This window comes from Mercurialis annua, linkage group LG6 (genome assembly GCF_937616625.2).
Source record: "Mercurialis annua linkage group LG6, ddMerAnnu1.2, whole genome shotgun sequence".
NCBI lineage: Eukaryota > Viridiplantae > Streptophyta > Magnoliopsida > Malpighiales > Euphorbiaceae > Mercurialis > Mercurialis annua.
Window position 1 is genome coordinate 36,961,953 of NC_065575.1, and position 71,700 is coordinate 37,033,652.

A 71,700-nucleotide genomic window follows, 5' to 3' on the forward strand; every position below is an offset into this window, starting at 1 on the left:
GATATTTTTTAGTTTTAGTTCTTTTCATTGTTGAATTGTTTAGTTATAATTTTGTACTCGAATATTTTCATTTTTATTTTTAATAATATTTGGCAGCGAGAAATTTAATTTCTCGATTCCATCCTTTTACTAAAATTTTTTTAGCTCAATAGAAATGCCAGTAATATGTGAAATTGGAGGATTCATAAAATAATAGTTTAATTGGTGTGCAAAAATTAGACGATTTGAATCTTTAAATTTACATTGTTGTTTTGTTTTCTTAGTAGATTAATTATTTGGTTTAATAATATTTTAATATATTGTATTAATTGATCTACAATGTATTTTAATATTTTCACCTTAACAATATTAGCTTTTTGAAAAAAAAAAACACATTATATAATTATTGATTCCACATACATCAATAATTAACAATATCTATTATTTTGAGCATCCATAGAATCCATTTTGATCTATAAAGAGGGCCTACATGTACGATTTACATATATAATAACCGGAGAATCTGTAAATGTTGGGTTTTGTTGGTTCATAACGCAGCGGAATTTCAAAAATTTATCTAAAAACCCAAACTAAGATCCATGTAATTCGAATTAAACAGAACAATTACTTACTTGTATGTCGAATTCAATAGCAATGTAGGAAGGAAGGAGGTGGTTCACTTTGGTGATACCTGACCTCGGATCAGAAACGCCTCCAAAAGAACGCGTCCTCTACGAGTATCCACACGAACAGACCTTAGCCAAAACTAGTGCTTGTGTGCTAGCACTATTGCTTCACAAGCAATTTCGAATTTTAGTGATTTAGTGAATAATGAATTTCGTGATTCTCAAACCAACTGCTTAATGAGTATTTATAGTGATAAATAACACTAGGGTTTGAGACAAATTCGAATTTCAATCTCATTGCAATTCTACAAGTTTATGTTTATCAAAAACTCCTTTTTGATAATTATCCATATATATTAATTACTATATTTATTATCTTCCAAAAAATAATAAATTAAGGAAAACACTTATCCTTAAATTTCGAATTAATATATATATTTATTAATATATATATATATTACGAATTATATATATATATATATATATATATATATATATATATATATATATATATATATATATATATAATTAATCACTTAATCACATTGGGCTTGTACAACCCATAACTGTTTTGGGCCTGTTCTTAGTGTGCGACCCTGTAGGTTCATATAACGTTGGCAGTAGGCTCGAAATCCCTATTTCAGCCCACAAGTCATAAGTGGCCTCTAGCAAGACATTATGACTACCCAAGTTATATGAATATCGATAATCCGATTTAACCATTTACAATAATATTTTAATCCCTTTGTCTCTCGATATCCAGATTGAATATAAGGCATAGTTATGTCATCCTTATAACATTCAATCATTAGTTTCTTGACTCTAAGTAGACTGAAAATAATAACTTCTTATCAATTAGCATGGCCATGCATTTACTTCAGTCTATCTTCTTCAAGGGGCCCATAGATATATTACTCAAATAAATGAGGGACAAATTCCTTCTCAGTCACTCACATTTCTCACATAGTTACTTTCATATCCAATGACAATCTATTCCATTATCCTGTTAAAGATAATGTAAGACTGTATCAAAATATGAAATAGCTATGTAGAAATCCATGATGATTTCAAGGTCAAAGGATTATACTAATAGAACTGTAATGAGAATTACTTATGACAGTGATCTATGTAGTATTCTCACAGTGGGTCATCCAGTGCCTTATTTCTCAAATAGCACCTATGATTTGACTTAATATCTCATATACATGATTAGTAAAACATAATCATCAGTCAACATCATACTAGTCTCAATGTTCTATTAAGACTAGGGATAGATGGTATATAATTCTTTTATTAAACCTAAGGGTTCTACTATCAAGTCACATACTCGATGACCTTAGAAAGAATTAACCATTCAAGTATTTTAATCATTAATATAAAATGATAAAAACTGCCAATCAATAAATAATAAAATGATAAAGTCAAAACATGGTCAAACATGATTGACCTAGTGCATATCACTAACAGTAAATGCTAATCGGTTTATAAAATTAAATTTTGTTCCTTTATAAACAATATTTTTATTGAACTGTTGTGCTCTTGTACAGATAAAAAGATATAAAACGAACTAAAAACTTGTGGAACAAATTCAGTTCCATATTTGACAGACAATACTATATATATTATTTCAGATAAGAAAACAACATTCATTTACATCTATTTATAGATACGCATACAATTAAGTTTGATTTGTTCAGTACTATTAATATTTCCTATGACATTGACTATCTTCATTGATTAATAGTTATTTCGCCATTGAAATATAGAGTCAAGCCTGTAATCTTTCTCGTCGTAGCCCTGAAAGGATTGCATATTTGCTTCCATCTGAGTGTCATCCTGCAGACAATTTCATGATAACCTTAATATTTCAATGTGTCCATATATAGTCGTACAGATTATTATTACAGTAATACTCACCTCATTTGCGTAATTTTGAGAACCAGATCCGAATAAAGGAGTATCTTCTTGTTGAAATGTTGAATTATAAGTTTGATTTTCAGTATAAGCGGCTACCATAGTACTACTTGATCCGTCTTCTTCTTCATCTGGCCTTTTTTTTATTTTGCAAATAACAAATTCCCTCTGACTATGAAAGTCGAAAGTGAAAGTGCATTCATGCATAATCCAATTTGTTTTAACCCCTTTAGGACGACCATGATGGAAAACCAGAGTCTTTTTAATTCCAATATTATCTTCGATTTTTCGGTCTTTGCCGGTAACTTTCCAATATCCAGCATTGGTTGTTCTGTCGACGCGCTTGCTATTGGAATACTTATAATTTGGAGTGCAAAAGAAATACCACACTTGATCGTTCGAGTTGCTTAACAATATCGAATGCTCTGCAGAACATGAAAATCAAATCAGTTATACAAAAGAAAAAATGCATATAGAATCAGAGATATGAAAGAATAATAAGTAGTCATACGAGGTAGTTCCCAAGGCTCAAAATTCAGGACTTGAATTTCAGGAATTTGCCAGACTTCATCATCATTGCCCAGCATCTTATGCCTTAAGTAATGATCCACCAGTTCGAAATCCGATGGGTGGAATCTGTAACCAGTTCCAGAATCCATATTTCACTTGCTTGGTTTGAATATGAGAATGAATGAGCTTGTTGTAAGAGACGAGTGTATGTTTGAGTGTGTGTTGGGTCTAAAGTACATAATCAAATGTATATATAGACATCGTAGGTCTATACTTCACTAAGAAGCTAAAAGCTTAGATGACCAGGATTTGAAATTTAAGGCTATATTCAATCTGAAGTCCTTGTATTTTTAACTTTTATAATTTCACTTAGTGCTAAATAAATATTTTATATTTAAATAATCCCTTAAATATTTATTTTGTACTCTCGTGGTTTTTTATGACGGAATTTGGAGCGTGTAACCAAACGTGAGTGCCACCGTTGAATATATAAACCTAAATCCATCCTAAATTCCTCGTAGCTATTAGTTTTTATTATATGTCTCTCAATAAATATTTTTCGTAAATAGTCTCTTAACTATTTATTTCACCTGTGGTCCTTCTGTGGACGAAATTTGGTGGATTATACGATACAAACACTATCCGAAATCCATTTTTACACTCGTGGTCTAACATATTAGTCGTGTCGTGTGATTTTATTAATTCTTGATACATATAGTCTAACCTATCTTAACATGTTAGTCGTGTCATGCTATGTTATCAAATTTATATTTCTACCTTGTTAGAGTTGAAATTTTTGACAGAATTAGCTAAATGGATCGCATTCGTTTTAAATCTAATCGTATCAATAGAGTGAATCGACACGATCCACCAATCCATTTTGACACCTCTATCTCTAACCTAAATATCCAAATCCATTTTTATCACTCATATCCTACAAAAAATAAACATTCAAACTCGCTTAAGTAAAATTTCACATGTCTATTAATGTCATATATACTTATGATATATTAAATTCTTAACGGTGTTATAAACGTTTGATTACACGCTTTAAATTTCGTCTACAAAAAGACTGCTAATGTACGCAATAAATTATTATGGACTACTAAAATGCAAAATATATATGAAGGATCATATGAAATAAAAGTTAATTATACAAGAATTTTAGGATGAGTTTAGCCAGTGACGAAGCCAGCCCCAAAATTGAAGTAGGGCACAAATTCAATTTGAAAAAAATTAAAATATTGTACCATAAAAAATATAATCAAAATGTATAATTATTAAATTTTTTAAGGTAAAAAAAAATGAAAACTAAAAAAACGCATTACAAAATTAAAGAATTATTGCTTTCTAATTAGAGGCAATTGTATCCTACGAGTCTTCATCTTTTGAAATCTTTGTAAGATGTCCTCATCATCAATACTCTTAAAGATTTTTTTTTTCTGTAAAACATACTAGACAATCATTCATGAATTGATTTGCCATCTTACTCCGTAAATCTGTCTTGACGATATTCATAGCTGAAAATACTCTCTCAACTGTTGCAGTCGCAACTGGTAATGTCAATGCCAACCGAATAAGTAGATAAACCAAAGGAAATAAACGGTCTTTTCCCTTCTTAACCATCATTTTAGCAAGACCACCAATATCACGAAGATCACAAAAATCGCTTGTATTTCTAACATCAAAAATATAAGTCTGAATTTGATTTTCAAGAATGATAATATCAGTACTTGAAAAATCTGATGAATATAGTTCAGCAAGTCGAAGTAACTTAACATGGTCAAAAGCTTCAAACGAGTTTTTTGGATCTAGACATGATATGCATAAAAGCAATTCTGAATTTGACTCTGGAAAACGATTATTCATTTCGATGGAAATTAAATCTATTACCGCATAGAAGACGTCAAAGCAAAAATGATGAAGGTATGTAATTATGAGCTCTCCTGCTTTCAACCGACTACGTGTAGGAACAAAATCTTCCATATTGGGCATAATTATGCCATGCTTCGCACAAAAAACATCAACTTCATTTAAGAACTTATCCCATTCATTCATCCTCAAAGTATTCAATCGGTGCTTAACTGCTTTAACTAGACTCATGGCATTGGCAATGTCTTGATCTTTTCGTTGCAAGGCTTGTGATAACTCATTCGTGATTCCCATAATTGTTTTTATCAGATGCATTGTGAACACATACTCATACTCTTCCATCTTTAATATCATACTCCCAGCCATGGATCTTTGTGCTCCATCACTACCTTCCAATTTTATAGTTTCAAGAACATCTAAAACTGCAGGATACATATCTAAGAGTCGAATGATTGTACCATGGTATGAACCCCAACGTGTGTCACACGGGCGTTTGAGACTAGTTTGTTGATTTTGGCCTGTTCCAGTACATATCTCTCCTGTTTCCAACCTCTCGAGTGTCTTTTGATGATGGGAATGCTTGAGAGCATCAGATCTTTTGCAAGAAGCTGCAGCAATATTAACAATAATAGATGTATAATTAAAAAAATTACCAACTGCTAGGTTGTTCTTTGAAACAGCAACAACAACTAATTGGAGTTGGTGAGCAAAGCAATGCACAAAAAAAGCTGATTGATTTTCCTCCAATATTATTGACTTTAATCCATTGAACTCACCACTCATGTTAGCTGCCCCATCATATCCCTGTCCTCTCAATTTTGATATGGATAAATTATGCTCGGAAAATAGTTTATCGACAGCGCTTTTCAAGGATTTAGCACTAGTATCACTCACATGTTTAATACCTATAAACCGCTCGATAACTTGTCCGTCTTTATCAACATATCGTAGAACCACAATCATTTGCTCTTGTATTGAGCTATCTCGAGACTCATCAACTAAAAGAGCATAGAATGAATCACCAATATCTTTAATAATTGCATCTGTTGTCAATGATGCGCAAGCATTTAGCATATCTTTTTGTATGTCGGGAGATGTCATCTGGTTGTTTCCTGGAGCGTGAGATCCCACATGTTTTGCAAATTCTTCATTTAAAGACGTAGCAAAATCAATAGTTTCCAGGAAATTACCTTTATTATCTGAATCAAAAGTCTCATCATTGCCACGAAAAGCCAAACCTAGACGTGAAAGATAGCGGACACATCTTAATGTCACGGTCAATCTAATGCGGTATGATTCTTGCATTTCAAGTTTTTGATTTGAAAGTAGATATGCCACACTTTGACGTTGATTTTGTAAATCTTCGCACTTTCTTCTAGCCATATTATGAAAACTATTAGATGCACCAATATGAGTTTTAAAGGCTTCCTTAGCGTTTTTCCAATTGATAAACCCATTCGATACAAAAGCTTCTCCACCCGATTGCAATCCATAACCTTGTTTAAAAAGATAACAACATAAACAATATGCACTATCTTTAGATACACTATATTCCAGCCAATTAAACTCATTGAACCAATACTCTTTAAAACTTCTTTTCTTTTCTCCAAATTGTTTTTTAGGAAAATCATGTCTTTTGGGTTGACAAGGACCTTTTAACAAATACTCCATACGAACTTGATCTCTGATACTAGGATCATATGAATTAATAGGTTTACGTTTTCCAGGATCGTGAATAATATCATCAACATTAAACTCTACTCGTGCTCTTCTTGAATTATCAGTATCCGGAATATTAGAAGATTCTCCGACTGAGGGTCGTGGTCTTTTTATCAAGAATTTATCCATTATCTACAAAATTATAAAATTTCACAAGAATTAGAAAAATAGAAATTATTGCAGCACAACATACACTAGTAAATTCATATTATAATTTTTTATATGATAGTCAAAAATAAATTTAATTGATACTATTAAACATAAATTGAGTTGTTATAGAAGTATATTTGTAAATTTAGATTAAAACTACAAAACATAAATTAAGTTGATCTAAAAGTATTATTGGTATAATTCTAGATTGAAATTATAAAACTAACAGTAAAATTTAAAATTTTGTGAAAGAGTTCCAAAAGTTATAGAAATTGAGGGACTAACAATGATAGTTTACAACATTAACTTTTCCACTATCAAAATTAATTGTTTATTTCATAATGCACAAGTCAGGTTTTGTTGGAAGCAAAAGATATTCATAATTAATAAATAAAAATACCATTTAACAAACATAAATAACATGTAACAGTTCTTAATATGAACGAAAATTAGATTGGTGATGAGAGTTGTTACCAATCACCAAAAACTAACTAATTATTCTAGACTTTGCTAATTGATTTTAGAATCTAATCTTTTTATTTATTTGAAAGTTCAGTTTATTTTTTTTACAATATTGACGATCTTTAAATAATAGTTTGCTACACACATTAATTAATCATTATGTAAATTAACTTAAATTAAATTTGAATTAACACTACAAATTTATATTAAAAATCTTACCTTCAAACAAACGTCCGGCGAGCGGTGAATTCCGACGAGCGATTCAGAATTTTTCAAACTAATAGAGGAAGATTTAGAAAAAATAACTAATGAGAAACTTAATTAAATTGTTGAGTTATTAATGCACTTAATGTGTATTTATAGAAATTGAATTCACCTTATTTAAAAAGGATTAGGAAATTTAAAGTATGTTTTTGAATAGGAAAGTGTTGGAAATTTTAGAATTGGAATTTAAGTTGAATATGAATTGTTTAATTAAGGAAATTTTTTAATAATTAAATTTAACTATACTCCTAATTTTAATAGTACTAAACGTAAATATTACCAATTAATCTCACTTGCAACGTGGCTAATTTTGTGGCCAAATTTGTTTTGTTTGGGACCCACCAAACAGCCTTCTCACCTTATTATGGTTCATGTTAAAAGGTGGAGGTCAATATCATGGCAAAAAAGTGACGGAATGTTAACAAATGCACATTAGTATTACCTGTAAATTTTTTTTTTTTTTTTAAGTGAGGTAGGGCCCAGGCCCTGTCTGGCCCTACCTCACCTCCGTTCCTGAGTTTAGCCTTAAATATTTAAGAGCGTTGCTAGCATTCGGTTACATGTTCCACATTTCGTCAATAGAAGGACCATGGGTGTAGAAAATATATAGTTGAGGGACTAAATAAATGTAAAGTATTTGTTAAAGGATCAAATGAAACAAAATTTAATAATAGGGGGACTTTAGGATATTTTAGCCGAATTTGTAGTTAGACGAATAGTGAAACCGCGTTGACCAATCATCAGTCCAATATAGTAAAAAGAACAAATGAAAACTGAAAATTAAGAATACAACTTCATGTCCAAGGTTATATATTGGCTGCCTTTTACCAACTTCTATTACAATCTTTCCAACTTCTATAACAATCTTTCTTGGAACATTCTTGAATTGTCATAATCTCACGGTAATATGTACACTCATATAATTGTATTACTATTGTGTCGGACTAAATTCAGCTAAAACATAATTAAGGAAGTCTATTTCTTTTAAGGGTACGTTTGAATGAAAATTGGATTTGAATTTGAGATAAATTTGTCCTTTGGAGTAAGAAAATTTGGTGGATTTAAATTTGAAGCAAACCCAAATCAATTTTAACAAATTCAAAATGGAGGATTTGAAATGACCTTTACAGTATTTCAAATTCTAACTTATAACGTTTATTGCTTTTAAAATTGGCGCATTCAACAATTTCGATCAAAAATCAACATAAGATCCGTTTCAGAGGAAGTGAAAATTGAAATTTTCATTAATATCAATTTCGACCAGTCTGAAGAAAATTTGAACCTATTAACCGATAAAACTATTTTCTACTGAAAAATTTCAAAAATTAACTAAAAATTCGAAATAATAAACTGTTTTAATAAATCGACCAAATTAATGTTTTACACGAACCTCGAAATTCTATTTTTTTAAACCTTATCCGGTTTGATTGGGTTTGAAAAAATAATTTTTAAAATTTCAGCTCAAATTAGTTTTAAAAAGGGCTAATTACAAATTAAATCACGAATTTTAGTGTAATTTGCAATTACAACACGAACTTTGAAACTTGGCAATGTCAGTAACCAATTTTTATTTTTTTAGCAAATTGGTACACCGATCAATCATACAACAACATGTGGCTGGATATTACAATGTCCACGTTAATAAATTTTTTAGCTCGGCGCACCAATTTGCCAAAAAATGAAAGTTGGTTACTGACATTGCCAAGTTTCAAAGTTCGTATTGTAATTGCAAATTAGGTTAAAGTTTGTGATTTAATTTGCAATTAACCCTTTTAAAAAATAAAATACTTAGTTGGGTTTATTTTTGAATCGATTTTGTTTCATATAATAAAAAATTTAGTTTTTTGGTTCAATCCTTTTTGGGTAAAATATTAATTAAGTTCTATTGGAAACCAAACCAAAATAACCGAGCTAAAAATTTACTGAACCATCCAGTTTGATTTGCTTTAGAAAAGGTTAATTCCCTAAATTTTGATACAATTTATGATATAATATATTATAAATTCCACATCAACGAGGAAACAAAATCTCGTTGGATGTCTTATAAAAGGGTAACAATATCACTTCTTATACGCTACGCCATTAGTGTTATTTTTACTAGTTTAATTATCTTATTACCCTTAGTGACTTAAGAAGCAGAGTGGACTTTGGGCCTAAAAATTGTTGTTATTGCAGATCTGCCACCTGTCTCTTGGACCAACAATATCTGGATCTGAATGTTCACCAGATAACCCACTTCCTCTCGAGATCCATCATTTGGCTTCATCTGTGGAAAAAACTAGTTTCCAAAAATAAATCTTATTGATTAAATCTTAGGATGGCTAAAATAGTCAAAAACCCACCACCGACGAGAGCTAAAGAAAACCTCTCATTGTTGGCAGGGGCGAAAACAACGCCCCCGCCTCCCTCAATGTTGAAGGATCCGCTCCAACCACCATCGATTCTGTATACACCTATTAGACAAACCATGGTTACCAGGGCGGCAGTACCGTCCAAAGGATATGGAACACCCGGAACGAGCGTCGAAGAAAGCTCGAAGTCAACGTTCCAAGAGGCAATCAACCAAACAATGGAAGTTGCTCTAAGGAATTTCCAAAAAAGTGTCGCTATAGTGATCAGGGAAACTGCAGACGCCTTAACACCCATGTCTGAAGCAAAAAGAAACCAAGTTGCATCCGTGGAGATAACAGATGCGGCCGAACGGAAGTAATAACCGGGAAAAGAGAGGAAAGGGCGTTCATCGAGGTGATAGAGCAAGCGCGATAAGTAGGTGAAGAAGGACTGGACGAAAACATTAATGGAGGAGTCCAGACCGTAACCCTAAGAGAAAAGAAACCTACTGAGTGAGATGACCAAAAGATGTGCTCTCTAGGAAGTGCAGAGATTGATCGTTATAAAAGCGGTCGCTGAAAATAAGACGGCTGATAGGAGTAAAATACTCCTGCTTACATGAAATAAATGCATGAAAATAGTTATAAACATCCTAAAACATATTTCTACAATAAAGATCATGGAAATTATGACAATTTATACAGTTTATGACAATCTCATGGCAAGAATAGTAAAAATTGCTAATGGGCATCGTAATGAACATAATCAATGACAAAATACATATATGATCACATAAATACTAATAAGGATGATAACGGGTCCTAAAAAGTACCTTTCTGGGTTCTAAGGTCGTTTTTCTTGTGATTTAAATGTAAAATCCAGCTCTAGATCGAAATGAGACAGCATGCTTAATTGATTGTAGCGTTCTAAGTTTGATTCATTGATCAAATGTGATTTATGTGTGTGTGTGGGCGATTAGTTCGGCAAATTATCTATACTATATATAAAAGCACGGATGGGGGGGGGGGGGGGGACAGGCAAATTTACTGAATAATCCTTTTCAGTTTGTTATTAAATAAAGGTTTTATAGTCATTAACTAATTAATTATTTAATTAATCACTATTATAATTAAAATTCTAATTAGAATAGGAAGCTAAATTATCTCCAATTTTATTTTTAGTATGTAAAAAATAACTAAATAAACTCCAAATTAGTAGGAATACCTATTTTTTAGTTTAATTGAAATACAAAATTAAAACATTGTATAATTAATCACTATTATAATTAAAGTCCTAATTAAAATAGGAAGCTAATTATTACCGGAGTTTTGGAATCAAAATATTGCATTTGATTATACCATGAATTGTTAAAGTTAAAATACAACTAAACTATCTATTAATTGGTGAATTGGTGTCCTATGCTAAATAAACTATCTATTAATTTTTAATTCGTGAATTAGTGTCCTACTATAACATTAGACTTTTCCAACATTAATACATTTAAATAGCAGTTATTTTTTTTCCAACATTAATACATTTAAATAGCAGTTATTTTTTTAATGAAGATGTCTAAGTAGCAGTTTAAAAAAAAATCACTTCTCCTTATCGCCAATAGTTACGTAACATGTAATTATAATAATTATTTAGATCCAGATACTTATTTTTATCCATAAAATATAAAGCAATTATAATTTTATTAGGACCGGTTGCTGACCATTAAATAAAGATAATCTACAAAGAAAATTCATTCTACAAAATAAAGAACATAAAAACTCATAATTACCCACTAATAATCACGTGCATAACTAATAATTATCCACTACTAATATAATTAATCAAACTCTTGAAGATATATCCTAATTCAATTAAAATTTTAATTAATACAATAATAACTATACATAAAACATAATGGTGTAATTATAAATAAATGTAATTAATATATTAAATTAGAAATAAATATTATTGATGTCAATTAATTTTAAAATTTAGTAATATTACATTTATTTCTATAAAACGACTACTAACTTGACATTTACTATAAATAAAATAAATTGATATAATTATAATAAATTTATTTAGTATATAAATTGACGAGTCATACTACGAGCCACGTGCATAGCACGTAAAGCGAAACTAGTAGTAGAAAAAGGATCTATGTGTTTTATTTTCTATGTTTAATTATGTTCCTCCCCCCATTTTAGGGTTTTAAAGAAGTTGTTTCAATAGGGTGTAGGGTTAGGTTAGGGGTTTTTAGAGTTTAAATTAGATTAGGATTGTGTATGCGAGTTTTTAGATTAAATTAGATATTAAAAGAGCTTTGCAGTTTACTAAAGTTTGATTTTGATCAATTTAACCCATCAAATTTACAAATTCATAAAATTTTAAGGCATTTTATTAGTCCAATTTCTTAGACTTTTATCATAGTCTCTTTGCATTTTTATAGGCTATTTGCGGCACATTACGTTTCAATTCTATAAATTTGTCGCTGCGCACTGATGTAGTCCGCTTGAATTCTAATATGCGGTCGCTAACTCATCATCTAGACGGGAGTCTCTGAAAATTATCATCAGACGCTTCAGTCCCTTATTAGTTTCTACCTATCCGGAAAAGAGGTGTACGTACAACGAATTTGTTTCAATTGTTGTCGATAGTTGTAGATAATAGCCGGTAGCTAATAGTTGATCCATAGATTACTTATTTTGTCAGATTTGATTAGCTCTTGATGTTCGTATGTTAAATGATCATAAAAAAAAGTATAATTACTTTAATTATTATTATATTTTACATTATAAATAAATTGATATTACCTTGTAAAAATAATTAAATTTTTTTTATTTAAAAAACAATTTACCATTCTAAATTTTTGTAAAACATATTTTATATATAAATTAGGATAGAAAACTTAATTAATTGAAAAAATTAATTGAACTATAACTATTATAATGTTATTAATTAAATTTTTATATAATTTGTAAATGATTGAATCATAAGTTAATCGGAAATAATGTTATACGTATTTTAGTATGAATTGTTCTTTTTTTTTAATTTGGTACAAAGATAAAAGAAAATTCGAACTAAAAACTTGTGGAATAAATCCAAGTCCATAATTGACAGACAGTATCATATTATTTCAGATAAGAATAAAACATTCGTCAATAACAATTTAATAGATATGCATACACGTTTGATTTTCTCACTTAATAAGTTATAAATCTAGGTATCATATTATTTCAGATAAGAATACAATATTCAGCTCTCAAGATGAGCAACAAACAACAATATTAATATATCTTATGACATTGTCTTCATTGATTAACAATAATAGTTATTTGGCCACTGAAATGCAGAGTCAAGATTGTAATCTCTCTCGTCGTAGCCCTGAAATGATTGCATGCATGCTTCTACCTGAGTATCGTCCTGTAAAAATGATATACATTTCCTTATAAGTTATAACCTTAAATTCTCAATATACATATACATATACATAAGTTAATTACACTAGCACTCACCTCAGTTGCGTAATTTCCGGAAGCAGATTCGACGGAAGGAGTAAATTCTTGCTGATAGGTTGAATTATAGGTTTGATTTTCGGTATAAGCAGGTACCATAGTACTACTTGATCCGTCTTCTTCTTCATCCGGCCTTTTCTTTATTTTGCAAATAACAAACTCCCTATGAGTCTGGAAGTCGAAAGTGGGAGTGTATTCATGCATAATCCAATTTGTTTTAACTCCTTTAGGACGACCATGATGAAAAACCAAAGTCCTTTTAAATCCAATATCCTCGATTTTACGTTCTTTGCCGGTAACTTTCCAGTATCCAGCATTGGTTGTTCTGTCAACGCGCTTGCTATTGGAGTACTTGTAATTCGGGGTGCAAAAGAAATACCACACTTGATCGTTCGAGCTGCTTAACGTTATCGAATGCTCTGCATAAAAACCATGCAATTAGAATAGATTACACAAAAGAAAAAACACGGATGCAACCATTATAACATAAACGAATAATAATTAGTCTTACGGGGTAATTCCCACGGTTCGAAATTGAGGACTTGAACCTCAGGAATTTGCCAGACTTCATCGTCATTGCCGAGCATTTTCTGCCTTAAGTAATGATCCACCAATTCGAAATCCGATGGGTGGAATCTGTAGCCGGTTCCATTATCCATTTTTCGCTTGCTTCTTCTGAAAATGAGAATCAAAGTTGACGATGGATGAGCTTGTTGTAAGAGACAAGTGTAAGTTTTAGAGTGTGTTGAGTCTAAGGTAAAACAATCAACTGTATATATAGAGATCCGTACTATAGCTCTCTACTTCACTAAGAAGCTGAAATCTTAGAGGACTAGGATTTGAATTTTAATTAATTTAGTTAGACTAACATTGAAACCGCGTATACCAATCATGAGTCGACTCAGTAATATGGAATCTATAGTTAAAGAATTAATAAAAACTAAAAACTAGAGTACAAGTGTACAACTTCATCTCCAAGGTTATGGGTAATGGACTCTAAAAGTGCCTAAAGTAGTACATGATTTGCATTTTGATGACCAAACTTTTTTTACGTTTCAATTTCATTATCAAAGTTTAATTTCTTTTCAATTTGGTTATTGAACTCTAATTTTATTGCAACAGAAAGTTTTCCGATAAAAAATACATATGTGACAGCTAAATTCTAGTATCTTTTAGCCTAAAAATTTAAAATGTACGCAGTGATGGACACAGCTAGTGGTCGAGGGGGTCACTGGACCACCACCCCCAAACTTAAAAGAAAGGGAAAAAGGGTCATTTATGCCCTTAAGATTTGCCTCCAGGATCAAACAAGCCCTTAACGTTCGGAAAGGTTTAAATATGCCCCCAACATCTTGAAAAATGAACAATCAGGTCCTCCAATTTTGACAATCAGGCCCCTAACTTTTCATTTATAAGTTAAAATGGGGGCCTGGTTGTTCACTTTTTAAAACTTTGGGGGCATATTTGAACCTTTCTAAACGTTGAGGGCTTGCTTGATCCTTGAGGCAAGCGTTAAGGGCATAATTGATCCTTTTCCCGAAAAAAAAAACGTTTACATCAGTGTTTTAAAACCCGGACCGGACCGGCCGGTTCAACCGGTTTGACCGGGAACCGGAGGCCTGTCCGGTCCGATTTCATCATAAAACCCGGATTACCGGTTCAACCTCTTTGAATCGGAAAAACCCGTATAAAAGCGGAGAACCGGTTAAACCATAAAACCGGCCGGTTTAACAAAATTTAAAGAAAACCGACGAAGAATCTAACCACTTCTTTTTTTTTCTCCCGCCTATCAGTTATTTTTTTTCATTTTCTTGGCCTTCTGCGATGAACAAACATTTTTTTATTTCCTAGAACAAATCAAACTTGACATTGTTTTATGTGGTACATCAAATTTCAGAGATGTTTGTAGTAAAGGGTAAGGATTATAGAGTGGGTGAATGTCTCTGATATTGGTTATATTGTTCTGATTTAGAAAATTAATCTTTTTTGTATTTTCTTTATTATTATTTTTGGCATTCTTTCTTAGGTCAACTTGCAATTAATGCCGTTTTTATTTTTCATTACTATAACAGACCCTTCATTATGCCTTCCATACCATAATCATTGTTTTGATTGCATATATTTTAGGTAACTCACATTTATCTGCTTAATTAATTTTATAATCTTATTATTTCCATTATTATCTATTTTTCCAAAAATTTATTCTTGTAATTTATTTATTAATTATTTTTATATTTGTATTTTAATTTCAAAGATATTTATATATACCTCAGAATATATATCATATATTGTAAAATGTATAATATTTTATATTTTAATTGAACGGTTGAACCACCGGTTGAACCGGTTAAACCGGTTGAACCTTGAACCGTTAGGCTCACCGGTTCTATCAACGGTCCGGGTTTTAAAACATTGGTTTACATGTAGCCGTAGGGGTGTTTAATGGGCAATGACTTAGGTTGGGGAGTTTATATATCATGTATATTTGTCCAGTTGTTTGCTCTGTTTGTGCCTTATACAAAATACCTTTTTCATCCAATAAAAATTACATTCAACATATTAAAAAATTTATCACATAATATATGTATGTATTCAAAATCAATAAATACATGTTTAGTTTTAAATAAATTTTGAGTATATTTAAAATATACAATTTTTTTTAAATAAAATTGTAGACGAGAAATCAGGAATCGCACCCGAGCATCTCAACTAGGTTGACACTCTCTTATCGAATACAGTATTATGATAAATTTACTTTAGATTATTAATTATTTAAAATAAGATTGTATTATTATATATTTTTTTATTTAAAAGTGTATCATATAAATTTAATTTGCTTAATTTTTTAAAAATACCAAACATTTACGTTTGAGGTTGATTATAATCAAAATTTTCAAAACCACCACATTTATTTATTCTTATTTGGAAGTTTTTATGTTAATTATAGCCAATTTCAAAAAGGGGCAATGTTATAAATTTGACTATAATTCAAACAGAAACCTCCAAAACAAGCTAAATGAAGTGATTTTGAAAGATTTGGTTATAATTAACCTTAAATATAAATACTTTAATGTTTTTAAACATTATTCAACCTTTTTAATTTGGACCCCCCTAATAAAAAAAAGTATGTATCTGTCACTGCATGTACGCATAAGTTAACCGAAACATTCCATGTTTAGTTGAAATATGCATAAATGATACGCTTAAAAAAGGGCTTATCCTGTAACCTCCTCCCCCACCTTTTAGCTCCAATTTGTTTGCACGTTCACGTTGTAAAATCGTCAATTTTATCCAAATTATGACCTTTCGGTTTTAATGGCACTCTCAATCATCAAATTGACTTCTTTTGATCACTTAAAAAATGCCCAACAATACTTTATATTTTAGCATACATACTAAATAAACCTTAATGTTATATTTAAAATAAAAAAAAACCTCTTCTTCTCAATAATTATAAAATTTAATAATAATATTTTTATTTAGTATAAATAATTATTATTTTTAAACTAATGATATTCCGATATTTAAACGACTACGTCACCGCCACCCGAGCGGTTGAAGAAATATATCATTAACACAATGAGTTTTATTTATTTTTTATTTATTTGAAGGAAGACGAGCGAGTTTTATTTATTTTTTTAAAAAAATAAAAATTGTTTTATATTCAAAAAATATTGAATTAATTATTTTTAAAATTATTTATATATTTAATTGATTTATATTTAATAAATTGAAATTTTAGAGAAGACGTTTTATTGTTTTAATTATAATATTGAGAACTATTTAAAATATTTGTTAAAATTTAAAGTGTTGGAAAAAAAGGTCAATTTGATGTTTGAAGCGTAATTGAAACCAAAAGGTGTGTATTTTAATGATTGAGGGTGCAATTGAAATCGAAAGATCATAATTTGGGTAAAATTGACGATTTTACAACATGAGGGTGAAAATGAATTAAGATTAAAAAGTGGTTGGGGTTGATTGTCAATTGTCAAGATCCGGCTGCCACATGATTATTTTGACAGGAAAATCTCTATTAAACTAAAATTAAAGATTAATAAACGAAATAAAATGCATAAAACTTAGTCATCAAAACAAAATTAAGCGATAATTTGAATAGCTTTAGAGTTAATTATGCCAAAGGGTATAGTGGCTACCTTTTACCAACTTCCATAACAATCTTTCAAACTTCCACAACAATCTTTGTCGGAACATTCTCGAATTGTCACAAACTTAATTCACTACAAGAAATTTGGCATTTTGTGACAAAAAATTTAGTGATAAAATAATTTTTGTCATAATATATAAGTTTATTATGACAAATTTTTTATTTGTAGCAATTAAGAAAAAAAAAGACAATATTGTGATAATTTATATTTTGTCAAATTTTTTTTATCATAATAGATTTTTTTTTACTTTTCTGTGACAAACTTTTTACTACAAATTTTTTTTATCACTATTTATTCGTAAAAAAATTTGTAATGACAAAATAAATTTTATCACGACATAAATTTTTTTTGTGACAAAAAAAATTGTAGCAATTTAAAAGAAAATGTATAAAATGTATAAAATTATTTTTATTTTTTATTTTATCAAATATTTTCATTACTAAAATAAAATACTTTATTTATGATAGAGTGTTTCCCATAACAATAAATAAATTATATCGATAGTCAATAGCATATAGTTAATGCTTTATTGATTTTAATTTTGGTAAAAATAAAATTGTTAATTTTTTTAAAATATGAACAAAACATCTTTGAACATTTTGAATATAATTTTTAATTTTTAATTTTTGAATTTTAAAATTAGTATTTGGTTAATAAAAAATGTTTTACGTTTAACTTTTAAATTTATGCTTTATTATGTTATACCATTTATCTTATTAAATAATCATATATTTAGTTATTAATTAAATATTTTATTTCAATCACATTATATTTTTACTTGAAAAAAAATTTATTTTCATATTAATTTTTAATGCTACTTTTTAGTTTAATGAAAAGGGATTGATAAACTTTTAAAATTTATTATACAAAACAATATTACATAACCTAAAAACATACACCTCTTTTGCTGCTATCACTCTCAACCAACCTAAAAAATCAAGCCGCCTCCATAAAGAATTCTACTGTTGTCGTGTCCGATCGAATTGTTTATTCTGCCCGCTGCACTTCTAAATTCGACATTGCTTTTTACTGCTCGTCGAGTTCTTCCGCTTCCGCTGCACTTCCATCGCTGTTGCCGCATCAATCCAAAGCTCAAGAATCAAGGTAAGAAATCTTTACCAGAAGCATAATTTGTTTTAAGAGAAAATAGCTTATATATTAAGCCAGGTCATTGTTTTTCTTGAAACGAGAAATAGAGTGAAACTTTGTATCGATCACCCCCATCTCTCATGAATATAATCTCTTATGCTCACAAACTTGGGAAACTATTAATTCGCTAATGGATTTCTTTAAATTTTAACGGCAGTCCTGAAATCTCATTATGATCTATTGGGTCTTTGTTCAATTTTGGAAAAATTTCTAAGTTATTCTCTGGTGTAAAAACAGCTGAAATTCAAAATTGGCATGCTTCAGATAAATCTTGGGTTAAATTTGGCCAAAGAAGTAGTAATAAAAATCTATGGGCGTGCTATTATGAAAGAAACCCAAAGGGTTTTGCTAGAATACTTTCATGTGACTACAAATATTTCATTTACAGATGTAGAAAATATTAGTGATCGGTTTGACTTTTCCATTGGCATTTTGTTTCTTTGATGGATAATTTTTTATTATATAATGAAATGCATTTCATTTGTATGCACAAAGTGTTGTCCCTGAATCAATTTGAGCCAGGAGAGGTATTTTCCCTTGGTCTTCAATATTTATCCTATTTCGCACTGAAATAATTTTATTCATATTGTAACAAAATATTTCTGACATTTAATGGGCTATAATGAAAAAGTTATTACCTTAATTTTCTACATTTTTCGTCTAAATATGTTAATTTGGACGTCATATATATATCTGCAGTATTTTGCACACGCACACACATATATATATATATTATATATTCATTACTTAATTGAATTCTTATCCATTTTTGCTTCTTTTTTTTTGTTTAACATTTTGGAAATTTGTATGATTACACATGAGTAGTTTTTTTAGACTGCTACTGCTACAAACATATGTATGAGCAATATTAATAGTTTTCTGCTGCTAAGATCAGCTATAAGAAAACATTATGCTATATTAAAATGTGAATAAACATAAATGCATCTTATTTAATGTTTCAGTATTTAATTAATTAAACAAAGTTATGAAAAATCAAATTCTATTAACTTTTTGATCATATAAATTCGGTTGTCCAGTTATAGATTGTGGCTAGATCTTTAGTTATTTATGGTGTCCTTGTTTAAATAAGTTTCATTCTCATTTTAACAAACTTATTTGATAATTATGACTTTTTATTTTTAAATGCGCATTTGTCTTTAGTTTCTGAAAATTGTTGGTTTTAATCATTTCCAGAATAGAAGAAGTCAAAGATTATCATATAACGACAACAAAGGAATAGAAGGAGCCCGCGATTAAAATAAGAAGGAAAAACGCAAGAGCTTATCACATCAAAATTGGTCTAGCATCTCCAAAATAGTCAAAGATCTTTGTTTTTATAATGGGTAAGTTCAAATTATTTCTTTTATTGATAAATTTGTGCCATTTATTGATAAAATTTGATTTTATTATGCATCTATCAAAGTTTTTAATCTACTATGTAAGACAATTGTTTACGTTCTAATTTTGCCTATAGTATTTGTTTATCAGTTTTCATCCTTTTTATTACAATTGGTGAATTTTGATTTTATTAAAATTTAAAACCCATTAATTATGATTTTTTTATTTAATTCATTATTTTTAACACAAGATTTTCAACTGGCATAATGAGCATTAAAACCATTCCATTAACTATTGCAACTTATTTGCTCATTATTTAAAAGTTATTTAAATATATACCGCTTGCTTATTAAAATAGTTATTTCTAGTATATTAAAAAAATTATAAAAGCATGAAAGCTTAGTTTGTTTACTTAAGTATTTTTTTGTGTCCATATATATATAAATATATATCGTTTCTTTGTTTTGTGCATTTTTTATTTTACTATGTAAAAAATAATGAATGAAATTATCTAATATTTTCTTTTGGAATCACAGGAACACCATCAGATAAAACTTGGATGAAATCGTTCCGATTTGGTCCGGAGTATATTCAAGGAGTACGGAATTTTATGAATTTTGCAAAAGATTTTGCTGATTCAAATGGCAAAATTCGATGTCCATGCAAGCATTGCAGTAATTGTTATTTGAAGCTATTACAGGAAGTGAAGAGGGATCTATTTCAACATGGAATTCTTGAGAACTACATACACTGGGTGTATCATGGTGAGACTTCTCAACCTGATACAGTTGAGAAGTCTCACCATGATACAAGTACGTATAATCAAACACAAGAACCCTAATTTTAATCTAGCAGACTGTATCGACAGGAGAAACAACTTTCATATTCAGTCCAAATTTAAATTATGACTGCATAGACAAAAAAATTACAGATGACTGCCCGACGCTCTAGTATGTCCATATCCAGTATTAACATGTTTAATTAAGATAATCACGTTAATTTAATTCTAAAATAACAAATCATCTTTATAAATTCTAGGATTGCCTTGAAAATTTTATTAGAGATTTTATAGGCATTAAAGATAGTAAATTCTAAACTCAATCTCATTTATACATTTGGTTTAGACTTTTTGCATGTAAATGAAATAAAATCTATCGGTGTGTGCTATATGATAAAAAAAACTCAAAATTAGATACTTGTTTAGGAGTAATTGCTACTTGTTCACATGTCAATACAGATCGAGTACGCGTCTCATACATGCCATCTCCATCTTTCTACTTTCAAGTTTTTACAGTTTTCCATATTTGTTTATTTTGCAGCACTTTATCTTATGAACTGTTATGTATGTTGAGATGAAATTATTCCAAATATGTCTTATAAATTAACATGGGACAGTATGTCAAGTACAAGAGTTTTGGTAATGTCCACGAATCCGGTCTTTTGATTCGATGTACGATAATCTCTCCTATAAGCATGTGAGGTTATCTAGTCAGTAGAAAAGACTTTTCCTAAATGAGTTAGTTGACGGCTCCATTTATTTTTCGAAACAAACCAGATTCGAAGTCATCCACCAATCTGGGCGAGCGACCCGAAACCCACCCCGCTCACAAATTACCCTTATTTAAAACCCAATATTAATTTCTACATATTGAAACATAAAAGTAAATAAGGATAAATGACTAAATTAAATAAGAATATGTTAAAAAATATAAAAAAATATGAAAATTCATAGCATTAAATGTGTTTTCTTATACTGTATTATACTAATAAAATGAACAACTCTATTAACACGGAGGAAGTGCTACGCTTTTGGATTATTTACTGTCGTAAATTTTTTCATTGAACGATCTAAAAACTATTTGAAAAACTATAAACTATAAAAAATTATATTAAAATACAATTTATAATTTTTAAAAATAAAAATTAATTACTGTAATTTAAAATAAATTACAATTAAAATAAAAAAAATAGTGTATTTGATATGAATAAAAAGTAAATATATTTGATTTGATTAAGATAAGTAGTAATTAACAATTATATTAAATAGTGTTTAAATAAAAATAAATCAAATTATATAATATAAGATTTTACTAAAATCAAGATAAGATTTATGCTGTTATTATGTGCAATAGTTTCATTTCATTCTTTAAATTTGATGTCCCACCCAAGTTAATTTCAATTTATTTCGTGCAGTAAATAAGTTCCCTCCAATTCCAAAATTCTTTTTATCTCTTCTAATTCAATCTTAATCGTGTTTACAATCACAAAACCTATCACCCACTTTCTCTTCACTCTATTATCCCACGACAGTACCATACAAATCGTCACTTTCAGTTTCTTTTCCATGTCTTCCTCTCATCTAAAAATTCAAAGTTAGGCATCATAAAGTTAGTTGATTTACTGTATTTCTTTTCTATAGATTCTCTAAATATGGTACCGGGTATAAGGAAAAGGGTAGTATCGTTAAATAGCTTACAAAAGGCTGCTAGAGCAAAATCTCAGTCGCTACCATTGAATGTCAATTCAACTATACTGGAAAAAGAAACTCAATCTCAGGCTACAATATTGAATCGACCTTCTACTAGAGTGACTACTCAGTCTCTTCCCATTCCAGTGATATCCGTTGTAAACCCAAGAAGTGTTGATACTCACACCATCTCTATTGATTCAGCAGCTGAAGCATCAAGTCATGCAATGAATTCGATTGCACATAATGAACCTATGTCAACAGACGCAACAAATGTTGATGATGGTTTGTTGATTTCTGATTTTTATTTTCAATATTACAAGTAAATATATGAACTCAGTATGTTATATATATAATAGTTGTAAATTAGAATGCATATTCAAAAAATAATAGCGATCTTAACAATAGTTAATCTATTAATTTTAGTTTCTTATTCTTTTGGATTTTTTTAGTTTTCCTTACTAAGAGGAATCCTCGAGGGAAAGGTAGAGGATTTGAAGTTAAAAGAAGAACCAAGGATGGTTCAAAAATCGGTGGAGTTTTGATTGCAAAAAGAAACAATTTACCAGTAGGTCCTTCAGAAAAAATGTTCAAAATGGAAATCGGCGTTCTTACTCGATTAATGGTCCCGCTAGGTGTATTTTATTAGTCTGATGTAACTGATGCAAATAAGGAAGCTATGATTACAAAAATTCAGGTAACATAAATTGTTTTTGTATATCATCTGTTATGTTATTGCTTACTTGTACTATATTTATTGACGATTCAAATGCATACTCTTATATTCGTAGAGTGAATTTGAAGTCGATTTAAGTGATTTACATGCAAAAGAAGTAGTATTTAAGATGATGGGTAGACGATTTATAAATTATAAACATCGTTGCCACTTGCACTATAAAGAGTTTTCTACCCGTGAGGAAGCTGAAAAACATCCCCCGGAAGATGTTAAAGTAGATGATTAGAAGAAACTATGTGAACACTTTGATGGGCACGAACAATTTAAGGTAATAATGCAATTTTTACTTTAATATTATCATTATTTTGCTAAAAAGAAATTAAATGCGCTCGTGAATAATTCTAATTAGTTCCAAGCAGTATGTGTTCAATTTCTTATATGATTGTGTGCTTATAAAATTCAGGGTTTGTCAGTTTTTATTTTAGACAAATTAATAGAAAGATCATATTTTAGGATATACTATATTTTGTTGCATTCTTATTTAGTCTAAATTATTTTTATTTTTCTACTAACAATAAAGAGTGAAATAATTGTTATAGATTACATAGCACTAAAACAGTCGGTGGATGTATTGTGCTATTTGATGCAACCAATCTTTCACTATATGTTAGTTTTAAGTGTATGTCAGTGTAATTAATTCCTATAAAATGACATTGATTATATTGATGATATTGGTTTATCTTTGATGCTATTGGTCTTTTACTATATTTACTTATTAATTTTAAGTGTATGTAGCTTGATGAAATTATATAAATATACGGATGATGTTGATTTATCTTTGATGTGATTAGTATTTGTTTATTTATTTGTATTTAATGAAGTTTATATGAATTCGTTCTCAAGTCTTCTTTTGTTGTTAATGTTGCAGCTAGGAAAACAAGCTATTGAGTTTTGAATTTATAGAAACCATTAGCTGTTGACATTTTCCAATCCATTTTTAATTGGAGCCATAACAACATAGAAAATTTATTTTTTTGTAAATTTTTTCAACTGTTGAGCATGCTGTCTTGATAAATATTAATTATTATTTTTGTAATAGGCTCAAAGTGCTGCAAACGTTCTTAATCGGAAAAAGTTGAATGTTCCTCATACTTCAGGATCAAAGTCTTATTGTCAACGTTTGTATGAAATGGTATGGAGAATTTGACTTATACTTTACATGTAATATATATATTGATTTTACATTTAAATTTTCTAGCATTTGAGTTTTTGAAATAATTTTTTTATGTATATTTTATAGGAAACTTCTGAACAAATAGATGAAGAGCCGCCTGAAATGAGACTATATTCTGAAGCACATCGCAAGAAAGATGGTTCATGGATTCACCCACAAGCTGAAGAAAAATACGTAAGATGTTTTTTTATTTTATATAATTATCTAAATGATATATTTTAAAGTGTTACTAAGTATATGACAATATCTAGAAACAAATGGAACTTTTTCGCTTGCAAGCATTTGAGGAAGGCGTTGAAATCGATGGAAAAAAAATTCTTGAAAAAGTTTTGGATAAACCAAAATCTGGTTATGCTCGTGGGCTCGGATATGGAACCAAACCGATATCATCTAGAGAGTTAGAGTTTGAAGCTCGTTTACTTGTTGAAAAGTCCGAGTCTGAAAAGCGAGCTAATGAACTAAATGATCAAATTCAAGGTCAACAAGCGACAATTGATAAGTTTACTCATTCGCAAAACAAACTCATGCTTCTTGTTCAAAAACTGATTGACGAACAACATTGTGGTGAAACTTCTATTGATTGGTATGTAACAACTTGTTTAAATATATTTTCAAATCCGCTTGAATTTTATTTTTCATTAAAATTTTAAAATTAAATACTCATATAAGTTAACTAACATTTAAACTATTTTTTATTGCAGATAGAAGTTTACTGACTTGACAAAGAAATGGTCAAAATGGACATCTCCTCAATTGAATTTGCTGTTTACATAAAATATTATTATCATTAGCAAATATTATATTATATTGATTTGATTTCTTTAGAATATTAAAAGCCTGTGCATTTATGATTTTATATGGTTAATTTTGTCAAGTAACTATTCGTTCTTTTAATTTGAAAGTACAATCAATTTGGTGTTTTATAGTATTACTTTAGCATAAAGTACGTAAATAAAATTTGGCCATTATATTTATCACCACACAAATGATGACAAAATAAATTCTATCACAGCAACCACATATAACAAAATAATTTTCTCAAAATAGCATTTTACGAAATTATAAAAATGGTGACAAAATAGATTTCATCATAATTTTTATTTAGTGACACATTTAATTGCATCATAAAAATTACCATACTTTTTTCTGACAAAATAAATTTATCATAGTTGTTTAAGTATAATAAAATTAATTTTATTATAATTATTATAATGACATAAATAATTTTGTCACAATTTAATTGGAGAGAAATGTTTATTGTCAAAACCTTAAAATTCGTCACTAGAAAAGAAGTATATATTGTGATAAAATAATATTATTTATGACAAAAATTTATAATTGTGATGTAATTAATTGCCACGATATATTTTTATAGTGACAAAATTGTTTTATCACGATGATAAAATTTATGGTGACAAATTAGTATTTTATCATAATAACGTTATTGAGATAAGGATGTTTTGACGAACGCAGTGACAAAAATAATTGTCACAATATAATAGCTGTGACAAAATTTAAATCTACGGTGACAAAAAATTTCATCACAATGAACCAAATTTCTTGTAGTGATTGTTTTCCCTGTCTTAATCTCAAGTTACAACTTAAAACCCCACAATTAGTACGCAGACTCATGTGGATAAATTATTCTAAAAATCAAGTAATGCTTAATTAATTCCTAATTAGGAAAGTCTAATTACACTACAAGAAAACAGGGCTTTAGCGACGGAAAATTCCGTCGCTAAATCCCTCATTTCCGTCGCAAAACAGTTGTTGCGACGGATTTGCGACGGATTGTATCTGTCGCAACATTTTTGGTCGCAAACAAAATTTGCGACCAAAAACGTGTCCGTGGCTAATTTTGCGACGGAAACGTCCGTCGCAAAAGCCACAACGTCCGTCGCAAATTTGTCTCCAATTCATTTCGTTTGGAGACAAATTTGCGACGGAAATAGTGCTTTTGCGACGGACGTGTCCGTCGCAAATGCCTCAGCCTTGGAGACGAAGGCTGAGGCATTTGCGACGGACACGTCCGTCGCAAATCAGCGACGGACAAAATCCGTCGCCAATTCATCAGCTTTTGTCTCCAAACGCTGATGAATTGGCGACGGACAAGTCCGTCGCAAATGCCACAATCCGTCGCAAATTTTATTGTTTTTTGGCATTTTTTTGCCGTTTTACGCTATTTTTTGCCGTTTTCCCCTGTCGTTTTAAATATAGTAATAACAATTCATTTATAAATTACAATCAATCGAAACTGATAAATTAATAAATATATATATATATATATATATATATATATAAATATCAGAGTATAAATGTAAAGGTCTAAAAAATAAAAATAAAAACCGTATATATGTGTGTAATAAAATAAGCTAACACGACACTACAAAGCTGGAGTGTCGTCATCGTCTGGTGGGGTAGGTGGGCGCTGTGGCCGATACTCTGCCGGAAGGTTAGGAATCATCCTGGCAATCTCCTCGCGTATCATCTGGGCCATGTTCGCAGCCTGCTGTTCCCGAGCCAGTCGCAGACCCTCCTGAATGCCGGCCTGCACACGGCGCTCGACCTCCTCGTCTGCCTGCTGCGACGTCCTAGAAGAGCTGCCTCGCTGCACCCTGCTGCTGCTTGGCCCGGCGTACCTGCTGCTCGCAGAACCCAACCCGTACACGCGTTTCTTCTTGTTGACGCCCTCGATGTCTAGAAACACCTGGGTCTCGTCCACTGCAGCTGGGGTCGAGGAGCTACCCTCTCCGGTCTGAGGCTGTGTCGCAGCAGCAAGCCTCTCAGTGATGGCGTCCTACAAAACAATAAAAAAGATATCAGTTTAGTTTTCAAGCAACCAAAAATGCATAACATATTACAAAGTAAACCTAATTTCTAACGAAATTTCGACAGCATTTCCTCTGTAATATGAGCATCACCCATTTTTCAGGGAAGTCCTGCAAGCAAATTCCAGTATATAATCCAATAATAAACATGTTTAACAGCTAACCAACAAGCATTTTCAATCTAATAGATCATTTCCGAATTATTAAATTCAACTTAGAGAATTACAAGTTTAATAAAAACTTACAGTCATATCCTGAGCCCGTTTGTCGACCGGCTTCTTGTCAGCCTTCGTGGAGTGAAGGCGAGTGTACAACTCCGTCGCACTCGGTTTCCGGCCAAGCTCCCTTTCCTAAAATAAAAAATACAATTCAATTAGTATCAAAATAAAATAAATATGTTATTTAAGTATTTTAATTACTGAATTTTAAAACAAACCATGACATCCATATGCTTCAGAGCAGAGCGAGATCCACCAGTATGGCGGACAGGTCCAGAACCGGCGCCCGCTGGCTCGCTCATCCGATTTGCTCGGGCGGTTTCTGACCTTTTTTTCTCTTTCTCTGAGTTCCAGAACGCGTTCCAAGCATCCCAGATGTCCTGGGTCACAGAAATATGCTTCTGTTGCGTCCTCCTCATTCTGTGGATGTTGTCTTTGTAGCGGTTGGCTGCATGGACCATGAAGACCTGTCTAATGACCTCCTCGCTGTACGCCGCACTATCCCACCAGAACTCTTTCTGCAAACAGTACAAACATGTTGCATTAGTTAGTTTTTAAAAAAAAAACATAATTTAAACGTTACGAAGCTTTAAATTAAATTACCTGAAACTCCTGGAAGTAGAACTCCCTCTGCTCGGCTGTTAGAAAGCGCCATGCTGTTCCATTATCGAACCAGCACTTCCTAAAAATCTCCCGCATAGCCCGTGAAACAGGCCCAGAGTTGATCAACATCGTCCTGTGATTTTTTAGGCATAGTTTAGTATATATACATATTACAATTTAAACGTGGAAAACTAAATTGTAAACATACCTGCTAGGGTCCGGGTGAACCCTCGCCCTACCCCGGTCGTCCAAAACAGCCGGGGGCTCGCCAGGCTCACGCTGCTGCCGAGGCTGAACAGGTGCTCCAGCCTCTAACTGCTGCTGCTCCTCAGCAACGTTGTCATCGCCAGGAACAAGGTCTGATCCCCGTCCGCGTCCTCGGCCTGAGGCTGATCCTCGGCCTGTGCCTGATCCTCGACCGCGACCCCTCATACCTGCACATACATCAATTTTAAATGTTCGACAAACAACCAACACATTTATTAATAAAATTATACATTCCTTCGTGAAACATAAAACTATGAAATATTAATTCAAATTCAACAAGTGTACACATGAATAATATAAGTAAAAAAACATAAATTCGAGAAGCGTTAATACATCATCTTTAACAATTAATTAAGGTTTCAAAAATCTAGTGCATAAAATATACTAAACTACTAAAGTTCTTCGCTTTCATCTTCGTCTGATGAGGATGCGATGAACTCATCTTCTGTTTCTTGTTCAGGAGGCATGAACAACGCATCTTCCTCAGCTTCTCCAGTTTGATCAGCCAAATATGTCGGATTGTCTTCTGTTGCAACAATGAGAGGATTTTCTTCTATGTCATCTTGAAAGGCCGGGATAATCCCCTCGGGCATGTCAAGCTCTGATCGCGCCTTTATCCTGCAAACTGCCCACCAATTTATTTTATCCCTTCTTTTACTCGGATATGGCAGGTAATGAACTTGATCGGCCTGTTCAGCTAAGATGAACGGTTCATACTTGTTGTATCTCCTTCTGTTATTAATATCCACCATGTTGTATTTTTTGTTACTAATTGTGCCTGAATTTTGCGCTGGGTCGAACCATTCGCATTTAAATAAGACAGTCGTTTTCATTGGAAGCGCTGGATACTCTAACTCAATTATGTCTGTCAGAAATCCATAAAAGTCATTTTCGCTATCGACATATTGAGTTCCCCTTACGCAGACTCCACTATTCATTGTAAGTTGTTCCTCCCCATAAGCTTGAGTCTGAAACTTGAACCCGTTTACACGGTACCCCTTAAATGTTCTGACTGATCTAAGAGGTCCTTTAGCGAGACTAAGAATGAAGGGATTGGTACAGACAGTTGGATCTTGCACCTGAAGCGTAAAAGTGTATTATAAATCGGAACTTTTAACTAAAAGATTCGAAATATATTCTGTTAAATACTTACATATTGTTGAAACCAGCAGGCAAAGTCACTCTCGAACTTTGCTTCAATTTGCGAGGTGCTGATTTCAGGGTTTCCTCTACGCAACTCGCCTTCGAAAACCCTTTAGTTACGAAGAAAACAATAATTAGAAGCTAAATAATCATTGTTAATTACATTGACAGCTGTATTAAAGCTTACTCTCTGTAATTTTCAATTTCTGAACAATTCAACAGAACATATGTCCGGGCAGCAACAATCTCAGCATCTTCAAGATATCTCTTGCGGCAAGCACCCACTGATTGCCCTTGAGGCTTGAAAATCGATAGTCTCTCAACATCATCGTCGACTTCAATGTCACAAACTTCATTTCTTTGCAGCCGCTCAGGTATCATTGGGTCACCTTCTGAAAAATAATAAGCTGCAAACTTTGCGGTTTCTTCATTTAAGTATCCGCTACTAATGCTTCCTTCCACCCTCCCTTTATTGCTCACTTTTTTTTTCAGTTTTCTCAAATATCTGATTCCACATACGCCACAGTAAGTAAACATTACATGTTAATATACTGATACACAGAATTGAAAAACATGTTGAAATATTACCTTTCAAATGGGTACATCCAGCGATACTGAACCGGCCCTGCCATCATAGCTTCGTACGGTAGATGTACGGGTAGATGTTCCATGGAGTCAAAAAAGCTGGGAGGAAAAATACGTTCCAGCTTACACAATATCTTTGGGATTTCCAGCCTCATACGATCTAGATCTTTCTCTGTTAGAGACGTGGAGGTTAACTCACGAAAGAAGATACTCAACTCTGTTATAGGCTCCCACACTTCCTTCGGTAATAGCTCACGGAGAGCGATTGGCATAAGTCTTTGCATAAAAATGTGGCAGTCATGACTTTTCATTCCATGCATTTTCATACCGATTGTATCGACACATCTGGACAAGTTGGACGCATAGCCATCTGGAAATTTTATTAACTTTATCCACTCGAGCAAAGCCTTTTTTCCGTCCCTGTCCAAAGCATACATTGCCTTAGGAAATCTCCCAGTAACCGGATCTTTTGCTAACTCAGGCCGAGCACATATGTCATTCAACTCTTCTCTCGATTTTGCATGGTCTTTTGTTTTCCCGGGAATATTTAGTACAGTATTGAAAATGTTGTCGAATACGTTTTTCTCAATATGCATGACATCGAGATTGTGACGAATTAGATTCGTTTTCCAATACGGCAAATCCCAGAATATACTTTTTTTATTCCAACCATAATTTTCCGACTTTGCAGCATTATTTTTCTCAGCCCCAATTTCATATGCCTTCATAAATCCCAGACTGTCCACCTCTGCCAACAATTCTTCTCCGGTTTTCGGCTGTCCGAAACTATTGGTTACGGTTTTTCCTTTTCGGAAATGAGTTGTATTACGACGGTACGGGTGACCACGAGGCAAGAACTTTCTGTGACAGTCAAACCACGACTGTTTTCTACTCCCTTTAAGCGTAAAAGCTTCCGTATTTTCCATGCAGTGTGGGCAAGCCAGCCTCCCAGATGTGCTCCAGCCAGACAACATCGAATAAGCAGGAAAATCATTAATTGTCCACATAAGTGCCGCTTTCATTTGGAAATTCTGTCGCCTTTGAACGTCGAATGTCTGCACTCCGAATTCCCACAGTTGGTTCAGCTCAGCTATCAACGGTTGTAGGAAAATATCCATTTGGTGTTTAGGATTTCGAGGCCCAGGGACAATAACAGTTAAAAACATGAACTCATCTTTCATACACATCCCTGGGGGGAGATTGTATGGTGTCAAAATTACAGGCCATGATGAATAATTCTGCCCGAAGGCCCCAAATGGCTGAAACCCATCAGTACACAGGCCCAGTCTGATATTTCGAACTTCTGCCGCAAACTCTGTATGCAATTCACTGAAATGTTTCCACGCCGGGGAGTCTGACGGGTGACACATCTTTCCATCAACCATTTCGTGTTCTGCGTGCCACGTTATATGCTTGGCGGTGGCTTTAGAAGCGTACAACCTCTGCAGTCTCGGAGTTATAGGAAAATAAAACATTTTCCTATAAGGGACGTTAACTCGTCTTTTCACAGAATTTCCTTTAGGGGGCGGTTTCCACCGTTCGTGATCGCAAATTTTGCATCGCGTTAACTCCGCGTCTGACCCCCAATAAATCATGCAATTGCGGAAACAGCAATCGATAACTTCAACCGGCAACCCAAGACCTCTGACTATCTTCTTTATTTCAGCAAAGTTCTTTGGCATCTTGTTGTCCTCTGGGAGCAGCTCTTGTATAAATTCGGTCACATCATCTACTAAAGCTACTGACCCACTATGTCGACATTTGATGTCCAACATTTTAGCAGCTGCAGACAAGGGAGAATGTTTGCTATTACCGGGGCATACAGGTTCTTCGGCCGCACGCATCATATCATAAAAATGTTTAGCTTCATTATTCGGCTCCTCCTCCGTGAACACTACTTTTGGACCCGCAGCATCAATAACCATTCTCTGAACTGAGCTGAACTCGTCACCCCCCTCATATTCCATGTCAACGTCACACTCCGGCAGTTGTGTAACAGGACGGGGATTTAAAACATTTCCCTCCCCATGAAAAACCCAAACTTGATAATCTTTAACAAACCCTTTCTGCAAAATGTGGAGCTTCACTGTTTCGACATCTCGGTAACTCGTATTTTTACATCCCACCCTAGGGCAAGGGCATTTAATATCGGGCCCGCTCATACACGCTGGATGGCGTAAAGCGAAATTTACAAACTCTTGGACGCGCTCCTCAAAACCAGGGTACAACAACCCGCCCTGGAGCCGCCTATACATCCAACTTCGGTCTGTATCCATTTCTGTAGCACGGATAATTAGGAGGGTTTTCGCTCGAGAATAGCAAAGTCAATGTAATTGACTGCTTTAAAGGTGTGGACCTATCCCATTCGCAAAACTGGCTCCCCTTAACTCGGCCACGATATATGCCTAGCAACGGAGAAAAATATTCGGCAGCCTTCCGGCGTCGTTCTCCTTCAGTGCGATATTTAGTATATGCGCTGTAACGCTAATTATATATTCCGCGAGGAATAAGCGTTACAAAACATATACTATACATCCACCCGGAGAACAAACGCTGGAAAACAACCAAATATTTTTCTAACGCTACTAGACATATATGGTTTTCGTGACCGAGTTACGGGAGGACCAGTTTTGCAAACTGTACAAACTGTACAATCCCGTGTCGTTCAATCTCTTGAACACACGAGACGGGAACTCTAAGGCTAGGTTTGCGATTTTATTCGGTGGGAATAAAATCGCGGTCAATTTAGGTTAAAACAACTTATAATTAAATTAAGTAATTATAAATGAAAATAAAATTTAAAAATAATATCGGTACTTACTTGTTGAAGAGTAGAACTGCAACAGATAATAAAAATCGATGTGAAATGTCGGATCGATGCAATCTACTGACGGATATCTCCGCTGCAAGAAACTAACAGATATATAATTAATAAGTTGCTTAAATTTTCCAAAAAATTGGGCAGCACTTCCCCTAAAAATGAGCATCACCCATTTTTCAGGGAGTCCTGCAAGCAAATTACAATTCACAAACCACCATACTAAACCAATATTCTACTAAAATTCAATTTATTTATATAATTAAGTTAAACTAATAACCCCATTATCAATATAACAATTTAAACAAATAATCAACTTTAAAGTAATCTAATTATGAAAACAAACTAAAAAAACCTAAAAATTATATTAATCATTCATATATCGTTTTAACAATTAATTACTAACATTTAACCTAAATTAAGTTATTAATTAACCTACTTATAATTACCTAATTAATTAACTCAAAAATAAATTAAGTACCCATAAAAAATTAATCTAATGTAACCTTACTATTAAACAAACATTTAAACAAACCTATATAATAAAAACCAATAATTAAACTACTCTAATTAAACTAATTTTAATATAATTAACCTAAAATTTAATCTAATCTAATCTAATTTAAACAAATTTTAATCAAGTTAACATAAAAAATAAACTAATTTAATTTAAACTAATAATCTAATTAACCTAACAATTAACAAATCAAATAAACTGATTTTAATTTAAATAACCTAATTTAATTTAAACTAATAATCTAATTAACCTAACAATTAACAAATCAATTAAACTAATAATCTAAATAACCTAAATCAATTTAAACTAATAATCTAATTAACCTAATTTAATTTAAACTAATGAAACTAATGCTTACCGGAAATCAAAGGTGAAGGTGAAGAAGAAGCGGCGGCAGCAGTCGGTGGTTGCCAGGGAGGAGCAGCGGCCGGCGGAGAAAGGGAGGAGCAGTCACCGGCGAGCAAGGAAGAAGAAGAGACAGCGGCAAGGGGAAGACGGAGGTGGCAAATTCGAGGGGAAGAGGGAGGCGGCGGTCGTCGGTAAAGGAACGGCGGCAAACGGGAGGGGAACGGCGTCGGCAACTGGGAGGGGAACGGCGTCGGCAACTGGGAGGGGAACGGCGGCAGTGTGTTTAAAGGAGGAAAAAAAATAACTGATGAAATAGGGCAGATCAATTTATCTCGACATTTAGCGACGGATTAATATGTCCGTCGCTAACTGTCAAGATAAATGAAACGCTGCGTTTAGGCAACGTAATTAGCGACGGACTTTAATTATCCGTCGCTAATTACGTTGCTTAAACGCAGCGTTTTGGTTTCAATACAATTTAGCGACGGGATTAAATTTCCGTCGCTAAATTTGGGAAAACTAAATGGCGCCTGGCTTTCCCTCCAAAAGCCCGCCAATTTAGAGACGGATTAGCGACGGAATATCCGTCGCTAAATTGGCGGGCTCACTCCCGCCAGATTTTTCCCCGTTTTTAGCAACGGATGTAGCATCCGTCGCTACATCCGTCGCTAACACATGATATTTGCGACGGAAACTATGTCCGTCGCAAATTTCCGTCGCGAAACTGATGTTTTCTAGTAGTGTTACCTTCATAGTCTTCCCCAGAACAGTGATTGTTTACTGTTTAGAGAACATAAATAACTCAATCTTTAGGGCGACATTTTGCTAGATACTAATTAATAAACATATTATTGTCTATCTGTTCATAAATTAATCTAGTAAAGAAGCAATTTTAATATATCTTTCTAAGCATCAGTAACTAATTAAGCTTAGCTGTTTTACAAATGTACTTAATTATTAGAGTTAATTCCATAAAAAAGTAACGACCTTTACACGAATTTTCATTTTAATTACGACTTTTAAAAATTGACATATAAAACCACAACCTTTCATTTTTTTTCAAATCTATCACCAAATCAATTTTTGGTGTATTTTTGATGACGTGGCCACCATAATCCGGAAAATGTGAAAAAAAAATGAAAAGTAAAATTCACCGGAATAATAGTCGGTGATAGATTTGAAAAAAAAAGAAAGGTCATGGTTTTACATGGTAATTTTTAAAAGTCGTGATTAAAATAAAAATTCGTGAAAAGATCGTGACCTTTTATGAAATTAACCCTAATTATTACTACATCCGTCCACAAAAATAGACAAAATTCATTTTATACAAGAATAGAGAAATATATGTTCATTAATTCTACAATATCTTTGATTTATTTACATTAGATATAATCAACATCATTAATTTAATATTAAAAATATCAAATTATTTTTACGTCTCAATAGAAGTAGCATGAAAAGTAATAAGGTTGGCTCTATTTTCAGAGCAAAAATTGATAGGGACAGAGCAAATCTTCATATTTTTACAAAACTATCCTTCTTTTGTAAATAAGAGAGATATAAAATCATCATAAATAAGGGTGATTTTCCATAACAAAAAGATTTGCTCCGTCCTTATCAAATCTTGCTCTGGAAATAGCACCACCCAATTAATAATTAAAAGTCTAATTAAATTGTGTTTAAGAAATAAATAATTTCTTGAAAATCAAAATAAAATTAACTATTTATTTTTTATTAAATTAATTATTTTTAGTCAACCATCAGAAAAACGAGCAACTTTTAATGCTAAAAAGGAGATACACCAACAAACAAAGCCCACACAAATGGACCTAAGACAAAAATAATGGGAGGCAAACAAGATGATTATATCTTTAAAATTAACTTATTGTGGTCAATTTAATTTATTGATAATTTATATTATTAAAAATAAATTTATAAATTGACAAATAATTACTAATAGTTATCCAAAAGTATACTATCTAAGATTTTATTGAAATAAATCGAAAGTACACTTAAAATAAATTTAAAGTAAACTTAATGTAAGCTCTATGTCAACTTAATGTAAATTTACAATAAATTAATAAAAAATAAAAAATTTAGTAAAATGAGTATAAATTTGAAATTAGCTTTTTTTTAATCATGTTAATGAAATTAATTTTTTTTATAATTTACACCAGCAAAAATAAAATTATAAAGGATAAAATAAACTAATAGTAAATTGAATGACTTTCAACAAATCTACTCAACCTGTTGCTATCTATGATCGTCTCGTCCTCGTTTCGCTGGTAGTATCTCTATCAATTCCTTCTATCTTATTTCTCGAATACTAGCTATTTCCTCTTGCCTTTTTTCTCTGCTTCCGTTGTTATTTTTGCTGGTCTTCTGTTTGTGCCTTTACTTGTTCCTCTTGCCGATGCGATCTCCTCCGAATCTTGTTCAGGCCATCTTGTCGGAGTTTGAGATATCAAAGCGCTCGTGGCTTCCTTAATTATCATGGCTATGTCCTCTTGGAAGCGCCTTTTGGGAGATGTCCATTATTTGGCTAATCGTTTCTTGGAATGCCGAACCGGAGCTCTCTCTTACGCTCGGGTTTGGCGTTCCATGTCCTTGAAACGGCACTGTCGCTCTGGCCACAAACGGCTGGGAGAGTGGTCTGTAAAGATTGGGCGGTACCACTACTAGAAAACTGTCGATAAGTGACGGATTTTAGCGACGGATTTGAAATCCGTCGCTAAAATCAAATTTAGCAACGGATTTAGCGACGGATTTTGAATCCGTCGCTAATCCTCAAAAAAATTGGCGGGATTCCTCCCGCCAACTTTAGCGACGGAAATTCCGTCGCTAAAATGGCGGGACAAACCCCGCCAATTTTTTTTCGCTTTTAGCGACGTAACACTTTTAGCGACGGTTTTCAGAATCCGTCGCTAAATGCTTACTTTTAGCGATATCCGTCGCTAAATGCTTACTTTTAGCGACGGATTTCAGAATCCGTCGCTAAAAGTATTAATTCTATTAAAAAAATAATTATTTATTTAAAAAATATTATTTGTTAAAAATTATTTATTTATTAATAAAATATTTATTTATTAGAAAATATTTATTTATTAATAAAATAATTTTTTATTAAAAAATAAATATTTATGAAAAAATAATAATTTATAAAAAATAATAATTTATTAAAAAAAAATATTTATTAGAAAATTTATTATATTAGAATGCGGTAATAAAGTGTAAAAGTAATAATTTGTTATTTTTATTTAAAATAATTATTAGAAAAATAATTTATTAATTATTTATTTAAAAATAATTATTTTATAATGTGGTTGTTAATTACGGGAGTAAATATTCGTTCCTTTTAATTATATTTAAATATAATATACATAGATATGCATCAAGAATCTGAGCTGGATAAGATGGAGTTATGCGCAGGGGAACTACTGGGAAGTTTGCGAAAATTGCCGGAGGATGATGATAGGTTACCTATCGCAGGTGGGTGGGTGACCGTGGGCTGTAGATTAAATAATATTTCATTTTTAGCTTTAATTAAAAAAATTAATTTTATTTTTTATTTAAAAAAAAAATTAGTGACGGATTAAAATCCGTCGCTAAATCCGTCGCTAAATTTTTTAAAATCCGTCGCTAATTTTTTCTTTCCGTAACTAAATGATTTAGCGATCAGAAATTTAGCGACAGATTAAATCCGTCGCTAAAGCCATTTAGCGACTGATTTATGTCATTTAGCGACGGAAAAATCCGTCGCTAAATGACAGATTTCTAGTAGTGGTATAGGTTTCCTTTGCATTGGATAGGGGTGAAGGTGTTTCTCTAGTCTTTTACAGTAAGAGAGAGTTATCTTTCGATGTGGTCAGTGGTAAATTTTTGTTTGTTTCCATCATCCTGAGATCCAGTCACTAAAATTTATTTATCGAAACAGTCGTTTCCACAGACGGCGTCAAATGATAGATCTAGGATACAGTAATTTAGGTCTGGCTTCTCTTGAGCGGCTCAAGGGAATCTGCGAAAGATGGAAGTGAGACATGGAAACTTGGGCTTTATGTCCCGGGTTCACTTCGATACTTAAGTTAGTTAGAGTAGTTTGGGTATTTTAAATGAGTAATAAATGAATGACATTAAAAAACTGAGATGTTACACTGTTACCTCTTTTATAGGTCTTTTTGTGTTGCTTTTCTTTCCTTGGCGGTGTGAGATTTTATAGTATTGCATCAGTAATTAACTATTTATTATTTTAAGCGTATTATTTTCTATTTTTTTAATTGTTTTTATGAACTCATCGTGAATTTAATGAATTTACTTATCCATATGAAAGTTTAAATGCACAATTGGATTATAATTAGGGGTAATATCATAATAATTCATAAATTTTACATGTTTTCTCATTTTAATCGCGTCGTTAAAATCGTCATTTTCATACACCAACTACAAAATTTTCTCAAATCCATATATTGTTCAAAAATCTGGAAAAACTTGCTGAAGTGTCACTATCTGATTCGTTATAACATATAACTATTCGGTTGCCAACTCGTCAATTTACACCGGATTTTCGAACGGTGTACGAATTGGAAAAAATTGATAGTTCGTGTATGAAAAATGATGATTTTTAAATTACATGATTAAAATGAGAAAGTAAGTAAAGTTGGTGAATTTTTATAACATAAATCCTTATAATTTTATGCAATATAATCAACTTCAATTCCGGGTATGTGAATAGTGTTTAGGAGATCATAAGTCGGTAAATTGTCCATATTATTACTTTTCTTCAACATCATCACCTTCACCTTATTATGATTATTGTGCTAATGATTTTTTAAACTTGTTTTCTAGTGTTGCTGACATTGATATTCATATTGTGGTTAATGATACAAAGGAGAAATCGATGTATGCACAAATTTTAGAGTAGGCTCGTAATAAAGGTTTTGAACATTTTAATTATCCATGCTTAAAGGAAGATGGTACTTTTTTTTTATTAATAGAAATTTATATATTGATGAAAACAATAATATTTTTCCTGATAGTGTTAGGGATTAGGAATTTAATACAGAGGCTAAACCTACATTGTTTTCCATTACATGTTCCCAATATTTGAGCTAAAATAGTCTAAGCAATCAAAAATTACATGTGAAAATTTAAAATTACTAGTTTTCGCATTACGTGCTATACACATGGTTCATAACGTAACTCCTCAAAAAACATATTAGTAAATTTATTATAATTATATCAATTTTTTATTTATAATTAATAGTAAAAATAAATATAATATATTCGGTTATTAAATTTTTTCTATACTGAATTTATTCTTCTTTTGGTTTTATAATAACCATAATTAAATAATTAATTTAATTTTATTAATAATATCTTTAAAAATATAAGATAGAAATTTAAATAATAATATATTGACCAAATATAATATTTTAATTTTGTAGTTCAATCAAACTAAAAGATAGGTATTCCTACTAATTTCGAGACAATTTAGTTATTTTTTACATACTAAAAATTAAATTGGAGATAATTTAGCTACCTATTTTAATTAGTACTTTAATTACAATAGTAATTAATTAAATAACTAATTAATTAATTACTATAAAATGTTTATTTAGTAATAAACTGAAAATGATTCTTCAGTAAATTTGCCTATCCTTCCCCCTTTCCGTATTTTTATATATAGTATGGATAGATACTGTCACTTTTAGGAGTGACTACTCAATTTGTATTTTGATTAACTTGGCTGTAAGCTTTTACCCTAAAAAATTCTAAAGTTTATGTTTCAGTCATTCAGAAAGTGTCCAAAATTGACTCGTCTTATGCAAGTGGTGGCCAAAATTGTAAATCTTTTGGTAAATCCTATTATTACTTTAATGCATGTTTTCTAGTTGTTTATCATTTATTTTTCAGTTTTGATTTGATTAGAAATTTTAATATGTTTTTTTATGAATAAATTTTTATTAAAAGCTATAAGATGTGGCAAAATTTCCACCATTCGGAAAGCTTATGCCACTAAAGACTACAACTCTGAGGAAGAAGATAACAAGCTAAGAAAGAAAAATATATTCCGAATTTTTATACAAATCTAATCCGGAGTAAACAAAATGGCAAATCCTTGCAAGTTGAATTACAAATCCCAAACCTAGAATTTGTTAGTATGATATACAGTATCTTATATATTTATAAACGAGTGAGATATTTTATATCGGTGTAAAAGACAATCCTATCACGGGTAGGTGACAACTCCCTTGTAATCTAGGTCACCAATTTGTTATTAATCTAAATGAACTGAGTAAAGTTTCGACTTGTATTGAAATACGTATTCTATCTTTTTGTAGTTTGCTTTCTTTTCTCTCAGAGTTGTAGTCTTAAGTGGCGTAAGCTTTGAGTAGGGTATGTTTGCTAGGGGTGTACATGGTTTGATTTGACTGGTTTATCATTGATATTTTAGTCCAAACCAATTACACTGCTTTGACAAATTTCCAAACCAAAATCAAATGAAAAAAATTATAAAATAGCAAAATTAGTTTGGTTTGATTTGATATTATTTTCTTTGAATTCAGCTTAAATCATCATCAAACAATTATTTATTAATCATATAAAATATAAAATTTAATAATTTAGAATTATTTATTCATCTTTAAAATAAATAGTATATTTAAATAACAAATAAAAACAATGACTAACACATAAAGACAAATATTTCATAAAATTTTATATTATAAATGTTTACATTTTATTAATATAATATCTTAATATTACAGAAATATAATATTTATTAATCGATAATAAATATACAAACAGTTATTTCATTAGATGATATTTAAATATATTATTTTATCATGTACAGTTTTAGAAATTAGTGATAATATTTATAATTTTAAACTATAATATTTATAATTTTAATATATATATATATATATATATATATATATATATATATATATATATATATATATATATATATATATATATTAGTTTGATTTGGTTTGTGTTGGTTTATAAATTTTGAAACCGCAAGCCAGACCAATATTTTTTTTCTATTTTTCAAACCACTAATAGAAAACAGGGCATTAGCGACGGAAAAATCCGTCGCTAATGCCCTTTTTTTCGTCACGGAATTGCGACGGACTAAAAATTGGTCGCTAAACAAGTTAGCGACCAATATACAATTTCGTGGCAAAGTTAGCGACGGATTATCCATCGCTAACTTTGCCAATATCCGTCGTAATTTGGTCCCCAGCTGAGACCAAAACTGAGACCAATTGGCGACGAACTTTATGATTTGGTGACAGAATAGTCCGTCGCCAAAAGTGCCAATTTGGAGACAAAATGACACCTTTGGCGACGGATTATTCCGTCGGTAACTTTATTAAATCAGCGACGGACGTAATCCGTCGCCAAAGGTGCCAATTTTGTCTCCAAATTGGCACTTTTAGCGACGGATAATTCGTCGCCAAAAGGTAAAGTCTGTCGCTAATTGGAGTTTTATTGGCAGAATTTTGCCGTTTTTCCGCAGTTTTTTCTTGTCGTTTTAAACCTGTTAAATATAGTAATTAAAATTCATTTGCAGATCACAATCAATAGAAATTTGACACTGAATATATAGATAAATATCAAAATACACATATGACGTCTAAAAGAAAAACAAATACATAATTCGTTCAGAAACTAATCTAACAGGACACTAAAAATTTGTAATGTCATCAGGGTCTAATGGGGGAGAGGGGAACTGTGGCCGATACTCTGCAGGAATATTAGGTATCATCCTTGCAATCTCCTCTCGGATAAGCTGGGCCATCGCCTCCTGGTGCTCACGCCGTTGCTCTGCCAGCTGCTAACGATTTTGCTCCGCCAGCCTCTCCTCAACATCCCGCAGGCCCTCCTGAATGCATGTCTGCACACGGCGCTCGATGTCCTCTTTCGCCAGCCTTTCCTCAACAATCTTCTAAACCGAAATATTTGGTTTGATTTGGCTAAATTGATTTGACTTGGTTGGTTTGAATTTTTTCTGTATAGTTCCAATGTTTGCCACTTCTTGTAACTTTTTAATAAAGCATTTATTCATAAAAAAATATAGCTATTTATAATTTATTAATAATTAAATCATCAAAAATGTAAATTAAATTTTTTTTATATATTAGTTGTTATTCGAGACACAAAAGGCTATGGACTGTTTATTAGATAAATTTACGAAATATCTAAGTATATAGGGAGTAAAAGAACACATATTTCACCATCAAAATTCACTAAATTTTACGCACAAAATAACGTTTAATTCTAATGTTTGTATTAGTTATAATTTTTGACGAATCACAGCTTTGGGTCTATGTTTCGAACTGACAATCCTTTTTGGACAACGGTAGGTGCGATGAAAGTGATTTGTCTCTACAGGTTTTAGCGACGAAAACATAATTTTTGTTATGGTCGCTGAAAATGAAATCTGTTGTTAGTCCAGTTGAAAAGCTATTACTATGTCTCACAGAAATTGAGGTAATTGATTCTAACCGTCACTAATTTTTTTTTATCATTAAATTTTAATATTATTTATGGTTATTAATTTTAATTTTTTAAAAGTAAAACTAGCAAAATCCAGTTGACACATATCAAATTTCGGCTGTCACCTAGATATTTTTGACGAAAAATCAAAATAAAAAAATAAAAACTTAATAATTAAAAAGAAAAATATTAAAATTTCGGGACTAAAATGAGCAAAATAAAAATTTGGTGACTGTAAGGATTAGTTATTCCTGAAATTGTAACATATCTTTTTTTTTGAGCATCCATAAAATCCATTTTGTTTTACAAAAAGGAGCATATTTACATTATAAGTGATAATGTTTTAAAAGATCCTGACCTTTCATCTCCTTTTCAATCCTATCCTGACGTTAAAAATCAGTTAATTTTATCCTATTTTGTATTTTTTCATTTCAATTGTACCCTGAAGCATATAATTGACCTTTTTTTATTTGGCAAAAATTCTCTAAATTGACCCTTTTTGCATTAGATTAATTTTTTATATTAAATTGACCATTTTTAAAGAATTGTTTTGAACTCCTATCAAATAAATAAAGGTCAATTTTATGCTTCAGTGTACAATTGAAATGAAAAAAATACAAAATAGGATAAAATTGACAAATTTTCAACGTCGGGTAGGATTGAAAAGGGGATGAAAGGTCGGGGTTTTTTAAGACATTAAGCCTAACCGAAAGCTTTGTTTTATAAAATTTAGTTTTGTTCTTTTTAAAAGAAAATTATTTTTATTGAAGTGTGCTGTTGTATTTGTACAAAAATCAAAGGAATCCAACTCGAAACTTATGGAAAGATTTAATAGATATGCATACAACTACATGTATTTGACAGACAATATCATATTATTTTAGATAAGATAAAAAACATTCGTGTACAACTATTGGCATGCAGACAAACAACAAACAACAAACAACAATATTAATATTTCTTATGACATTGGCTATCTTTCATTGATTAATAGTTATTTCGCCACTGAAATGCAAAGTTAAGATTGTAATCTTGCTCGTCGTACCCCTGAAATGATTGCATATATGTTTCCTCGTGAGTCTCCTCCTGTATAAACAAAATATAAATTTCCTTATACCTCAACATATACATGCATATATATTCCAACAAATTCATTATTACACTAATATTCACCTCGGTTGCGTAATTTCCAAAAGCAGATTGGACCGATGGATTAAATTCTTGCTGAAAGGTTGAATTATAGGTTTGATTTTCAGTATAAGCAGGTACCATAGAACTACTTGATCCGTCTTCTTCTTCATCCGGCCTTTTCTTTATTTTGCAAACAACAAACTCCCTATGAGTCTGGAAGTCGAAAGTGGGAGTGTATTCATGCATAATCCAATTTGTTTTAACTCCTTTAGGACGACCATGATGAAAAACCAAAGTCCTTTTAAATCCAATATCCTCGATTTTACGTTCTTTGCCGGTAACTTTCCAGTATCCAGCATTGGTTGTTCTGTCGACGCGCTTGCTATTGGAGTACTTGTAATTCGGAGTGCAAAAGAAATACCACACTTGATCGTTCGAGCTGCTTAACGTTATCGAATGCTCTACATAAAAATCATGCAATTAGAATAGATTACACAAAAGAAAAAACACGGATGCAACCATTATAACATATACGAATAATAATTAGTCTTACGGGGTAATTCCCACGGTTCGAAATTGAGGACTTGAACCTCAGGAATTTGCCAGACTTCGTCATCATTGCCGAGCATTTTCTGCCTTAAGTAATGATCGACCAATTCGAAATCCGACGGGTGGAATCTGTAGCCAGTTCCAGAATCCATTGCTTCAATTACTTCTTTTGAAAATGAGAATCAAAGTAGATGATGGATGAGCTTGTTGTAAGAGAGTAGTGTAAGTTTTAGAGTGTGTTGAGTCTAAGGTAAAACAATCAACTGTATATATATATAGACATCCGTACCATAGCTCTCTACTTCACTAAGAAGCTGAAATCTTAGAGGACTAGGATTTGAATTTTAATTAATTTAGTTAGACTAACATTTAAACCGCGTATACCAATCATGAGTCGACTCAGTAATATGGAATCTATAGTTAAAGAATAAATAAAAACTAAAAACTAGAGTACAAGTGTACAACTTCATCTCCAAGGTTATGGGTAATGGACTCTAGAAGTGCCTAAACTAGTACATGTTTTGCATTTTGATGACCAAATTTTTTTTTCGTTTCAATTTCATTATTAAAGTTTAATTTCTTTGCAATCTGGTTACTAACTTTAATTTTATTTCATAAGAAGGTTTTCCAATTAAAAAATACATATTTTATATCCAGATTCTAGTTTCTTTATGCCTAAACATGTACACATAATTTAACCAAAAAATTTCATATTTAGTTGAAATTATGCATACATGATACGCTTTAAGAAAACAAACAGAAAACGATTGTCAATTGTCAAAATCCGGCTGCCGCATTATTATTTTGACCTCAAGCTATTGAACTAAAATGAAAATTTAATAACCGAAATAAAATAAATAAAATTTGGTCATCAAAATAAACTTAAACGATAATTTGAGTACCTTAAAAGTTAATTATCCCAAAGGTTATAGTGGCTACCTTTTACCAACTTCCATAACAATCTTTCCAACTTCCATAACAATCTTTGTCGGAACATTCTCGAATGGTCACAAACTTAATTGTTTTCCCTGTCTTAATCTCAAGTTACAACCCCACGGTATTACGCACACTCATGTGGATAAATTATTCTATAGTTAGGTTAGATTCTTGTAATTAAAATCAAGTAATGCTTAATTAATTCCTAATTAGGAAAGTCTAATTACCTTCATAGTCTTCCCCAGATCAACAGTGATTGTTTAGTGTTTAGAGAACATAAATAACTCAATCTTTAGGGCGACATTTTGCTAGATACTAGTAATTAATAAACATATTATTGTCTATCTGTTCATATATTAATCTAGTTAAGAAGTAATTTTAATATATCTTTCTAAGCATCAGTAACTAATTTTTTTTTTTTTGAGAATCAAGATTGCGATTTATTAGAATCAATAATCAATTACAAGCTCATTTACCGGAAAAGGAACTCTTCCGTCAAAAACGCAATTCCTACCAAAGAAAATACCCCATTTAGCTAAAGCATGGGCCACTTGATTACAAGAGCGGTTTACAAACTGAAAGGTAACATCACGCCCCTCACAAACGGATAGACAATCATCAACCATAAGCTGCATATAATCTTCAGCTACATAGGGATATCGAAGTCTATTTGCCACATTAAGAGCATCCATTTCATATAATGTACTTAATTATTATTACATCCGTCCATAAAAATAGACAAAATTCATTTTATACAAGAATTAAAAATTATAATTAATTATATATGTTCAATAATTCTACAATATCTTTAATTTATCTACATTAGATATAATCAACATCATTAATTTAGTGTTAAAAATATCAAATTATTTTTACGTCTCAGTAGGAGTAGCATGAAAAGTAATAATTAAAAATATCATTAAATTGTTTTGAAGAAATTAATAATTTATTGAAAATCAAAATACAATTAAGAGTAAATTACTCTAAGGACCCTCACATTTGTCATAATTCACGTTTGATCCTTTTTGTTTGAAAATCAAACAATTTGGTACCTCACTTTCAATTCCGTTAACAATTAAGGGTTTCTGTTAGTTCCGTTAATAATTTGGTATTCAATTTCAAACGATTTGGTATTCACTTTCAAATGATTTGGTACCTCACTTTCAATTATATTAACTATTTGGTACCTCACTTTCGATTATGTTAACTATTTGGTATTTAATTTTGAAACGATTTGGCACCTCACATTTAATTCCGTTAATAATTTGGTACCTATATTTAATAGAAGGTTATAAGTGTTTGTAAAATTAAAACGGAGATACTAAATCGTTTGATTTTCAAATAAAAAGTAGCAAACTGTGAGTTATAACATACGTGGAGGGTCATAAAGTAGTTTTCTCTAACATTAACTATTTGTTTTTTATTAAATTAATTTTTTTTGTCAATCACCAAAAAGCGACTGATTAGCCCACACAGACGGACCTACAAACAGAACTCTATTAGACAAATAGAATATGTGGACTAAGTTAAAATAGATTCTTAATGAAACTTGTTAAAAGTATAATATTAACTTATTCTAATTAAATTTATTTATTAAAATTTACACTATCAAAAATTAGTTTATAAAGTGGCAAGTAAACTAATAATAAATTTAAAGTAAACTATCTAGAGTTTTTGCGGTAGCCTATGTAAATTTAATGTAAAATCGATGTAAATTCAATAACAATTTAACGTAAACTCAATGTATATCTCAAAATAAACTATTTAAAGTAAATAGTTAATAAGTTAATTATAGCTTTAAAATTGACTAGTTTCGCATTACGTGCTATGCACGTGGCTCGTAACGTAACTACTCAATAAATATATTAGTAAATTTATTGTAATTATATCAATTTTTTATTTATAATTAATATTAAATTAGTTAAGAATTTTTGTAAAAATAAATATAATATATTCAGTTATTAATTTATTTTTCATACTGAATTTATTCTTATTTTGGTTTTATAATAACCATAATTAAATAATTAACTTAATTTTATTAATAATATCCTTAAAAATAATAATATAGAAATTTAAATAATATTATATTGACTAAATACAATATTTTAATTTTGTAGTTCAATCAAACTAAAAGATAGGTATTCCTACTAATTTGGAAAAAATTTAGCTACTTTTTACATATTAAAAACTAAATTGGAGATAATTTAGCTACCTATTCTAATTAGGACTTTAATTACAATAGTGATTAATTAAATAATTAATTAGTTAATGACTATAAAACCTTTATTTAGTAGTAAACTGAAAAGGATTATTCAGTAAATTTGCCTGCCCCCCCCCCCCCATCCGTGCTTTTATATATAGTATAGATTTACTGTCAAATTAATTAATTGATAATTTAAACTATTAAAATAATAGTTATTTAAAAGTAAACTATTTAAGATTTTATTGAAATTAAATCAAAAGTAAATTTAAAATAAAGTTAAAGTAAACTTTAAATAAATTTAATGTCAATTTAATGTAAATTTAAAGTAAATTAATATAAAGTAAAAAATTTAGTAAAATGATTATAAATTTAAAATTAGCTTATTTCATGTTAATGGAATTTTTTTTTTTAAAATTTACACCATCAAAAATAAGTTTATAAAGGACAAAATAAATTAATAGTTGAAGGTAAATTATCTAAAAAATATTCGCGATGGTTTTTGTAAATTTAATGTAAACCTAATGTAAATTTAAAGTCAACTCAATATAAATTTAAAGTAAATTAATGTGAAATAAATTTTGAGCAAATTACGCTAAGGTCCCTGAGGTATATAATAATTAACAGTTTGGTACCCCTTATTTCAAAAGTCTACTTAATAATCCCTCGGATTTAATTTCATTCACTATTAGTCCCTCCGTTAATTTCAACACTTACTTTCAAACGATTTGGTAACCCACCTTTAGTTTTGTGAACGATTTGGTCCCTAACTTTTAATTTTATTAAAAGATTTGATCCCTCACTTTTAAATAATTTAGTACCTGAGTTTCAATCCGTTAAACGATTTGGTCCCTCAAATTAACAGAAGGATCTCTCAGTTAACGAAATTAAAACCGAGGGACCATTAAATAGACTTTTGAAATAAGGGGTATCAAACTGTTAATTATGATATACCTTGGGGTCTTTAAGTAATTTGTTCATAAATTTTTAATAAAATTATTATAAATTTAAAATTAGCTTATTCTAACCAAAGTAATTTCCCAAAAATTTACACTATAAAAGATAACTCATATAATGACAAATTAATTCATTAATAGTAAACTGAATGTAAATTATCTAAGTTCTTACTAAAATGAAAACTAATTATTGCCGATTTCCGGAAATATACAAGATGGCAAGTAATATAGTACTATGAAATCTCAATTATCGATCCCATAAAAAAAAGCATGTTATAATCACAAATTTTAAGCAACTTTGATTTGTCTAGCGAATCAACTGTTTTGGCATAAGAAAGTCTAAAATTTAGCAATGCAAAACAAGTAATCAAGTATAACTAAACTAAACATAAAGATTCAACAAAGGGGTAAAACAATTAGAAAATGACAGTCCATATATACTAATTCAAACTTTGATTTATGAATGCTAAAGTCATAAGTGTGTTCCGGACTATCCCCCTAACACTTTCTCCGCTCTCTCGAGTTAAAAGTAAACAAAAGCTAATTAACACTAATCAAATTAATTAAGCAACTCACTCTCGTGTTATTACTAATCAGACTAATCAATTTTAATCAACCTAATTATACACCGTAACATGCATAGCTCATTCTCATGTTATCAAGAAATATACATTATTGATTAATTAAGTCTAATTAATAATAAACTTACTAAAGTCATAGTCTAATACAAGATAGGATTAATGAGCTCTAATAACCCACAATTAAGCAGTTGATCAAACTAGTCAATCCAACTCAACATACATAAATCAATGATTTATCAGAGTATAAGTAAATGTCAAACCCAATTAAAAAGTTAGTAATTAATAACTTTTAAAAAAATCCAAATAAAAAGAGAATAATAAGAACATAATGAAGTTTCAAATGCCAAATATATCAATACCCAATACAAAAGCATCCAAAATTATCCTTATTCAACTCTCAAACATGGAGATTACAATGAAGAACAATAATTATACTATGCTAATCTAATCTAATCTATTTTAATCTAACTAAATTAAATGGTGAAGATGGAGATAGGTGGTGAAGTGTGTGGCTCTTTAAAAAAAGTTCTCTTTTATACTCTTCTAGCCAATTAAGGTATTGCCCTAGCCAATTCTATAAAGTGTCCTTGAGTTTTCCATGCATCCGGGATATTTTTAAGACTTTTTGGCAACTTTTCTCTTTCTTCAACAGGTGCTGCGAGCTCCTTGCAAGATCCCTACGCTCGTAAGATGCTCAAAATCCGTCTTTTTACAAGCTCTTCTGCTTGTGAGGAGCTTGCAAGACACTTGCAAGATGCTGTTTATCTTCACATTTGTTTGTCGCGTTTTGTTGCGAGCGCACCCAGCTTGCAAGCCACTTATGAGATGTTGTTCGGCTTCGCATTTGAAAGTGGCGTTTTGTTGCAAATGCACCTAGCTTGCAAGAGACTTGTGAGATGGTGTTGTAACATTGATACCGATTGTTGAATCTTTGGTACCAATTGTCGTGACCGGTTCTTGACCAGATTGGTATGCGCAGCGGAATCGAAACCATTTGGTAGGTATTTAATAATGGATTTGATCAACAAACAATAATATAGCAAAATAATAAATAACACAAGAGATTTACGTGGTTCTACATTAAAGCGTACATCCACGGGCGAAAGATTTGAGCCATCCACTAATCATCAAAAGGAGTACAAAATTAGTAGAGAATCACCAAATAGAGAACATCTCTAGTAAATATGCTCTTAGAAGAAAAACCCACAAAATGTTTCTCTCTCTACAAGAAGTAACCCAAAAGGGTAAGAATTAACTTATATTCCTCACATCACACACACCCCCTTTTACCCTTATTCACATCAATGTCTATATTGTGTGTTCGGTTTTTAGTGTTGTCTAAAAGGTGAACAAGGTAGTGTATTAATAGTAAGTAAATAATCTATATGACATTAGGAGTATTAATCCTAATTGGATTTATACTTCCTAATTAGCCAATGATAATAAAGTCATCCTTCTTTTAGATACTTCACTAATAGAGTGCTAATACAAATATGAATAAGAATTCTAGACATATTCCAACAGATGGCTAAACACTCTCGAAATCCATCGTTTGTTGCCCACTTGATTTCCGATGTTTGAACACCCTGAATACTTCAAATAAGCCCGAGACTCTCCTTTTTCAAAGTGTTTGATCCTGAAATTATTCAAGTTTAATAATGAATTACATGACATCATAAATGACATCCAGAAGATATAAAAAGGCTAGAAAACAATATTAAGATAGGAGTAGTATTCCTATCATTAGTACACTTTTCAAAATTTATCCATAAAAAGGCATTTTGATAAGAAAAATAATGAGTATAGGGACCAGATAAATTAAAAGTGAAGGTGAAGAACTTTTAAAAAAAAAATATAAAGTATATGGATCTTTGTATGAATTACACCATTACTTAATTCAAACTATCAAATCCAAATCGACACGTTCAAACCTGCCCAAAAACACTTATTTGTCACTTCTATCTTCTGCTAACTCCCAAGGTTTCAAGCTGGCTTGAAAAACAAGTAAAATATTTATAAAAAAACTAAAATAAAAAATTTATATATTCATATCAAATTTATAACAGATGTGACAGTTTTGCAACTCTATGTTATAAAAAGCTAAAAGGCTGTAGTAAATGGTCATGTCAATAACATATGTGACTATTCTTTTAAAAAAAAAAAACTCATATTTGACTATTTATCATGAAGCCAAGCACATGATATTAGAATATAGTGGGTGGATTATAGTAGGATAGTTTTCAAAAAAGAAATTCTACCATCAATTCCGGTTCTACACCAACCATTACGGTTCTGAAAAATTAGAGCCGGCCTGAAACTGGTTGATTCCCGGTGACGGGCTAATTTTTCCTTCTTTGGTTTTGAATTAGGCCTATTCTGGCCCTATTTTGAGCAAACCAAGGCCTACTACAGTAATCAGAATAGAAACGACGTCCATGTAAAAATATTGAGTATTTATATAACCGTTATGACACGTCATTTTTACAGCAAGATAACGAACATTTGTGATAGAAAATATTTTAATTATTATTTATTTTTTAGTTTTTTACATGATTAACGCTCTATTAATTTATTACACGGAGTGCAATAATTATATTGTATAATATTACAAAAATAGTTATTTGGTCAGTGAAATAAGTGGCTACTGTCAACATATATTTTTTTTTTAATATTAAACTGTCAACACATTAAGAAGCATTGAAGTTTAATTTGCTCATTTACAAATCTAAGGACAGCTAATATTTTCTATAACATTAACTATCTTCATTAATTAACTGTAATTGATATGTATAGTCAAGATTATAATCTTTCTCGTTGTAGCTCAGGGGTGATTGCATATATGCTTCCATCTGAGTCTTTTCTTGCTGAAAATTTCATTACAAGTTTAAACTCTCAAAATATAGATATGGTTATATATTTTTACGGTTACCGAGTTACAAAAACGGTTATTGAACTATAAAAAAAATTAAAACGATAACAAAACTGTAAAAATATAATTTATTAAAATTAAAAAGGGTCAATATAATTTATGTAATATGTAGAAATATAATTTATTAAAACTAAGAGGGTTAATATGGAATATTTTTTAAATAATTTTGTCCGATTAAGATAAACTTTATGTGAGAAATTGTAATTTTTTTAAATTAAGAAGGGCATATGCCCCTCTTGCTATACATATTGCTATGCCACTGTTTGCGTGTTTTTGTAATTTAGACTAATTTTTTTTAATTTTTTAAATTTATCTCAATGTCATCGTTATGCTGCAATTATATCCAACTTTCAAAATTGATTTGTTTTTAACTTTGTGAACTATGATTTTTTTCCATTTGACTTGGTGGTGCCAAAAGCCAAATATTTATTGAGAAAATTACATAAAATCATCCAAAATCTCAATTGTTTATATTAGTGATTTAGAAAAACAATTAATTAAAAATCTCCTTTTTTTCCAAACAAATTTCTATGTCTACTCTTTTATAATTACCCTTTCTATTTTATCCTTGTGGTGTAGTTTATCTATTGTGTTTTTATTACACTCAATAATTTTTTCCATTTTCTATAAACCGGACTGTCGGTCTGATTATTATTGACCGGAGCACTGCTGGTCAATGCCGGTCAACGGCTGGTCGAACCACCACTGTTCGGACCACTACTGATCCAACCAACAGTGATTTGTGGTTTGACCATTTTTTGGTTGGACTATATTGGTTAGATAATTAAAAATTAAATAAAATATCATTTTGTTGTTAAGGAGGCTTAAACTCTTGGTCTCTTGTACGAATGATCTTGTATTTTACCATCAAAACAAAGGCTCATTATTGTCAATATATATATATGACTGATTTTAAATTTATATTAATTTATTAGAATAAAATTAAATTTATAGCGCAAATTAAATATAAATTAAATATCAATTTAAATTAAATTTATCATAAATTTAATATTAAATTAGTCTAATTCGATTTATGTACACAAAAAAATATACATATATTTATATTTTAGACTCTTTATTATTACATGAGAAACACTAAAAAAATATTTCAATCGTTAAAATTAAAAAATATAGTGGTTTTATGGTCGGATCCGAGGTGGTCATGGTCAGATACGTTGTAGTGGGACCCTCCGTGGTGGTCATTCAATGTCAACTTTATTATTTATACTATTAAAAATAATTTATAAAATGACAAATAAACTAATAGTTATTTGAAAGTAACTATTTAAGGTTTTATTAAAATGAACCAAAAGTAAATTTAAAATAAATGAACTTAATAAAAACTCAATCTAAACTCAATATCAACTCAATGGAACTTAAAGTAAACTTAATTTGAACCAAATATAAATTAAATATCAATTTAATATCAACTCAATGTAAATTTACTATCAATTCAACGTCGACTCAATGTCAACTCAGTGACGACTCAATATAAACCTAATGTCAGCTCAATATAAATTTAATGTCAACTCGATATAAAATTAATGTCAATACGAAGTAATTTTTTAGTATATTAATATAATTTTGAAATATAACTTAATATCAACAAAATGTAAACTTAATATCAACTCAATGTCGACTCAATGTCAATTCAATAAAAACTTAATGGAAACTAAATGTCAATCCGAAGTAATTTTTTTAGTAAATTATTATAATTTTAAAAATTAACTTAATATGAACTCAATGTAAATTTTATATGAACTTAATGTAACCTTAATATAACGTCAATGGAAACTTCATATCAACACAATGTAACCTTAATATAACCTCAATGTAAACTTAATATCAACTCAATGTAAATCTAACGTCAACTCAATGTAAACTAAATGTCAATACAAATTAAATTTTTTAATAAATTATTATAATTTTAAAAATTAATTTAATACAAATTCAATGTACACTTAATATCAATTCAATATAAAATTAATGTCAACTCAATGTAAACTTAATGTCAATCTGAAGTAATTTTTTTCTTAAATTATTATAATTTTGAAATGTAACTTAATATCAATTCAATGTAAACTTTATATCAACTCAATGTCGACTCAATGTAAACTTTATGTCAACTCAATGTCAATCAAAAGTAATTTTTTTAGTAAACTTTGCGTATTAAAAACATTTCTTTATTTATGAAATGGTTGTGGAAGTTGATGGTGTATAAGAAAAATTGTATATGGTTTGCGGTGGTCTCTTCAAGCTCCTCCATTGACAACTGATTTTATATTGATTCAGCTAATACACTCCATATTTCTCATTTGTGGAAAGACATTTTTAAAGTCTGTGTTAAGAATAAAGATGTCTGGAATTGTTTTGTGAGTTCGATATCTATAAATGTGGGTGATAGAATCCATATTCAGTTTTGGCAAGATCGTTGGCTGCATAATCCACTGGTTTCTATTTTTCCAGGTCTGTTCCGGCTGTCCAAAAATAAAAATGCTCTAGCTGCTTCAATCTATGATACTCGATTCAATTTATTCAGTAACTTTGCTTGGTCAAGGAGATTGCGCATAGGGGAACAAGAGCAATTTGCTCAGCTGTAGTTTTTGCTGCCTTAGTTTGATAATTTTCAGATAGAAACAAACGAGTTTTCTTGGCTTAATACATGTGAGTTTTCAGTGGCATCGATGAATAATATTTTTACAACAACCAATATTGCTTCTTAGGTCAGAATTTCATTCTTGGCTTCATCTATATGGAAGGAAGTGCTACCTCCCCGAATCCAATTTTTTGTTTGGTTGTTGGCCCGCGATCGCATTTCTTCAAACGAGACATCTATGAGAAAAGGTATTCTTACTATTGATCTGATTTTGTGCTACAGCTATGATAGTGAGGAATCGACAATGCACATTGTTCTTCATTGCAAAGTGGCTTGGAGCTTCTAGAATTGGATTTTGTTTAGCTGCAACGTTACCTGGGTGGCCCCGTTTTCTCTTAAGGGTATTTTTTGCATTGGATTGCTTTAGCATCGGGTACACATTGCTCTATTTGGAAGCTTATTTTTTTTAGGAGTCTGGCATCTATGGAAAGCTCGAAATAATCGTGTTTTCAGGGAAGAATCAGCGAACATTCAGAGTTTGGTCTTCTTATCGGTTTGCAAGGCAGTCGAATTTTATCGGACTAGGAATCAGAGTTTCCCTTATTCAGGAAATGATGTTTATCGTTCTATTGATTTTTCTATAATAATTCCTAGTTGATTTTGTCTGTAATAATTTCTAGTTGATTTTTTCAGACTCTTTTTCCACCCACCGCTTTGTGGGTGTGCTAATATACTTACAATTTATCCAAATTAAAATGTAAAATTAATATCAACTTAATATAAATTTTTATAACCTCAATGTAAACTTAACTTTTAGCAAGTTGGTGGTGGCCAGAAAGTCGCTGGAAGTTGGTTGGAGGTCGGCTGGAAAATTGCCGGAAGTTGGCCGAAAAGTCGCCATAGGTCGATGGTGGTCGACCAAAAGTTGGCCGAAAAGTCGCCGAAAGTTGGCCGGAGGTTGGTGGTGGCTAGAAAGTCGACGGAAGTTGGCTGGAAAGTCGCCGTAAATTGGTCAAAAAGTTCCCGGAGGTCGGCCGGAAAGTCACTGGAAGTTGGACAGAGGTTGGTCGGAAGTTGGCCGGAGGTTGGTCGGAAGTTGTCTGGTGGCCGACCAAAAGTTGGCTGGTGACCGATCGAAAGTTGATTGGTTGCCGGTGATGGTTGGTTGGTCTAACAAAGACCCACATTTGCCATGTGTCAACATTTGATTGACTAAAATATTGACCATTGAGATGTTGACACATAGTAGAGATAATATGGTCTCTTTTTTCTTATTTTGGGTTATGGGGGATTTTTAAAGTTTTTTTTGGGAGATTTCGGCCAAAATTAAAATGATTAGGTAAATATAAAACTATAGCACTTTTAGAGAATTTATATAGAATATCCATATTTATTTTGCAAATTTATCCAAAGTTCTAAAAGCTAGTAAATCTATCTCAATTTGATAATTTTAGATTTTTAAATTTTAATTTTGGAATACGAATTCCAACTTCAACTTCTGTGTTTTTATTTTGGATTTTGAATTATAAATGTTAAATTTTGGCTTTCTAGTTTCATGTTGGATTTCAACTTATAATTTTGTTAATGATCTTAACACCCATTCAAAACTATACAAAAAAAACTATTACATAAAATTACTTAATTCAAACTGTCAAATCTAAATTGACATGTCTAAATCTGTCTAAAAATACTCATTTGTCACATCCATCTTGATATACTAATCTTTAAAGTTTCAAACTGACTTGAAATAAAAGTAAAACATTTATAAAAATAAAAATTAAAAATTTATATATTTATATCAAATTTATAATAGATGTGACAGTTTTGCAACTCTATATTATGAAAAGTCAAAAAGCAGTAGCAAATAATCATATCAATAATATTTATTAGGGGTTTTCAAATATAGTTTATATAAATCATGAAATAATATTTTTAGTGTAAAATTGACTATTCGAATTATTTTTTAAATTTTAGCTCATTAAAAAGAGCTCACCCCTACTATTTATCATAAAGCCGAGTACATGATATTAGAATATAGTGGTTCGGTACAGTAGGATAGTTTTCGAAGAAGAAATTCTACCATTAGTTCCGGTTTTTTTACCAACTATTACGGTTCTGAAAAATTAAAGCCGGCTTGAAACCGGTTGGTTCCCAGTGAAGAGGTGATTTTTCCTTCTTTGGTTCTGAATTAGGTCTATTCTGGGCCTATTTTGAGCAAACCAAGGCCGATGTCAGTTATTCAGAATAGAAAACAACATTTATGTACAAATATTACATAAATAGTGATTTAGTCAGTGAAATAAGTGGTACTGTCAACACATTCTTTGGTGATATTAAACTGTCAACACATTATGAAGCATAGAAGTTTAATTTGCTGACTTAGCTATCTTCATTTATTAAATGTAAATAATATTTGGTCATTGAAATGTATAGTCAAGATTATAAACTTTTTCATTGTAGATCTGGGGTGATTGTAGGGGTGTTCAAATTCAGTTTAATTGGATTATGAGTATATAACCACCCAAACTGAATTTTTAATATTTCCTGGGGTTATAATCCAAATAATTTGGGTTATGTTAGTTTAATTATTCAAAACCAACATGGATTATATGGGTTATAATTTTTTTTAGTTTATATCACTTTAGTTGAAAAATTTAAAACCAAAATTTCAATCTAATTTTCTTTTAAATAATAAATTCTTTTTTCCAGAAATAGATATATTTACAGAAAAAAAATTCAAAAAAAAAAATTAGAAATTTTTTTTCTTCCAAAAAACAATATATTTTGATTAAAAAAAATTTAATTTTTTTTTTAAAATCAAAAAAAAATTGTTTTTAAAAAAACTTGGTGAATCAATCAATAATACATAACCCAAACAAACCCAAATAAAACAAGAAACTCTTTTAGTTGGGTTATAAAATTTCAATAACCCAATGGTTTATGATTAAAATGAATATAGCGGTTTGAGTTGGTTTCACATGGTTGGTTTGAGTGGGTTATGTGAATTTTGTACACCCCTAGCATATATGCTTCCATCCGAGTCTTTTCTTGCTGAAAACTGCATAACAAGTTTAAACTCTCAAAATATAAATATAGTTATATATTTTTACGGTTATCGAGTCATAGAAACGGTTACCAAATTATAAAAAAATATAAAGCGATAACAAGACTGTGAAAATATAAATTATTAAAATTAAAAGAGTCAATATAATTTATGTAATATGTAAAACTATAATTTATTAAAATTAAGAGGGTCAATACACAATAATTTTTTCCGATTAAAGTAAACTTTATATGAGAGATTGTATTTTTTTTTTAATTAAGAGGGGCATATGTCCCTCTTGCTATACATAAGGTCATGCCACTGTTTGTGTGTTTTTTAAATTTAAATTAAATATTTTAATTTTTTATAATTTATCTCAATTTCGTCTTTACGCTGCAATTTTATCCAATTTTTTAAAATTGATTTGTTTTTATAAATCTTTTTCCATTTGACTTGATAGTGCCAAATGCCATTATTGAAAAAATTACATAAAATCACCCAAAATCTCAATTGTTTATGTTAGTGACTTAGAAAAAAAAGTTAATCGGATATTCTCTTTTTTCCAAACAAATTTATATGCCTATCCTTTTATAATTATCCTTCCTATTTTATCCTTATGGCGTATTTTACCTATTGTGTTTTTATTACATTCAATAATTTCCTCCATTTTCTATATAACGGACCACCGGTCTGATTATTATAGACTAGACCACTGTCGGTCAACGGTCGGTCGGACCACTACTGATCAAACCATCAGTGGTTTTTGGTCTGACCATTTTTAATGGCTGGACCAATATTGATAAATAATTAAAAATTAAATAAAATTCGATTTTATAGTGAAGAAGACTTGAACCCCTGATTTCTTATAAACTTTGTCATCAAAGAAAAAGTTCTTATTGTCAATATATATATATTTAAGTCTAATTAGATTTCTTTATTAAAAAAATTAAATATACATATATTTATATTTTACACTCTTTCTTAATACATGAGTATTCAATTGTTAAAATTAAAATATACTCCCTCTGTCCTAATAAAATTATCCACTTTATTTTTATCACACAGTTTAAGAAAAGCAATTATTGTTTATAGATTTTTAAATAATTTTCCTACTTTTTTTATCATACCCCTATTTAATATAAGATCTACTTGCAATTTACTCATTAGTGGATTTAAAATAAGGGTAATATAAAAACATTGAGTGTAAAAGTTAGTTACTTTTTGAAAGTGGACAAGAGTTTTGGGACAAAAAAATTTCTCAAAATAGACAACTCTATTGGGACGGAGGGAGTATAATGGTTTAGTGGTCGGACTCGAGGTGGTCATGGTCGGATACATGGTGGTGGGATCCGCTGTGGTGTGCGTAAACTCAGTATACACTCAATGTCAACTTTATTATTTATACTATTAAAAATAATTTAAAGAATAGCAAATAAACTAATAGTAATTTGAAAGTAAACTATCTAAGGTTTTATTAAAATAAACCAAAAGTAAATTTAAAATAAATGAACTTAGTATAAACTTAATGCAAACTCAATATCAACTCAATGCGTACTTAAAGTATACTTAATGTGAATCAAATATAAATTCAATGTCAACTTAATATCAAGTCAATGTAATTTAATATCAACTCAACGTCGACTAAATGTCAACTCAATAGCGAGTCATTGTGAACCTAATGTCAACTAGATGTAAACTTAATGTCAATCCGAAGTAATTTTTTAATATATTGTAATTTTGAAATGTCAACTTAATGTAAACTAAATGTTAATCTGAAGTAATTTTTTTAATAAATTATTATAATTTTAAAAATTAACCTAACATGAACTCAATGTAAACTTAATGTCAACTCAATAATGTAACCTGAATATAACCTCAATATAAACTTAATATCAACTCAATATAAACCTAATATCAACTCAATGTAAACTAAATGTCAATATGAGATAAAAAATTTAATACATTATTGTAATTTTAAAAATTAATTGATACAAAGTAAACTTAATATTAATTCAATGTAAATCTAATATCAACTTAATATAAAACTAATGTCAATTCAATGTAAACTTTATGTCAATTCGAAGTAATTTTTTTGGTAAATTATTATAATTTTGAAATGTAACTTATTATCAACTCAACGTAAACTTAATATTAACTCAATGTTGACTCAATGTCAACTCAATATGAACTTAATGTCAACTCAATGTAAATTTAATGTCAACTCAATGTAAACTTAATATCAACTTAATGTCAATCAGAAGTAATTTTTGTAATAAATTATTATAATTTTAGAAATTAAATTAATATGAACTCAATGTAAACTTAATATCAACTCAATATAAACTTAATATATAAACTCAATGTAAACTTAGCTTATGGCAAGTCGGTGGTGGCCGGAACTTTGCCGGAGGTCGGCCGGAATGTCGCTAGAGGTCGGCCGGAAAGCCGCCGGAGGTCGGTCGGATAGTCGTTAGAGGTCGGTCGGAAAGTCACCGAAAGTTGGCCGGAGGTCGATGGTGGCCGACCAGAAGTTGGCCGGTGGCCGATTGCCGATGATGGTTGGTTGGTCTAAACAAAAAAATAGTTTTTTTTGTAGCATCAAATTTGACTGCATCAAAATACGGAACTTGATTTTGAAATTTGAATTTTAAATTTTGGAATACAAATTACAACTTTAACTTTTGTCTTCTTATTTTTAATTTTGAGTTGTGAGTGTTAGATTTTGGTTTTTTAGTTTCAAGTTGGATTTCAACTTATAGTTTTATTAGAAATCTAAAATTATACACCTAAAACTATACAAAAAAAATTATTATTTAAAATAATTTAATTTAAATTGTCAAATTCAAATTGACATGTCTAAAACTGTTCAAAAACACTCATTTGTCACTTCCATCTTGATATATTAACTTTCAAGGTTCCAACCTGACTTGCAATAAAAGTAAAACATTTATAAAAATAAAATTTAAAAATTTATATATTTATATACTTATATCAAATTTATAATAGATGTGACTCTTTTGCAACTCAATGTTATGGAAAGCCAAAAAGCTGTAGCAAATGGTCATATCATCTTGAGCTACTCTCAAGGTCAACTTGCCTCCCTCGACATCGATTAAACCTTTTCTTGTAATGAGGAATGGTCTTCCAAGAATGAGAGATACTTTCATGTCAAAAATAATAAAGTCAACGGGAAAGATGAATTTGTCTACTTTAATGAGTATGACTTCTAAAACAACATTTCGGTAAGTAATTGATTTGTCCGCCAATTTTAGAAAAATTGACATACTCCTCATTTTTCTTATCATACTTAAACTCTTACACAGAGACACAAACATTAAATTAACACTAGCACCAAGATCACATATACCATTTGTAGCACCGATTGTGCATGGCATTATAAAGCTCCCATGGTCCTTTACCGTTTTAGATAAGTGTGTTATGGATGAAGACATTACACTCCTTTATTATGCGCACGAGTTTCGGTGAAATCGCTCTTATTTCCAAACGTCAGTCTCGGCCCGAGATTTCGAGTCATGACAAGAAGTCAGACTCCTTTTAATTTAATTTTTTTTAATTCAAGAGGATATTTATGAATCTTTGAATACCTCCATTGAAATATAATCAATTCCATAATTAACAATCAATCTTATGTTAAGTGTCTCAATATTATAGTTATCTAATTATCTTTAAAGAATAGTTATCATAATTCTATTTACTTTTCTTTTAATGGTTGAAGAACACACTTTGAATTTATAATTTTTAAATTGTTATAATGAATTTAAATAACAGTTGAATGGTTGTTTAGTGGATACGACCTTGTATACTACAATATCATCATGTATACTTGTATGAGTAGCATTTTTAGACACCCATTGCATTGGTTCAAAGGAAATTAATCAGACTATTAAGCGAGTTATGAGTGATAATGGAACTGAATTTACATGCTTAGCCTCATATTTTTTCGAACATGGTATTATTTTTGAAACTTCTTGTGTAGGACTCCGCAACAAAATGGTTGTGTGGAAGTAACATTGAAATTACCTAATTCTCGTTGCCGTTGTGAACTATACTATTGCGAAAAGAAAAGTTCTTCAGTAAATTCATCGTCTTCACCATCTTCCTCAGGTACTCATTATCTTATTTCATACTTTATGTGTTTTGATAAATATTTTGATAATCTTCGAAAAAAATAGATAGCAGCAGTAATTTCAGGCAATTCCCCTAAAACTTTCAAAGAATGTGCAAAATATAGGAAGCTGGAGAAAGGCTACGAGGAGATGCAGGCTTTAGAAGATCAAGGCAGTTAAGTTCTGCAAAAATTATCTAATGGAAAGAAATTTTTATGAAGTAAATAGTTGCATACTGAAAAGCATTATGAAAATTTGAAGAGGTTGAAAATAAGGCTTGTTATATTTGATCATTGTCGGGTATAAGAATATTGACTACAACGAGACCTTTTCTCTAGTTGCAAAAATAGTGATCGTTCGTACTTTTCATAATAAGTGGAAAGTTCCAAGAACAGATCTAAGAATGACCGAAAATTTTTTTGGTCATCTCGGAGAAAATGACCGGAAAATTTTCCGGCGGTGGTCAAGCGGCGGGTTGGTCGGGTGGCGGTGGTTGGGTTGATTGAATTGTTTGGGTTAGATAGAGTTGAGTTGAGTTATTTTATTTTTTTTAATTAAATATGGGGTATTTTAGGTGTTTTAATTTTTTATGAATTTTTATTTTGAAAGTCAGTTGACCAAAAAAGACGGCGCCAGGTGTATTTTTGTCCAAAAGCGGTTTAGCGAGCGCCGCCACAAAGATCAGAGGGTTTACTGATCGTTTTTTTTATCAAGGAGTTTGTCGTAAGGTACCCCTAATTAAGTCAGGGGTCATGGGTGATTATTAGCCTTTTATTTGCAATTAAGATATGAATTTTGAAATTTGACAACATCAGCAATAAATTTTCATTTTTTCATAAATTGGTACACCGAGCTGAAAAAATACTGAAGTGAATATTGTAATAGCAGTCACGTATTATTACAAGATTGATTGGTTCACCTATTTGCCAAAAAATGAAAGTTAGCTATTGATATTGTCAATTTTTAAAATTCGTGTTGTATGCAAATCACGTTAAAGTTCGTGATTTAATTTATAATTTACCCTTTTACTTTTAAGAGAAATTCTATCATCAATTCTAGTTTGACACTGGCGATTAGGGTTTCGAATAATTAAAGCTAATTTTTTTTTCTTCTTTTGAATTTGGCCCGTTCTGGGCCTATTTTAAGCAAACCAATGCCTATGAGTCTATGACAGACAACATCATAATTCAGAAAAGAAAAGAATCACGTACAAAAATATTACGTGCTTGCTAAAAATATGTGGCTACTGATAATACATTTAGGCCATGTTTGGTTCATGGAATAGGTGCGGAATGAAATAGCTATTCCGTATAGAATGAAAATTCTTTACTTTGGTTCATGGAATAGGTATTTCACGGAATTGCTATTCCATGATTTTGTGGAATAAGTACTTCTATCAAAAATTAAAGAATGGCTATTTCATTCCTTATGGAATAACTATTCCATTTCATGCTATTCAATTCCATGAACCAAACATGGCCTTACATGCATAGAAGTTTAATTTGCTTACTTACAAATCTCAGGACAGCTAATATTTCCTATGACACCGGCTATTTTCATTTATTAATACTAATAGTTATTTGGCCACTGAAATGCAGAATCAAGATTGTAATCTTTTTCGTTGTAGCTCTCGAATGATTGCAAATATGCTTCTATCTGAGTTTCTTCCTGCAGAAAATTTCATGACAAGCTTTAACTACGAAAATATAAATATGATTAGATGTTTATCGAGCTATTATTTTTAAATAAAACGGTTATCCAACTATAAATAATTATAAAATAGTAATGACACTATAATTTTTACAAAACAGTTATTAATTTATAAAAAATTATAAATTAATTATATAACTATAACTTTTTTTATAAATAGTAACTTTTTTTTTATCTATCTATCTATCTATCTATAATAACTATCTTATATGTGGGAAGGGGGGGGGGGGGGCAGGCAAAATTACGATAATAGGTTTCATTAAGAGTATAATTTATACTAAAATATATTAAAAGATAAATTAAACAATTAATTAAATAAACAATGTCAATAAAAAATTTAAATTGAGTAAAACTCTTAAAAGATAAGAAGTTAACCACCTGAACTAAAGGATAATAAGCACGTTTCAAACAATAATTATAAAAAGGAATAAAAATCTTGATAAATACAATTAAGAACTACCCATAATGCCTTTACTTAAATTTGTTAAACGAAGGAACCGGCCGCAGCTCGGTAGGTGCAGGTGGATTAACCAACAACTAGCCATTAACCAACAAAAATTTCCACAACGAACTTACAAAATTAGCAATTTAAGTTCAAAATATTGCAGTACAATTATTGTCTTCAAGACGATATATTTATTGCTATTGTTTGAATCGTTCCACAAATATGACATAATAATTTTGAAAAAATTATTAAAAAAAAATAAAAATTTCAATCTAAAATCATAAATCTAACATTTAAATATAAATTTTAAATTATTTCATTTTTAATTAATAAATTAATGAAAACTAAAAAATTATATTCAACGGGTCATATAAATATCATGTAGCTACTACAATTTCAATTTAAATAATAAAAAAAATCAAAAATTAAATTTAATTGTTAATAATATTTAATATATAACGGGTCATATAAATATCATACTATTATTGTTAATATAATTAAAAAAATATTTATAATAATTAATAATAACTAATATATATATGTAATGATTGAATTAATATATACTACATGCGACGGGTCATGCAAATGCCGCTCACGTGCGTAGCACGTGGCGAAACGCTAACAAATTATTATAAATATTACCACATTAGCCTTTAGTAATTTAAATATAATTAAAACCGTAAGAAGTTTAAGTAAAATAAAAAATAAAAAGTTAAATGTAAGTATAATTCTAAAAAGATAAGTTTAATAATTGATAGTATCGATATAAAAATTTACATGATAATTATCAAGTAGTTTGAAGTTTAGCTATATATAAACCAGTTGTGTTATATAAGGAATAAAATTGTATGACTTTTTGAATGTATTCTGTGGGAAATAAACTTAGGGCAGCAAATTGTATGATTGTTCTGCTCCTTTATTAGTGTAATCCTTAGGAATATTTAATTTTTAATAAAAACATTTGTTTTGAGCCTTTTTGTGCTAATTTAGATTGCTTGATGATTTGATAATTTATATCTAATGTTTGGCAAAGCTACTGAAGAAGTCGTTTCCCTTTGCTGAAGAGGTAAGTATTTTTTTTCTTCTTAGTATATTGAATTAAGATCAATTGGTTAAAAAATTGTAATTTTAAATCGGCTACAGTTTATGTGCAAAAATAATAATTAATTATATGTTTAGTGTTTCACCTGATAAAATTATAATTTTTTTTATTAGTATTAGCAAGTTATAGCAAATTTTTATCAAAAATTAGTAATATATTTTAAATTAACAATAGACAATTAAAAATATATAAATTACTTAAAAAAATTAATTGAAAATTAAATTTTAGTCTAAATTGAAGATCTTTTTCTATGGCCAAATAAAAAAAGCTACAAAATTAAAATTATACGAAATTATTTGACATAAAAAATTTAAATGTTAAGTAGGATTTTAATAGTAATTTTTAAATTTAGATGTTATGTAGGACTCTACTAATAAGATGAGTTTTTTTTATCATTCTTTTAGAGAAAAAGGTAGGATTTTATTAAACGATAATAGCGTTTACAAGTTCATTGACTAGAAATGGAACACTTCCATCAAAAACACAATCCTTACCATAAAAAAATATCCCATCTAGCTAAAGCATGGGCTAATTGGTTACAAGTTCTAGGAATATACTGGAAACTAACCTTCCATTCACTTAGATATGGCTAGGCAATCATCAGCAATGAACTGAATATTATCAATGGCATTGTCCGGCCACTGGAGTCTGTAAACCACCTCCGATAATTTTAGTTTATCATTAAATGTATTGAATTACAGTTATGGAACCCAAACAATTTTCAAGATAATTTCCCGAGAATACAAATTAAAAATCTGACATTTATGCACATCTACAAATTTAGAAAATTAAAGCAATTGCAATTTAATTAGAGTCTAATTTTTTTATATTTCTGGATGGAGGAGATCCCTGATATATTGATGGATATTTGGCAAGAAGATTCGGTTAACAATGCTATTTGTGAAGCTGGATAGATTATTTTCTTTGTTTTACTTTCTTGCTTAGCAAGGTCTAATGAGTCTAATAACTCGCACTGAGTATAACAATTTTTTTATAATAAAATATAAATACTAGATATTACTAAAATAAAAATATTTAAATATATAATTACAAATAACGGGTCATGTTAATATCGCTCACGTGCGTAGCACGTGGCGAAAAACTAGTAACTATTCTATAAGTGTGAAGGGGGGGGGGGACAGGCAAAATTACAACATTACCCTTCAATAATTAAAGAATTTACAAAGTTAAGCACATATTTTAATTTAAATTTAAATTATACTAATTATCTAATTAATTGATAAAAATTTAATTTCAAGAGAAGTTCAATTGCAATCGAGTAGGACTGCACAATACAAGTTAGAGTTTCACTTTAATTAAAAAACTAAATTAAGAGTTATCTTTTCATATGATTCAAATATATATAATGATCAGTGCTAGGATATTTCCAGCTATAAGTTCAATGGATCAATGGTGCCGTATAATATTATCAACATGGGCACACGGTGCTTTATCTTTTTATATAAGGGTTTGCAAAATGAGGCTTCAAGTAGATCAGCTATGCAGGTACCAGTTAGGAAAAGCTCATATGTTTATTGATTTAATATATAAATGTATATCTTAAGAGGTTAGTGTGTAATTGATTTATTACGTTTGCCTTTTATTTGATAAATAAATTGGGCTTTCTTGTTCATTTAATTACAATTAGGTTAAAACTTAGATCAATTAGTTTAGTATCTTTTAATTTTTCAAAATTTAATATCAAGTTTAAGGGCCTGTTTGGTTCAGCTATTTTTTTATAGCTGATAGATGTTAACGGTTATTGATACTGTTTTGATTAGCTGTTGCATTTTATATATAAAATGACCGTAAAGTACATAATTTTTATTTTTGTTTATTAATTTATAAATATATTATATTATATAATATTCAATAAAAATATTAAAAATTAAATTTTTTTATAAGAAGGAATGTTTAGTTTAAATTTATTTAGATATTTATTTTTGATAAATTTTATGATTTATTTTAAAAAATAATTATGTTATAATTTTGTTAATATAAATAAATAATATTAGATAATTTAAAAATAATTAAATAATAAAATTATTAGATAACGGGTCATATAATATCGCTCACGTGCGTAGCACGTGGCGAAAAACTAGTACTTCTATAAAAGCACGGATGGGGGGGGGGGGGGGGACAGACACTGTGGGGGGGGGGACAGACACATTTACGTAATAGTCCTTTTTAATTTATAACTAATTGTTCATTTAAATATAGGTTTTATGGTAATTTATTAATTATAATAATAAAATATTAATATAAAGTACTCCTAATTTATTTAAAATCTTAACTAGATTAAACTACTCCTATTATTACTATTTGTGGTTGTTTTGGAATACAATTATGGTTATCCTAATATTTTGATAATTTGAACCCAACTAATATATCTTAATACCATAAGGTAAGAGTTTGAAAGAGATATCAATTTCTATTTATTGGTTGGTTTGTACGGTAAAATTATATACATGCATACAAAGAATACAAAACAAACCAATCACTTAATTTCGAGAGATTGGGTACAAAATAAACCAATTTTTAAAACTATTTATTTTATATGTTATTATTTACTGCACAAATAGTTATAAAACCAATTATTTTGTATGTAAAAAAATTATTTTTCTATGGTTGTTAAGATATATAAAAAAAATTATAATAAATTATAAATACTTTTTTTATAAATGTAAATAAATGTTATTAACATCGAATATTTTTAAAAATTAATAAACTAAAGTGTTATATTTATTTATAATAAAAAATTTGACTAATAATCATAAATAAAATATATTGCTATGATTATGATAAATTTTATTAATACGTATATTGACGAATCACATTACGAGCCACGTGCGTAGCACGTAATGCGAAACTAGTAACTATCTTATATGTGGGAAGGGGGGGGGGGGGGGGGGGGGACAGGCAAAATTACGATAATAGAGTCAATATAAATTAATAATTACAATTAAGAGTTTAACTCTTGATAGGGAAAAGAACATAAAATTAAATAGGAGTCTAATTTTAATATCAATTTAGAGTTTAGTTTCCGTAACTAGCTATATGAAATAATATACAAACTAGTCGTAAGCTCGCGCATTTGCGCGAAATCAATTTCATATTCTATATAAATAATACATTTATTGCAAAAATTAATAGAATGCTAAAAAATAATGATGAATAGTATATAAACAAATAATATTAAATAAAATAAAAATGTATTCTAATAATATTGTAATAAATTATTTTAGAGTATATAAATATTTATAATATATAATATATAATTTTTTCATTTTATATTCTTATAATTTTTTTGTATTTGCAAATCTTTTCTTATACAATGTCTCTACTTATATTTTTATTAATAATATCGCTAATAAATAACCACTTTAAATGTTGCATTAGTAAATCGCAAACAAACATCAACTATTTCATTTGATTTAAATCGATCTCTTGTCATTCTAAATATTTAGCATATGGATTATACCAATCCATCATATTATGCAAACTTTCGACAATTTTAGCATAAAAATCGTCTATAAAATATAATTTAATTTTTGTTTGATTTAACCTCATATACTTGATTAATCATACAATTAATCTAGCTAAAATTCATTATATAACATGAAAATTTTAAAGTAATTAATTTGCTAAACTTTATTTTCAAAATTAAAAAAGAAAATCTGACATTAGGTAAGAAGTAAAAAGAAGAGTCCAAGAAACACATAGGCAATAAACACTCGTAAAGATTGATAAAAGATTACCTCATCTCATATGTATGCATAATTCTGAGACAAAAAAGCCAATAACATGGTTTTCTTAATAACAAAATACTTGGATGCAAGATTATTTGTAGCAGAAGTCCGATGACATCACATTTCTATTTGCTCGCTGCCATATTAGTTTTGCTACGATAGGTTTTGATTTTTGAGTTTTTCAATTCTCCGTAAAAGGCAAAGTATTTTGGATGTATAGATGTTCTAATTACTTCATAAAATGAGTGAGCTTATTCTCTACCAATACTCCATAAGAACTAATGGAGTAAAGGTATAGTTTTATAGAAATACCGTATTAAAATTTGTAATTGGCTTGTAAATTGTAATTTTTCCTTATCCACCATACTTTCAAAGCTAGAGTAGTTGTCCATTTTAGCAAAAAGAATAAAATCAAATAAAATGAACAATTATAGAAAATGATTATGTTTGTAATGCAGTTTTATACGATAATAGAACATGAAGGCACTTTTATTCATATGAACAAAATATTTCGGCCATGTATAATACATGGTTAATTAATAAAATGCTATAATTATATACAAATTACACAACCTTGGATTTGTAGAACTTCTAGAGCCATATACAAAGGAGAATCACAAACTGTCTCCAAATAGTTGCAACTTCCATCATTTCGTATTACAATACAACCTTCTATCACAAAGAAAAAGAAAATATGCAGATAAAATACATTGGTATGTTTAAAACTCTGCCATATCAATATAAATTAAAAATAAATATATAATCCAACTTAAAAATTTACTACAATTTACCTTGACAAACCAAAGTCAGCTATTTTGAGAATCACATCGACCTTCTAATGGGATAATACAACTTATCATAATAGAGAGAAAAAAATAATTGATTTTATAATACATGATGCATTGGACTTCTTAATAAAGCTGTTAATGAAACTAACAGACAATTGTATGAATAATTATCAAATTCACAACATTAATCAATATATGCCACAAAAATATATAATTTATATTGAACATATGCACTAAAATCAGATTACGAATTTCATAATCTGATTGTGGCGCAGGGTATAAGCCCCAATTCCAACCATTCACTTCTTTAAGTGAATTATTGAAAAAGTTTAGGATTATATAAAGTGTAAATCGAAAGAGAGTTTGTATACTGATAGAATTAAATGTTTTATATGAATATAAAGACTTTAAACGTAGTAATCCTACAACGAAAAAGATAAATATTAAAGGTAAATAGTTTATCAAAAACTCATTAAAAATAATAAAAATAAAATAAGTATTTTAATAAATGTGGAGACTATGAGAATGCTCTATTTGGTGAGAATCAATGAGAGGGCTTCGTTGGTCCTCTCAATTATAATATATATAGATAGATATAGATACTTAAGGTAATAGGATTCTTATTAATTAATGCTAAATATATCAACAATTGTATTTACTACATTAGTCTTAATTATACGCTGCTATAACGAAGGATTCTACAGGCACTACTCAAGTTTGTATTCTAATAAGATGTTAAGACTTTCAATTAAAAATTATTAATTAATTATACATAAATCAAATAACACTAATTCATAATCTTCAAACCCAATATTAAGTCATATTGCCAAATTTTACATGGGACTCTTAATTAAACACCACTAGCTTAGTATATTTAGAAGTAAAGTATAAACTATTTTAGGAGGAGCAAATTATATAATTTAATAAAAAATTAAAATTAAAATGGTCAATATATCTTAAAATAACTCTACGCTAAAACACCATTTTTAATAGTTTAATTAATATTTAACTAAAACAACGGGTCATATAATTATCAATTAAGTGCGTAGCATGTATCAATAAAATTTAGTTCATAACAATTTATTAACAACTAAATTATTTTATTTAATATTTAAATTATTATTAAATATATAATGGGTCATATGAATAGCCTCCAGTAATTAAATTTTTTATAAAGTTAAGTATATTAAGATTTTAATTACTATATAAAAAATATAGAGCTAATAAAATATAACCACTAAAATTATCCTATTATCGTTTAAATATGATGTCTTCTTCTAATCAAACACCAACAACTCATGGTTAATTACTATAAGAACTATAGAGCTAATAAAATTTTAGTTCGTTTAAATATGATGTCTCCAAGACAAACACCAACAACTCATAATTAATCACTATAAAAAATATAGAGCTAATTGCATTCCTCATAAAATTGTATGGAATGACTAAATAGGTCAGTGGCAATACATAGAGCTTTTTTTCTCAGAATTTCTTTTCTCTTCGTTATTAGAATTTCTTTTCTCTTAGTTGATTCACTCCAATTAACTAATATGAATGGAAAATGTTGGCTAAGGTTCAAGTTTAATGGATGGAACAAAAAAAGCTCATATGTTAGCTTCATTATTTGGTTTGTTATATATTCAAGCTTAACAGGTATGTATATTCATATTTAAAATTGTTAAAATATTATAGTCTTACATGATATAATTATAGTGTTATCCATCAAAATTATGATCAAGTTATACTTTTACTGATCTGGAATCGAATAAATAAATTGGCAATCGTAAGATGTTGGGGTGGATTATGAATTTTTATTTTAATTATAAATTTAAAGAAAAATATATCTATTGTATTTTTTTTACGAGTTTGATGTTAAATTTATGATATAATTGCTTATAGTTTTCTCTATTTCGTTTATCATCATTAATGCATGGGTTAGTATGTTGCCTGAAATCAATTCTTTATAGCCTTTGAAAAAATAAATCAATTATGCGGTATCATATTTTAATATGTGATATATCATCTTCGGAATTTTATGATTTCATCACATGGTACATTTTAATCTAAATAGAAAATAATTCATAATATATTTTAACAAAATAATGTATTATAATTAATAGGTTATTGAATATAAAGGGTCATATAAATATCACTCACGGGTCATATAATTTTAATAATTTATAATAAATCACTAAAAACTATATTTAATATAGATAACGGGTCATATAAATGCCGCTCACGTGCGTAGCACGTGACGAAACGCTAGTACTATATATAAAAGTACGGATGGAGGGGGACATGCAAATTTACCGAATAATCCTTATTAAATTATTAATAAATAAAGGTTTTATATTCATTTAACTAATTAGTTATTTAATTAATCACTAAATATATTTTATAATTAAAGTCCTAATTAGGATAGATAGCTAAATTATCTCCACTTTAATCTTTGGCGGAACATTACTTATTTATTATGGAAAAAATAGCTAAATTGTCTCCAAATTAGTAGGAATATCAAATTTTTAGTTTGATTAAACTCAAAATAAAAATTATCCTAATTATTGGTTAATGTAACATTTAAATGGACGGATTAGGATAAAAATCAAAACTAAACAAATAAAAATAAATTTATTGTTTAATAATTTGCTAACTAAATATAATTTGGT

The 71,700-nt window shown here is 29.9% G+C and overlaps 7 protein-coding genes and 1 long non-coding RNA gene across 9 annotated transcripts; 1 reads left to right on the top strand and 7 right to left on the bottom strand.

Moving 5' to 3' along the window:
* Positions 1 to 2,153: 2,153 nt before the first annotated feature.
* LOC126653953 (protein NTM1-like 9) lies at positions 2,154 to 3,231 on the bottom strand. The gene is made up of 3 exons (XM_050347957.2): positions 3,031 to 3,231; positions 2,523 to 2,944; positions 2,154 to 2,441 (listed from the first exon to the last, which is right to left on the bottom strand). Exons 1-3 carry the CDS (start codon positions 3,176 to 3,178, stop codon positions 2,343 to 2,345), a joined length of 669 nt encoding a protein of 222 aa, XP_050203914.1. The 5' UTR covers positions 3,179 to 3,231; the 3' UTR covers positions 2,154 to 2,342.
* Positions 3,232 to 4,288: 1,057 nt separating this feature from the next.
* LOC126686146 (uncharacterized) lies at positions 4,289 to 7,973 on the bottom strand. 2 transcript variants are annotated; one of them, XM_050380180.2, is made up of 3 exons: positions 7,452 to 7,973; positions 5,678 to 6,752; positions 4,289 to 5,509 (listed from the first exon to the last, which is right to left on the bottom strand). In XM_050380180.2, exons 2-3 carry the CDS (start codon positions 6,747 to 6,749, stop codon positions 4,455 to 4,457), a joined length of 2,127 nt encoding a protein of 708 aa, XP_050236137.1. In that variant the 5' UTR covers positions 6,750 to 6,752; positions 7,452 to 7,973; the 3' UTR covers positions 4,289 to 4,454. The 2 variants fall into 2 exon arrangements, with proteins under 2 accessions (XP_050236137.1, XP_050236136.1); XM_050380179.2 differs by having other exon boundaries at positions 4,289 to 6,752.
* Positions 7,974 to 13,032: 5,059 nt separating this feature from the next.
* Positions 13,033 to 14,086, bottom strand: LOC126685781 (protein NTM1-like 9). Its single transcript, XM_050379738.2, has 3 exons — positions 13,848 to 14,086; positions 13,337 to 13,755; positions 13,033 to 13,244 (listed from the first exon to the last, which is right to left on the bottom strand). The coding sequence occupies exons 1-3, from the start codon at positions 13,993 to 13,995 to the stop codon at positions 13,140 to 13,142; spliced, it is 672 nt and encodes a 223-aa protein (XP_050235695.1). The 5' UTR covers positions 13,996 to 14,086; the 3' UTR covers positions 13,033 to 13,139.
* Positions 14,087 to 18,344: 4,258 nt separating this feature from the next.
* LOC126685783 (uncharacterized) lies at positions 18,345 to 20,778 on the top strand. The gene is made up of 3 exons (XR_007643724.1): positions 18,345 to 18,606; positions 19,846 to 19,994; positions 20,526 to 20,778. It is a non-coding gene; the product is annotated as an uncharacterized LOC126685783 (long non-coding RNA).
* A 5,921-nt stretch (positions 20,779 to 26,699) lies between these two features.
* On the bottom strand, positions 26,700 to 28,127 carry LOC126685780 (uncharacterized). The gene is made up of 4 exons (XM_050379737.1): positions 28,016 to 28,127; positions 27,631 to 27,930; positions 27,440 to 27,544; positions 26,700 to 27,163 (listed from the first exon to the last, which is right to left on the bottom strand). Exons 1-4 carry the CDS (start codon positions 28,109 to 28,111, stop codon positions 26,750 to 26,752), a joined length of 915 nt encoding a protein of 304 aa, XP_050235694.1. The 5' UTR covers positions 28,112 to 28,127; the 3' UTR covers positions 26,700 to 26,749.
* Positions 28,128 to 28,192: 65 nt separating this feature from the next.
* On the bottom strand, positions 28,193 to 28,956 carry LOC126687825 (uncharacterized). Its single transcript, XM_050382382.2, has 2 exons — positions 28,673 to 28,956; positions 28,193 to 28,449 (listed from the first exon to the last, which is right to left on the bottom strand). Exons 1-2 carry the CDS (start codon positions 28,758 to 28,760, stop codon positions 28,193 to 28,195), a joined length of 345 nt encoding a protein of 114 aa, XP_050238339.1. The 5' UTR covers positions 28,761 to 28,956.
* LOC126687826 (uncharacterized) lies at positions 28,877 to 32,286 on the bottom strand. The gene is made up of 6 exons (XM_050382383.1): positions 31,909 to 32,286; positions 30,014 to 31,452; positions 29,613 to 29,930; positions 29,436 to 29,535; positions 28,963 to 29,361; positions 28,877 to 28,900 (listed from the first exon to the last, which is right to left on the bottom strand). The coding sequence occupies exons 1-6, from the start codon at positions 32,284 to 32,286 to the stop codon at positions 28,877 to 28,879; spliced, it is 2,658 nt and encodes an 885-aa protein (XP_050238340.1).
* Positions 32,287 to 42,987: 10,701 nt separating this feature from the next.
* LOC126685782 (protein NTM1-like 9) lies at positions 42,988 to 44,124 on the bottom strand. The gene is made up of 3 exons (XM_050379739.2): positions 43,877 to 44,124; positions 43,366 to 43,784; positions 42,988 to 43,278 (listed from the first exon to the last, which is right to left on the bottom strand). Exons 1-3 carry the CDS (start codon positions 44,022 to 44,024, stop codon positions 43,180 to 43,182), a joined length of 666 nt encoding a protein of 221 aa, XP_050235696.1. The 5' UTR covers positions 44,025 to 44,124; the 3' UTR covers positions 42,988 to 43,179.
* Between the last annotated feature and the right edge of the window lie 27,576 nt (positions 44,125 to 71,700).

Bases quoted from the DNA above. Each gene is read 5' to 3' on its own strand.
- LOC126687826 (XM_050382383.1), bottom strand. From the start codon at position 32,286: ATGGATACAGACCGAAGTTGGATGTATAGGCGGCTCCAGGGCGGGTTG. The intron at 31,453-31,908 runs GTAGTGTTCACG...CCGAGACTGCAG, and splicing joins TTGATGCTGCGGGTCCAAAA to AGGTTGTACGCTTCTAAAGC. The intron at 29,362-29,435 runs GTAAGTATTTAA...TTTACGCTTCAG, and splicing joins CCTGCTGGTTTCAACAATAT to GTGCAAGATCCAACTGTCTG.
- LOC126685780 (XM_050379737.1), bottom strand. From the start codon at position 28,111: ATGCGGGAGATTTTTAGGAAGTGCTGGTTCGATAATGGAACAGCATGG. The intron at 27,931-28,015 runs GTAATTTAATTT...TACTGTTTGCAG, and splicing joins TCTACTTCCAGGAGTTTCAG to AAAGAGTTCTGGTGGGATAG. The intron at 27,545-27,630 runs GTTTGTTTTAAA...TTTTTATTTTAG, and splicing joins TGAAGCATATGGATGTCATG to GAAAGGGAGCTTGGCCGGAA.
- LOC126686146 (XM_050380179.2), bottom strand. From the start codon at position 6,749: ATGGATAAATTCTTGATAAAAAGACCACGACCCTCAGTCGGAGAATCT.
- LOC126653953 (XM_050347957.2), bottom strand. From the start codon at position 3,178: ATGGATTCTGGAACTGGTTACAGATTCCACCCATCGGATTTCGAACTG. The intron at 2,945-3,030 runs GTATGACTACTT...CATGTTCTGCAG, and splicing joins TGAGCCTTGGGAACTACCTC to AGCATTCGATATTGTTAAGC. The intron at 2,442-2,522 runs GTGAGTATTACT...AATTGTCTGCAG, and splicing joins CTCAAAATTACGCAAATGAG to GATGACACTCAGATGGAAGC.
- LOC126685782 (XM_050379739.2), bottom strand. From the start codon at position 44,024: ATGGATTCTGGAACTGGCTACAGATTCCACCCGTCGGATTTCGAATTG. The intron at 43,785-43,876 runs GTAAGACTAATT...ATTTTTATGTAG, and splicing joins CGAACCGTGGGAATTACCCC to AGCATTCGATAACGTTAAGC. The intron at 43,279-43,365 runs GTGAATATTAGT...TTGTTTATACAG, and splicing joins TTGGAAATTACGCAACCGAG to GAGGAGACTCACGAGGAAAC.
- LOC126687825 (XM_050382382.2), bottom strand. From the start codon at position 28,760: ATGCGTTGTTCATGCCTCCTGAACAAGAAACAGAAGATGAGTTCATCG. The intron at 28,450-28,672 runs GTTTAGTATATT...ATGTATGTGCAG, and splicing joins GAAAGCGAAGAACTTTAGTA to GTATGAGGGGTCGCGGTCGA.
- LOC126685781 (XM_050379738.2), bottom strand. From the start codon at position 13,995: ATGGATAATGGAACCGGCTACAGATTCCACCCATCGGATTTCGAATTG. The intron at 13,756-13,847 runs GTAAGACTAATT...GTTTTTATGCAG, and splicing joins CGAACCGTGGGAATTACCCC to AGCATTCGATAACGTTAAGC. The intron at 13,245-13,336 runs GTGAGTGCTAGT...TCATTTTTACAG, and splicing joins CCGGAAATTACGCAACTGAG to GACGATACTCAGGTAGAAGC.